The 57,163-nt window shown below is 55.3% G+C and overlaps 4 protein-coding genes, 1 long non-coding RNA gene and 1 pseudogene across 8 annotated transcripts; 2 read left to right on the top strand and 4 right to left on the bottom strand.

Moving 5' to 3' along the window:
* Positions 1-214: 214 nt before the first annotated feature.
* Positions 215-13,276, top strand: TULP1 (TUB like protein 1). Of its 2 annotated transcripts, XM_065912410.1 has the most exons (15): positions 215-261; positions 360-423; positions 799-877; positions 1,143-1,283; positions 1,925-2,074; positions 3,001-3,102; positions 3,193-3,306; positions 3,633-3,751; positions 6,814-6,819; positions 6,912-7,082; positions 7,246-7,358; positions 8,364-8,475; positions 8,556-8,654; positions 10,996-11,167; positions 13,098-13,276. In XM_065912410.1, the coding sequence occupies exons 1-15, from the start codon at positions 215-217 to the stop codon at positions 13,229-13,231; spliced, it is 1,623 nt and encodes a 540-aa protein (XP_065768482.1). In that variant the 3' UTR covers positions 13,232-13,276. The 2 variants fall into 2 exon arrangements, with proteins under 2 accessions (XP_065768482.1, XP_065768483.1); XM_065912411.1 differs by lacking the exon at positions 1,143-1,283.
* LOC136151359 (uncharacterized) lies at positions 10,011-14,407 on the bottom strand. Its single transcript, XR_010660018.1, has 2 exons — positions 14,005-14,407; positions 10,011-10,296 (listed from the first exon to the last, which is right to left on the bottom strand). It is a non-coding gene; the product is annotated as an uncharacterized lncRNA (long non-coding RNA).
* A 2,150-nt stretch (positions 14,408-16,557) lies between these two features.
* On the top strand, positions 16,558-37,777 carry TEAD3 (TEA domain transcription factor 3). Of its 2 annotated transcripts, none has more exons than XM_065912487.1 (13): positions 16,558-16,641; positions 24,169-24,420; positions 26,338-26,402; positions 31,524-31,586; positions 32,401-32,412; positions 32,966-33,103; positions 33,211-33,260; positions 33,833-33,894; positions 35,049-35,182; positions 35,357-35,530; positions 35,723-35,863; positions 35,972-36,124; positions 36,333-37,777. In XM_065912487.1, the coding sequence occupies exons 1-13, from the start codon at positions 16,611-16,613 to the stop codon at positions 36,444-36,446; spliced, it is 1,389 nt and encodes a 462-aa protein (XP_065768559.1). In that variant the 5' UTR covers positions 16,558-16,610; the 3' UTR covers positions 36,447-37,777. The 2 variants fall into 2 exon arrangements, with proteins under 2 accessions (XP_065768559.1, XP_065768558.1); XM_065912486.1 differs by lacking the exon at positions 31,524-31,586 and adding an exon at positions 31,272-31,334 and having other exon boundaries at positions 16,562-16,641.
* LOC136151393 (ATP synthase subunit f, mitochondrial pseudogene) lies at positions 30,654-31,244 on the bottom strand (annotated as a pseudogene).
* A 4,036-nt stretch (positions 37,778-41,813) lies between the features above and the next one.
* On the bottom strand, positions 41,814-44,387 carry RPL10A (ribosomal protein L10a). The gene is made up of 6 exons (XM_065912457.1): positions 44,316-44,387; positions 43,885-43,959; positions 43,722-43,802; positions 43,203-43,351; positions 42,324-42,496; positions 41,814-42,016 (listed from the first exon to the last, which is right to left on the bottom strand). Exons 1-6 carry the CDS (start codon positions 44,318-44,320, stop codon positions 41,846-41,848), a joined length of 654 nt encoding a protein of 217 aa, XP_065768529.1. The 5' UTR covers positions 44,321-44,387; the 3' UTR covers positions 41,814-41,845.
* A 973-nt stretch (positions 44,388-45,360) lies between these two features.
* Positions 45,361-54,500, bottom strand: FANCE (FA complementation group E). Of its 2 annotated transcripts, none has more exons than XM_065912336.1 (10): positions 54,041-54,500; positions 52,126-52,756; positions 51,478-51,522; positions 51,117-51,185; positions 50,682-50,825; positions 49,920-50,043; positions 49,614-49,692; positions 48,218-48,284; positions 46,962-47,097; positions 45,361-45,849 (listed from the first exon to the last, which is right to left on the bottom strand). In XM_065912336.1, exons 1-10 carry the CDS (start codon positions 54,289-54,291, stop codon positions 45,842-45,844), a joined length of 1,554 nt encoding a protein of 517 aa, XP_065768408.1. In that variant the 5' UTR covers positions 54,292-54,500; the 3' UTR covers positions 45,361-45,841. The 2 variants fall into 2 exon arrangements, with proteins under 2 accessions (XP_065768408.1, XP_065768407.1); XM_065912335.1 differs by having other exon boundaries at positions 45,368-45,849; positions 46,972-47,097.
* Positions 54,501-57,163: the final 2,663 nt, after the last annotated feature.

The raw sequence follows: 57,163 nt of genomic DNA, 5'->3' as shown, positions 1-57,163 counted from the left end.
TGAGATCTTGTTGAGTTCAGCCTCTTCTCTTAGTGGGCCAGGCTGGGGGGAGGGGAGGGTGCTCTGGGCAGGAGCCCCTCCCACAGTCCTGCCACCCTTTGGAGCTTGCAGGAGGTGGGGGTGAGGCTGAGCCTGGATTAGCTGGGGCGGCGGCAGGGAAGTTTCTAGAGCTGCAGGGCGGCCAGAGAAGTGGGTGCAGCCAGGCGCGGGCACCATGCCGCTGCAGGACGACACCCTCCGAGAGGTGTGGGCCTCAGACAGGTCTGGAAAGCCCCCACCTCACCCTACCTGAAGCCTGGTGGGGGGCTCAGATGGAGGGTTTGGGGGGAGAGACAAGCTGATGCCTTTGCTACCCTCAGCGGACACGAGGAGGAAGGCCGGAGCCCTGAGGTCCAGCAGCGCACCAAGCAGGTATGTCACCCGGCTTGGGGAGGAGACGGAGAGACCCCCACGCAGCACAGGGGATCTGGGAGCCGGGCCCGCCCCCCTCAGCAGCCTCTGGGGTCCCTACTTGCCTGGAAGTTTGGGCTTTGCTTTCTTCTTGCAGGAAAGGGGTGTTTGGGGGGCATAGGGTGTCCCGGGGAAGAATCTGGGTTTTGGGACATTGGAGGTGGCCATGAGGCGTGGGAGGGAGTCGTCCATCCACGCCCCAGGATGGGGCGCAGTTCCCCTCCGGATAATCCGCGGTTATTTCTGGCGGCTCAAGGGATTAGAGGGTGATGGGCAGCCCTCAGGGCCTTCCCCCCCCTCCCCACGTCTTTCCTTCCTCTCCCTCCTCTTGACACCCCCACTCCGCAGCGACAGAAGTTGAGGAAGAAAAAGCCAGAAGCCCCAGAGGCCCCCTGCCCCACAGGATCCAAGCCGCGAAGACCTGGAGGTGGGCGGGGGGCGCGGGGCGAGTCCCGGGGCACCCCCCAGGTGAGGGGCCCTTGAGGGAAGGCCCGCAGGCGAGGCACGGGGGGTCGGGGCGGGTGGTTGAGCTGGGGGATAGGAAGAGTGGAAGGATGAATGAAAGCCGGGAGAGCGGTGTCCAAAGTGAAACAGAGCCCCGGGGAGCCCCCGGAGTGAGAAGCCCGAGGGGGCGCGGGCACCTTCGCAGGAAGGGGTGGGGGGTCCCTCCTGACCCGCGCATCTCGGCTCAGCCGGGAGGAAGGGGAAGCCGCGGGAGGAGGCAGCGCAGACAGTCTACACCAAGTTCCTCAGGGACCCCGAGGCCAAGAAGCGCGACCCCCGGGAGACCTTCTTGGTAGCCCGCGCCCCAGACGCCCCGGACGCGGAGGACGGTGAGCGAACCCCGAGGGAAGGGGCGGCTGGAGAGGAGGGGTTGGATAGGAACCACAGACAGAGGCAGACAACTAGGGGAAACAGCGTCTGGGTCCCTGGACTTGGCTCTGAACTAGGAAACCCTTTATGCTCGTGTTCTTGTCCCCATTTTCCGGATGGGGAAACCGAGACACAAAGGAGCGGTTAGGAGCTCTGCCTTAGACTACCGCTAGGGGCCAGCGGGAGCTCAGATGGGTCTGGCTGGGGGTTGGAAAGAGAGACAGACCAGAGTAGGGAGAAGCAGAGTGGGAGAAGCAGGCACGTGTCTCCTTAGAAGGGATGGAAAAGGGGAAACTGAAAGATGCCAGGAGGGTGTGTGATAGCCAGAGAGAGAGAGGAAGGACCTGCAAAGAAGTGCATTTTCCCGGAACAGGATTGCCAAGCCTCCAGCATACCCCCGACTCCAGCTCTCGTGCGACTTGCACACCGTGGAAGACTTTGGGGTCACCCATTCTTTGAGACTCTTCCTCCTGTTTCTGTTCCAGAGGGGAGCCTCCTACCCCTGGCTCCTTCACTGCCTCCCAGCAATCTGGAGAGACTGAGCCCCGCAGAGATTAGAGGACCCACCGCAATCCCCTTGTTGATGAATTTCTACCTACAGGGGATGAGGAGGAGGGAGAGGAGGACCTGGAAGATGAAGACGAAGAGGAGGAAAAGAAGGAGAGAGTCCGTCTGCCTCCCAAGAAAGCCCCCAAAGAGAAGGCTTCTACAGACATCAAGGAGAGGAAGACCAAGGCCCAGGGTCCAAAGGGTGGGTGTTGAGGGTCCAGTGGGGGGGGGGGGAGACACACAAAACTGGCCCCAGAGGGGCCTGGGGGTTCATGGACGTGCAGGTGTAGAGACATCAGAAAGCTACCAGGTGCCTGGACCCAAGTGTTCCACCCTTTGGTGATTTCTTCCCTCTGCATGCTGCATGCCAAGTCACTTCAGTCGTGTCCTACTCTTTGCAACCCTATGGACTGTAGCCTGCCAGGCTCCTCTGTCCATGGGATTCTCCAGGCAAGAATACTGGAGTGGGTTACCATGCCCTTCTCCAGGGGATCTTCCCAACCCAGGGATCAAACCCACCTCTCTTGTGTCTCTGCATTGGCAGGCGGGTTCTTTAACCCTAGCACCACTTGGGAAACTTCTTCCCTCTAATGATCCTTAAATTAATATGTGCCCCCACCACCATCCATCTCCCCAGCCCCCTGCTCAGGGTGCGCTGAGTCAGGGAGGGCAGGGGATTTTCATGTTCTTGGTGAGTTTTTAAGTTTTGTTTTTAGCTCATTATGAATTATATTTATAATTTTTACAAAAGTATCAAAGTGATTATAATAAAAATCAATCAGTGAGTAAATACTGCGATGGCTTCCTGACTGGGCACCTGGGGTCCTGGGGTCTGGTGTAAATGTAGACACGTAGCTGGGACCTTGGGTCTGGAGCTCTGACCAGAGAGGGTTTGGAGGTTTTCTGAGGGAGATGGGGTGGGAGCTGGGATTCAGAGTTTCCTCAGAAGGCCTGGCATTCATTCATTCACTACTTACTAAACTCCTGGTGTTCGTTCCGTTCCTTTTGGACTCAGGGTTAAAAACAAGATAGGCAGAGGGGCTCTGGGCCTCCCAGGGGACTGAAGGGACAATGAGTGCGGTGGAAGGTGTGACTCTTCCTTGTCTAACCCCCACCCTCCCTTTCCAGGAGATCTGGGAAGCCCTGGCCCCCCACTGAAACCTCTGCGAGTTAAGAAAAAGGAGGCTCCAGCGGGGGAAGGGACCAAGATAAGAAAGATGAAGAAGAAAGGTGAGCCTGGTGTCCCGAGGAGCAAGGGTCTCTGGGGGTGTGTGTGGCGGGGGTGGGTGGGCTGTGACCCCTTCACTTCCACACAAGCAGGGTCCGGGGAGGCTGACAAGGACTGCTCCGTGAGCCCAGGCAGGGTGAAGAAGACACCGGTGGCCATGTTTCTGGTTCCCGGGGATGGCCCATCGCAGAAAGCTCTGAAGAAGGGTGGGTGGTGAGCTTTGGTGAGCTCTGGTTCCGGGGCGTCCAGGGGCACAGTTAGTTGTCACTGTGGAGGGGCGGGTGCGGCCTAGATGGGGTGAGGAGGAGGTTCTCAAGTCGGAAGACTTGGGGCACCTTGACGCCCACCTGAATAAGCCGTGTGGCCTCAGGACGGGGTCTTCGCCTTTCTGAGGTTATTCCTCTCCGGTAATAGTAAACTGGGATTGCTCCCCTGTGGCTGTGGGAAGGGTCCAGGTGAGGCGTGGGTGTCCCTTGTAAACCGTGACGTGCCCCTGCCAGGGTAAGGGGCGAACAGGCACCTCCACCCCCAGGCACTCCCAAAGGCTCCGAAGAGGAGAAGAAGGAGGACGGGGAGGAGGAGGAGGAGGCGGCCGCTGTGGTGACCAAGAACAGCAATCAGAAGGGCAAAGCCAAGGGAAAAGGCAAAAAGGTGAGAGCCCAGAAGGGAGAGGGTGAGTTCCTGGTGGGAGCAGTGGCAGGGTTTGGGGGACCTGGGCATGGGGCCTCGTGGGCAGAGGCCATGGAGTCCCTTGGGGTTAGAATTCTTAGCTCCCTCTTTGGTGACAGGATATGAGGACAAAGGGAACCAGGTTTGCAGGAATAGATGAGGCAGTGCTGGGTCAGCAGGCTGGGACTGGCCACCCAGGGGCCTTATGCTGCCTGCCCTGAGCCCTCCCCACTGCAGCCTAACCATCAGACACAGCCGGAGGTGCTTGCATGGCCCCGCGTGAATGCACACACGTTTTCTGTACCAGGAGGTGAAGCACAGTCAGATAGGCACAGCATACACAGCCCTGGGCACAGCCTGGGCTGACTGTGAGTTATTAAAACAGTTCCACCCTGCTGCTCTGAGACTGCTCAGAATGCTTCCTCCTCTCCCACCCAGTACCTCCTTCCAGCAACCAAACTATCCAGCAACCAGAGGGTTAACGCTGGCCCTCAAGGGCCTCCAGGACCCTCCTCTGGGCCTACCATGTCCATTCTGATTGGGCAGTCTCCAGGGGCAGACTGTGTAATATATTGAGTGCTGCCCCTCCTCACAAACAGGACTCAGGTACCAACATGCACAGGCTGGAGTAAGCAAGAGAGAGGGGTCCAGCTGGAGATAGTGATGAAAGCCTTTGAGAAACATGCTTCCAGGAATGGAGTGATCACCCTGAGGGCAGGGCCTGAGGGGTGAGGGTGGGGTCTTGACTTTGTGGGTTTATTCCTTTGTACAAGCATGGTCAGGTCTCGACAGACTGATTCACATGGGCCAAGATCACCAGATACTGATGTATAAACTGAAAGTCCAGTTTATTATCTTCCAGAAAGAATATGCAGGCATGCAGAGCCTTTAATATAGTAGGCCCTTGAAATTCACCATGTAGAAATGTTTAAATGAGTTCCAGCTTTCTCCATACCGCATTCCAAACATAGTCCTGAGTTTCCCAAGTTTCTTTCTGCAGCAGCCTAGAGTGGAGAAGAGATGCCCACTCCCCCGGAGGTTAAGGGCCCGCTTCCCAACACCAGCCTCACTTCACACACAGTGCAAACCTGCCTTCAGCAAAACGGGCAACCTCAGCCCACCAGGGCTTCTTGGTGGCTCCCAGAGAGCATTTACTCCTCAAATGCACATACCCAGGTGGCAGTCCCTTCTCTCCCCTGCTGAGAAAGTTGGGATTAGAATCTTGGTTGCCCTTCCTGTGAGGGACAGAATGTGAGAGCAAAGAGTACTAGCCTTGTAAGAACAGAAGGCGCAATAGTAGGGTGATCATCAGGCCACCCTAGGGCCTAATGCAACCAAAGAGTTATTAAAAGTTTTCAATGAGCAAAATGAGCTTATTTATTCATTTGTTGTATTGCTATGTAACAAACCACCCCAAAACTTAAAATAACAATTCATCCTCTTAATTTCTGTGAGTCAGAAATCTAGGAACAGAGTCACAGACTTAGAGAACGAACTTATGGTGGCCAGGGGGAAGGATAGGGAGAAGGGATAGTTAGGGAGTTTGGGATGGATATGTACACACTGCTATATTTAAAATGGATAAGCAACAAGGATCTGCTGTATAGCACAGGGAACTCTGCTCAATGTTATGTGGCAGCCTGGATGGGAGGGGAGTCTGGGGGAAAGTGGATTCAGGTAGATGTATAGCTGAGTCCCTTCACCATTCACCTGAAACTATCACAATTATGTTAATCGGCTATACCCCAATACAAAATAAAAAGTTTCAAAAGAAAAGAAATCTAGGAGTAGTTTAGCAAGAGTAGTTCTGGCTCAGCGTGTCCCGTGAAGTTGCAGTCGAGATGTCAGCTGGGGCTGCACTCATTCTCAAATCTTGACTGGAAATGGAAGATCTACTTCTAAATGGATTTACTATCATGATTGTTGGCTGAAGGCCTCTCCAGAGGCTCCTTGAGTGTCCTTATGATGTGGTAGCCAATTTGCCTCAGAGTTCAAGAATGGCCCAAGAGACAGAGCAAAGCAGAAGCTGTAATATCTTTTATGACCTAGCTTTCAAAGTGACCGCCCATCACTTCAGCCTTATTCCATTGATCACAGGGACCAATGTGGGAAGGATCTACACTAGAGTACAAATACCATCTTGGAGATTGGCTGCTACATTCACTGGGTATTTACTGTCTGCTAAACTAACAGGTGGCACTAGTGTAAAGAACCCACCTGCCAATGCAGGAGATGCTGGAGACAAAAGTTCAATCCCTGGGTCAGGAAAATCCCCTGGAGGCGGGAACAGCAACCCACTCTAGTATTCTTGCCTGGAGAATCCCATGGACAGAAGCCTGGTGGGCTATGGTCCATAGGGTCACAAAAAGTCAGACACAACTGAAGTGACTTAGCACACCTGCATGCACATAGTAACAGTAGTAGCTAACACTTCTGTAACACCATGTGTCTAGAACATAGTAATCCATACCTGCAGCCTCACCTCAGTTCACGCCCTAAGAGCATCCATGTGATGGAAGGTCTTTCAACAGGCTATGCATCTAACAGAAGACTGGGCAGCATTCAACACCCAGCTTCACCTCTTACTAACTATGTGAACTTGGGCAAGTTATTAAGCCTCTCTGAGCCTCAGCTTCTTCACCTGTATAAAGAGACCAACCACCTCAGTAGCTATAGATAAGAAGAATGATAATATTACAAAGAGGAATATTTGGAAAGTGCATAGAATAATTCCTGGCACATCAGTAGATTTTCTATGAGTGTCTGTTAAATATATAAGATCTGTCCCAGGTATCCACCCCCATCCTGCATACTTAGATGAAAAGAACTGAGTCACAGCGTGGTTAAAAATTAACAAACATAATAAACAGTGGTGGAACCAGGATTTGAACCCAAGCTGTCCGGCTCCAGAGCCTTGGCTCTTAACCACAAGCTGAACAGAATCTTAATAAACCACAAGGCTCCCCACAGCCCGGCGAGCCTCGGGGGAGGCTGAGGGGCCCGGACGAGTACTGGAGTCGCCTCTGTTCTCCCCCCCCAAACAGAAAGCGGTAAGTTATCCTGCCTGCCTCCGGGCTCCGAACCTGCTGAGGGCCGGGGGAGACGGTGCTCTGGGGCTGACGCACTCTCTGCCCCGACCCAGAAGGAGGACAGGGCCCCATCCCCACCCGTGGAAGTGGATGAACCCCAGGAGTTCGTGCTTCGGCCTGCCCCCCAGAGCCGGACGGTCCGCTGCCGGCTGACCCGAGACAAGAAGGGCATGGACCGCGGCCTGTATCCCTCCTACTTCCTGCACCTGGACTCCGAGAAGAAGGTGGGTCGGAGGAGGGAGGGAGAAGGGAGAGGGGAGGGGCCCGGACCCGGGTGGAGAGCCAGAATGGGGGTGGGGGCTGGGGGACAAACGGGCCTTCCCTTCCCCGCACTCCCCTCCCGCTCGCCTCGGTCTTCCAGCGCATCTCCCCTGCCCCTCTCCCCAGGTGTTTCTCTTGGCCGGCAGGAAGCGGAAGCGCAGCAAGACTGCCAACTACCTCATCTCCAGCGACCCCACCAATCTGTCCCGAGGAGGGGAGAATTTCATTGGGAAGCTGAGGTGGGGCTGCGAAACTCAGGAGCCAGTCACCTCCGCCCCGCTGTGCAGAGTGCCCCCCACCTCAGACACTCTGGAATTGTCCCCCGGCCCCGGGCTTCTCTATACACACAGGACGCTTGTCCGCTTTGATGCATGTAGATAGATCACTTGGGGATCTTCTTCAAACGGCTCAGTGAGGGGAGTTCCCTGGTGGTCTAGAGGTTAAGATTCTGAACTTTCACTTTGGTGGCCTGGGTTCAATCCCTGTTCTGGGAAACTGAGATCTGGCAAGTCTCAGGGAGAGGCAAAAAAAAAAAAAAAAAATGGGTTCAGAGGGTCTGGGCTGGGAGTGAGTTTCTGCATTTCTAAGATGCACCAGGGTGATGCTCATGCTGCTGGTCCAGGGACCTCACTTGGAGTAGGGCATAAAGTCCATGAAACAGGGATTATGCCTGTTTTGTTCATGGTTGAATTCCTAGCACCTGGCACATAGTAGCTATTCAATTAACAGTTACTAACTGACCGAACGAAATAGCACCTACCCTGTGTTATGTCTCCCCATATAGGTCATGCAATCCTCACCACAAATCTGAGAGATGAGAAGAAAGTGAATCTCCAAGTCAGGCTTTATTTCTTATGTCTTTACCAAACACATATGTAAGGCCTACCTATGTGTCAGAGGTGTTTCTAGGTAACTTGCAAATATTAATCCATTCAATAATCTTATCAACCAAATTGATAGTAAATACTATTACCACACCCATTTTACAGATGGGGAAGTTGAGGCTAAGAGTTTAAGTCACTTGCCTGGGGTCATACAGCTAGTAAGAGCTTAGGTTTGAAAGCTGCCCAGTCTCCTTGTAAACCCATGTTTTAAAAAGACTTCCTGCAGAAAGCCAGAGGCAGGGTCCTAAGACACACCCATGCTTGAGGCAGAAAGCTCTTAAAGCTTGGCTGTGAGGAGGGGATTGAAAGAAGGGGTTTGGAACCCCCTCAGCCCCGCCCCCAGCTCCACCCTGCTTGCAGATCCAACCTCCTGGGGAACCGCTTTACCGTGTTTGACAATGGGAAGAACCCGCACCGCGGCGGCAGCACGGACGTGGGGAGCCTTCGGCAGGAGCTGGCGGCCGTGATCTATGTGAGAGCGCCCTCTGTCCCCCTGTGCCTGCGGCAGGCCCCTTCCCTCGCCGGGCGGTCTAATGAGCATCTCCCTCCCAGGAAACCAATGTGCTGGGCTTCCGAGGTCCCCGGCGCATGACGGTCATCATTCCTGGCATGAATTCCGACAACGAGAGGGTGCCCATTCGGCCTCGCAATGTGAGCCCCGCACCTCCCTGACAGCCTTTCCCTGTGGGTCTTGCGCCCTGGTTACCGGCTTGTAACCCACTTCTGGGGAGCGTGTGGGGTGGGGAGGGGGCGTTCCGCCTGCCCTGTACCCAACCCCTGAGCACAGCCATCACCCCATCACAAATTCATTTTGGCCACTTGCACAAGGGATTCAGTTTGGAGGATTTTCATTGAACTCACTGAAACAAGCACAATAGGGTTGGTTGGTTGGTTGGTTTTTCTTTTAGTGTACATCATAATCATTCATTCATATATTCATTCAACACACATACATTGAGTACCAAGTATTAGTCGAGGCAACTGCAGACATCGTTGACAAAACGAAGATCTACCCTCATGAACCTGGCACCCCAGGGCAGGGAGACAGACAGTAGACAAAGACTGTAATAAGTAAGTAAATTGTGTAGTGTGTTAGAAGGTGGTGTTTACTGTGGGGGGCGGCGGGGAGGGGAGAAAAAGTTGAACAGGGAAAGGAGATGAGGTGCATGTCTGTGTAGGTTTCGATTTAAATTCAGTGGTCAGAGTGGGCCTCACTGAGCAGATGAAATTTGAAGGAGGTGAGGAGCAACCCTGCAGATATCTGGGAAAAGATCATGCAGGCAGGGAGAAGAGCCAGTGCAAAGGCCCTGAGGCAAGAGAGTGCCTGCTGAGTTTGAAGAGCAGCAATGTGGCCAGGGTGGCTGGAGGAAGATGAGGTCAGAGAGGTGAGAGTGAGGGGCAGGTGAGCCTGTATAGCTGGTTTTTACTCAGAGAAACAGGAACAGCAGGGCTTTGAGCAAAGGAGTGATATGATTTGACATAGTTTAAAAAGCAAAGGTTGTTTTTTGTGTGTGTGAGGTGTAGGGCAAGGTGGAGAGATGGCCCAGAGCAAGGGGGCCTCCTTCAGTGTCAGACCCATGCTTTGCCCCTCAGCACTGCAAGCTGAGTAAGCCCGGGATTTCAGAGACGGTCGACTGGCATGTCTCATACTTAGAGTGATGTCACTTTACTCATTTACAATGAAAAAGAATACTCCCATCAGCTGATCACACATCCTTCCCTGCTGGAAAGCCACACTGGAATAATCAGAGACCTGGCCAACCCATGGGGCACAAGCCCTGGGTGGCTCCGGTCTTTGGGAGCCTGTGTGTTCTACAACTGCTCCTCCCAGCCTGGAATAGACACACAGATCCTCCAAAGGCGGTGCCTCCCACGTGTGCTTGGGCTTAGTGAGAACTGACACCCAGAGCTGCTCTGAATCTCTCTTCATCATCAGTTCATTCATTCTACAATCACTTAGTAATGCCAGGTACTGAGGAAGGTAAAATCAATACAAGAGGCACCATCAAAACAATATCTGATATTTATTGAACATTTACTCTGTGCGAGAGACTGGTCGAAACAATACTTCATGCACTATTACTCATTTAATCTTCACATCACCCTGTTATGAGGGAAACTAAGGCACAGAGTTCAGTTCAGTTCACTTCAGTCACTCAGTGGTGTCCGACTCTTTGCGACCCCATGGACTGCAGCATGCCAGGCTTCCCTGTCCATCACCAGCTCCCAGAACTTGCTCAAACTCAGGTCCATTGAGTCAGTGATGTCGTCCAACCATCTCATCCCCTGTCGTCTGTAAGGCACAGAGCCACCAGTCAAATACTGTGCCTGTTGTTAGGGTATCTAATTCTGTCCATAACAGTGCAGCGGGAGAAATAAGAGCGAGGTGTTATGGAAATTCAGAGCTAAGACATTTAAATCAGACTTGGGGTCAGGAAGGCTTCTTGGAGGACACAGTCTTGAGTGGACTCATTCTAAACCATGAACATGAACAGGTGACAAAGAAACCAAGAAAAGAAATATATGTCTCATACAGACCCTGCTCTTTCCTTCCAGAAACTCTTCCAGGACATTCTAACTACTCTTTACCTGTACACCTCTCGAAGCTCAACTGTGAGCTCCTTGTAGATCCTAGAATATCTGGTTCATCCCTGTGACAGATGCCCGCGTGTGGCCCAAGACCCCTTGGGACCATTGGCACAGAGCCCCTCCTGTGTGGCAGATGCTACTTTTCACTTTCCAACCCTCCACTCCAGCATCCCACAGCCAAGCCCATTCTCCCAGATGTACATCCTGGCCAGAAGGATGCCACAGACACCGTGGGTGTACTCAAAGAAACCCTGGCCACCATGGCCATTGACAGCCAGGCTGCACACACATACAAGGGCATCACAGGTCCCCAGGCCCCCCACCCCACACCCCAGCAGCCCCACGATATCTCAGCTCGCTCTCACCATCATGCCCCTAATGCTCCCCACCCCTCACGCCCCAGGCCAGCGACGGGCTGCTGGTACGCTGGCAGAACAAGACACTGGAGAGCCTCATTGAGCTGCACAACAAGCCCCCCATTTGGAACGAAGACAGTGGCTCCTACACCCTCAACTTCCAAGGCCGAGTCACCCAGGCCTCGGTCAAGAACTTCCAGATTGTCCACACCGATGACCGTGAGTATCTGAGGACCCAAACCAGGCTGTTCCCCACCACCTCCAAGACCTCAGCCCTCACTCAGCTCTTTCCCTCCCCCCTACCCCGCCATCTTCCCCCCACCACCGCCAGCCCTCTCTCTCTCACACACACCGGAGTGGAGCTGGCTTTTATCCCTGGAGCCAGACACTCAGGAAGGTCACTCTCCTGTGGGGGCACTCACACTGTACCCCCAAGGAGCCTCAGATATTCCAAGCAGCTGTCTTCAGGTGCATTGTTTTCAGGCCCTCGTCCTAGCACTGACCAGAGCCCGGGCAGATGCTGGGCCGTTCTGGGTAAGACTGCGTGGCAGGGACAGTTACGCTGCTAGAGTTTAAAAACCACTGAAAGGGCATTCCCAGGCGGTCTAGTGGTTAGGACTTGGTACTTTCACTGCGATGGCCCTGGGTTCAATCCCTTGTCAGGAAAATAAGATACTGCAAGTGAAGCCTAAAAGCCACGAGGCTCTGCCAAAAGTAAAAGTTAAAAAAACAAACTTATAGGCACTTCCTTGGTGGTCCTGTGGCTGACTCCACACTCCCAGTGCAGGGGGCCCAGGTTTAACTCCTGGTCAGGGTACTCGGTCCCATATGCAGCCACTAAGACTCAGCACAGCCAAATAAAAAAAAAACAACCCAAAACTTATAGTCCAACCTGTGTGGCCAGAGAGGATGCCGAGGTTCAGAGAGGGCAGTCCCTTACCCAAGTCTCTCAGCAACTGCAGGCAGTTACCCTGGCCCTCAAATTTTATTTCACAAACACACAGTGCTTTCTGTGGACCAGACACTGTTCTCAGGACTTCACATATACTGATTCATTAAATCTTTTCAACAACCCTGTGAGGAAGGTATTATTATTGTCCCTATTGGAAGGACAGAGGAGGCTGGCGTGCTGCAGTCCATGGAGTCACAGAGTGTCAGACACGACTTAGTGACTGAACAGCATTTGGCAGATGAGAAAACCGAGATATAGAGAGGTTGAGTAACTTAGAGCTTGTGAAAGGCAGAGCTGGGGTTAGAACCCAGGTAGTCTGGCTCCAGTGTCCCACTCCTAACCCCATCAAGATGATTGTCTTTCAGGAGTAGGAAATATAAGTCAAGCATTTCTATTCTTCTCTTTCCAGTGAGGTCAAAGGCCTGCCATCGTAGAACTAGGGAAAAAAGATATACTCAGAACACAAATAAAAACTCCCCTGTTACAAGCCTGGGGGAGAGGTCCTCCCTAGGTTGAAGAGATTTGGATACGGAGCGGTATCTCCCAGGGATTTTCCAGGTTCCCAGAATTGGTTAACACTGAAAAAGCTCCCCACCCCCACTCCATCCCAGGGATGTGCCCCCAGTGTCATCTGTCCTGAGGTCTTAAAAACCCATCTCCAGATCACATTTCTGGTGGAGCCTGGTCTGCCTGGGTTGGGGGGTATTTTTAGCAACATCCTGTCCCATGGATGCTGGGGGAAGTGTTGGGATTGGGGCTGGGAACCTGGGCCAGATATGAGGTAGGGGCTGAGTGGGGGCACTGGTTGAGGTCATGAGGCTGGTGGTCTCGGGACTTGGGTCTGGGATGGGGAAGAATGGGGTGAAAACAGCAGATGTTGGAAAGGAAGGATTCTAGGCATAAGCAAGTTTGACTGGTTACTACAATGCGGGCAGGTCATATGCCTAGCCCTGGGCAGTAGAAGGTAAGGCAGGGTCCTCACCCTCAGGGGCTTACACTGGTGGGTGCAGCGGCAGGCAGGCTTACTGGGTGAGATAGGAGGGTGCATGGATGGAGGGTGAATAACTGAGACAGTGGCTAAGGACTGGGGTCCCAGTGCAAGGGTGGGGGCCCTTCCGTCAATGATGAAGGCTTCGTCTGCCAGGACAGAGAGCCCATGAGGTCTCAGGCCGCCCCAACCCATGTCTGTGTCCATAGCTGACTACATTGTGCTGCAGTTCGGCCGCGTGGCCGAGGACGCCTTCACCCTAGACTACCGGTACCCGCTGTGCGCCCTGCAGGCGTTCGCCATCGCCCTCTCCAGTTTCGACGGGAAGCTGGCCTGCGAGTGATCCTAGGGACCTCCCCCAGCGCCCGCCCGCCAGGGCTGGGAAAAGGATTCACGTTGGAGGCTTGCACGGTCCCTTCACCAGAGCCCCTCGATGAAGACTTCTCCCTTGTCGGGGGGCTGACCCCTCACCGTCTCCGGGTGACCTTCATTCATTGCCCAGCCTGGCACGGTGTGGGGGGGTGGGAGGAGGAGCTCAGACGGCGGGTCGGACGGAGATGAAGAACATCTGGAGCTGGAGCCGCACATCTGGTCGCGAAGCTAGGCTGCGCCGCTTCACCAACACCACCCCCGCCCCGCGCCCCAGTCACTTCCTGTCCGGGAGCAGTAGTCAGTGTTGTTTTAACCCCCTCTGGGACTGCACTAGGGCTCCGAGGAGCCGGCGCGGGCTCGGAGGAGGGGGCAGGTGATGGGGGACGAAGAGCCGGTACCCACACCCCCAATAAAGCCGCTTCCTAGGCCAGGACGGGCAGCGGTTCTTCAGCGCGTGCGGGGAACGAGGCGGCGGGAGGGGTCCGGGGGCCGGGAGGGGCCCCGGGGGCGGGCTGGAGGCCTCCGTTCCCCTACCCTCATCCCGCTCCTGCCCCGGGGCGCTCCCGCGTCCCCTCCCACGCGCCCATCGCGGGTCCTACCGAAACTCGGCGGGCTCGCGGTGTCGAGACGCCCCCTGCGGGGGCCCCCGGGGAGCCGGGCCGAGAGGGAGGGCCCCGGAGGTCCAGGAAGAGGGGGAAAGGGAGAAATTCGAGAAACAAGCCTCTCGAGGAGAACCAGACAAACCGGGTTCGGGCAGGGCGGGCGCAGCCTCTAGGGCGGGGCCGGTTCTGGGGCCCCGGGAGTCGGGGGTGCGGGCCCCCGGGCCGGAGAGGACGCTCCGCCTCGGCCGCTCGAGACTCGGGGGGTGGAGGGTAAGGAGCCCCGAGGCCCGCGCGCCCCGGGGCTCCGCCGGGCTCCTAGTGACGCGGCACCCGGGCCCCGGCCCCGACGGGAGTCCTGCCCTCGAGGCGGGAGCTCCGCCCTCGGCCCCGCCCAGGCCGGAGCCCCAGATTCCGGCGGGGTCCCGGGGAGGTGGGGGAGTAGCGCCCGGCGTTCCAGGCAGGTTAGGAGTGCCGCTCCGGGAGGGCGAGGAGCGAGGCGCCCGGGCGCGGAGAGGCCAGGGGGGCTGCCGCGGGGGTCCCGAAGCCCCGGGGTGGGCGGCCCGGGCGCCGGCAGGGGGCGGCCCCGCGCGGCCCCGCCCCTCGCGGCGGGTGCCCGCCCCGCTCCGCGCCCCGCCCCCTCCTTCCCCGCAGCCCCCACCCCCAGCCCCGGCTCCTCAACACAAACTTTCCGTGCGGCTCGCTCCCTCCTCCGCGCCCGGCGCCTCCCGCTCCGGCCCGGCTCATTCCGCACATTCCGGTCAGCCCCCTCCCCACGACCCCCCTCCCCCGGCCCCCCTCTTCGCTCCCTCGGGCCCGGCGGAGCCGCCCGGCCGGAGCGCCCCCGCGAGATCGGACCAGGTAAGCCGGGCGGACGCCGGGAGGAGGCCCCACTGGGAGAGGTGGTGTGGTTGGTCGGTGCTTCGGGGGGTGGGGGGTGGGGAGCAGTCACGGGGGGGCTGGTTCCCAGAGCCATTGTCCAGCCTGAGCCTGAGCCCCGGATCTGGGTGCCGGGAAGTTTAGAGGAAAGGGGGAGAAGCTCTCCGGGAAGCCCCGCCCACCCTCCCACCAACCCCCCGCGACCCGGACGAGTGGTTCGGGGGGAGGTCGGGAAGCCGGGAGCCTGGCCCCGGTGCCAGCGCCTGTCCAGACGTCCGCATTTGGGGGTGTCGAGGACGGGGTCCGGGGGCCCGCACGGTCTGGGGTTGGGGGGGCCTGCCACCGGGGAGCTCGTCCCCGCAGCGCCCAGCCCCGCCGCCCTTTGGACTCCCGGCTGGCGCTCTCTCAGAGCCCGCCCGGCCCCAGCTCCACGCAGGCCTCGGGCCGGGCCTCTGGGCGCCCAGGCCGGCTCCCGCGCGCGGTGCCCGCAGCCGCGCCGGACTGTGGACTGTGTCTGGCAGCCAAGCTTCACGACCCCGGGCGTGTGCCCCCTGAGGGGGCAGGGGCTTAAGTTGCCTTCAGTTCTGCCGCCGGCGTCGGGGTGGAGGTTTCGGAGTTCCAGCCCTGAGCTCTGCGAGCCTGGTTCCGAAGGGGACTGGATTTGGGGCCTTGCCTTGGCCACACACTTCGGCAGAGCCGTGTTTAGACTTTAGAGGAGTTGAAGGCGGCTTGTCCCCTCTAACCCTAAGCCCCACCACACACTCACCACCCCCACCATTGTCTGTCATGCCCTTTACTCCTGCCTGGGGAATTAGAGCTGGGAGCGCCCATCAGCCTCTGGTTTCCAGCCTAGCAGGGCCCTGGGGCAGTGTCACTGAGACCAGACCCCTCCGTGTCAGCTTTCCGGGAGAGGGGCCCTCATCCAGGACTGAGAGGTTGTTTTTTTTCTGTGAACAAGGGGGACTGAGGCCTTGGGGTAGGGCTTCTCAGGGGAGGGAAGCCGTCCCTTACACCTCCATCTGTGTCTTTTCTCTCTCCAGGTAGAGGCAGAACCAGGTCAGGCCTGAACTTGTAGCCCAGGAGAGCAGGGGGTGGCGGTGGGGGCTGGACACAGCTCAGAGGGGCTGGTGCCCAGGGCGGCTCTGTGTATCCCGCCTCCCGCAGCCCCAGAGCAGGGGGGCCGGGACACCTTGTTGGCCAGAATGCTGGGGGCAGCCTGGGGCAAGGAGGGAAATCTAAAGTTGCCAAAAGTTAGAGTTTTGGTGAGAAATGAGGTCTTCCTCCCGCCCAGATTCTTGCAGCTCTTTTTCCCCATAGGCGTGCCACCACAGACCATGGTTCTGGGCTCTTCCTGGATCCTTCAGCAGGCGATGGACAGATGTCTTTTCTAGGACTAGGATGTATGTTGAGGGGGACTCATAGGACCCCAGATGCTCCCGCCTCAGAGAGACACCAGGATCCAATGGGAGTCTCAACCTCGAGGGCCTTCCCCCACCATCACTACCCCGCCCCCCCAGGGAGGGAACAGTAATTAATGCTACTTAGCGCATTTGGCTGAGTAGGATGGTCAGCGATGGGCAGGACAGAACTGTGTGTATGTGTATGTGTCCTGGGCCCTGCTCCCACATTCACCCTCAGGTTTACAGATTTTGGCACATTCTGAACAGTTGGGGAAATATTAAAATGAAAAGGAGACATCTCAAACAGAGGCGGTCAAGAACTTAAGAGGTCTGGTCCCAGCTGAGCCTCTAAGCAGTTGTGTCATCCTGGTGGGCCTCAGTTTCCCTGCTTGGAATCCAGGACTTCTCTGGTCCCTTTTCTCTGAGCTTCTCCGAGTCTCTTTTTGGTTCCTGGTCAGTCGGCCTCCCCATCATGGAAACTGAACCTGGTGGGGTCTGGAGAGGTGAGTGGGTGATCAGTGGGTCTAAGGAAGAAATTGGGGCTGACCGGGGGGTGACTGAAGGCAGCAAAGCCAGTGAGAGGGGCTGAGAAGGTTACCGGAGCAGACAGCAGGGGGGCAGGGGGCCAGGTGTCAGAGAACAGCCCTGAGAACCGGCTGTGGGGTCTGGCAAGGAATGGTGTTCAGAGGCTACCTGGATGGCCAGCTCTCTCCCAGACACCTCTGAGGGCTCAGGGTGGAAGCTGGAAGGGAGCAAAACCTCCCAGTCCTATCCACCTCTTCACTCAGGAAGGGAGAGGAGCCAAGGGGTCTGGCTCACAGGGAGGACAGTGTGGGGCAGTGGGGGGAGCTGGTGGTGCCAGGCCCCAAGGAGCCAAGAAAGAGGGCTCTCAAGGCTGCAGCTCTCCGTGGAAGTGGCCGGGAGGTCCCAGTCTCTGCTCCCCTTGTGGGGTCCGAGGGGTAGCCTTGAGGATCCAGGTCCCCGTGGACCCCTGGGGCTGCCCTGGGGCCATGGCGGGAGCTTCTCTGCTCAGAGCTGGGGTGGAGGCCAGCTGATCACACTTGGCCCAGTCCCTGTGGCCTCGCCCCGTCCTCCCCTTCCCCCTGCATTGTGCCAGCCTAGGGTGGTCTGCCAGAGAGGCACTGCCTCTCAGGGCTCTGCCTGTCTGCTCAGGGTCCCCCAGGAGGCTGGGAGCAGGGACCAGAGAACCCTGTCCCTCTGTGTGTCCCCAAAGCCTCAGCCCCTGAGGTTTCCTAGAGTGCTTATTGCTTCCTGTGCTCCCTGCCAGGCCCACAGGACCGGAAGTGATAGAGGGAAACGGGAGTGCAAGTGTCTGTGCCGCTGGACGTGTGTGTGTGTGTGTGTGTGTGTGTGTGTGTGTCTGTGAAAGGCCGAGAGGGACCCTCTGGGTGACACCGTAGGGGTGGTGCACGTGAGGGGAACTGGGGTGAAACAAGTTCATGTGCGTGACTTCACGGGAGGGCAACTGTGTGCGACATGGTGACTTTGTAACCCGCACGTGTGAGCAACGCTGTGACGTTCTCGGTGTGTGAGTGGCGCTGCAGGTGCTTGAGAGAAACTATGAATGACGTTCTTCGTGTATGACTGATGCTGCATGCGTGCGTATGTGCGTGTGTAGGGGACCTGTGTGTGTGTGAGGGGCCATCACACGGGGTGGGTTTGTGAAAGAAACTGCTTGACCACTGGTGTGAGCTCACATCCATGTCCGGGACTGACTGGCTGGGATTCCGACGCTCCACACGTGTGAGGGCCACTCGGCCGTGTGATGCTGTGTGTGTCCGAGGCAGAGTGAGGGACACTCTGTGGGCCGGGTGTGCTTACGTGTTAACACGCTGAGAAGCCGTTGTGACATGATGGACTCTATCTAGCGCAGCGTGTGAGTGCTGAGACGCCGTGGCGACAGCTGAGTGTGAAATCAGGTGTGTGGGTGAGACGGAGAAGGTCCACACGCCAAGGGTCGGTGCCGCTTATGGGGTGAGACTGACCCTGTGGGTGGTCACATCTGAGATGGTTTGAGACAGTGGGGCCGTGGGGGTGACAGCTTTCAGGGCTGTGGCATATATGGTGTGGGATGCCGTGTGTGTTCAGTTTGAGGGCCCGTGACCCCGCGCATGTGCATCTATGTGGCGGATCACAAAAAGAAAACTGTTAGAAACAAAGGATGTAATTAATGCTACCGAATCGTGCACTTCAAAAAGGTACTTTTTTAAATCGTGTATATTTTATCACCATTAAAAAAAAATTAAGGGACTGCCCTGGTGGTCCAGGAGTTAAGACTTTGTGCTTCCACTGCAGGGGGCACACGTTTGATCCCTGGTAGGGCTGCATGCAGCTCCCCCCACCAAAAAAATTTTTTTTTTTTTTAAAGAAAGAAATAAGAGAGATGCAGGTGACAGTGAATGTGCAGGACAGTGGCTGTAAAGAGGAGTGTGTATGTTTGAGAGAGAGGAGAGGCCCAGGGCAAGCTTCTGTGTTTATACATGACATTGACAGTGTGACTTTCCCGAGGAGGCAACAACTGACTGAGGGATGGGTCACAGCTCAGTGGGTGACCCAGAGTCCAAGGGGCCCTCTGACACGGTGAGAACTATGAAACCCAGAGTCACCCCTTTATGGCATCCCTGCCGTTTCTAGCCTGGATCCCTGGCCTTCCTGGACTGGGTCCGGATGAGGAGACTGGACAGCGGCTCGGAGTGCGGGGTGAAGTCTGGGAAGTGGGCCCCTTCTCTCTGCAGGTTTGAGGGCTCCCAGCCTCTTCCCTCCCTCCTACACTGCTAGAGCGGGAAGAGTGAGGGGGAGCCTTGGAGAGAGAAGCCTGGGGGGGCTTCCCCGCCCCCTCGGCTCCCTGAGAAGCCTGTGCCCTAGGAGAGGGGTGGGTGGGTGCAGAGGCTGGATTCCCAAATTGGAAGCACATTAATAAGCTGGGCAGCGGGGGAGCCCCGTCACCTCCCTCCTAGTGGGCTCTGCAAATTGCTTCCTCCTGTAAAAATCTCAGCCCGGCTCTAGGGAGGCGGGTACTCCCTCCACAGCCTGGCAGGGCGTGGTCACTTGGCAGGGTCCCTCAGGGCGGGGGGGATGGTTGGGGGGGGTCCTTGGGCTGGAGGTGGGGGCGGCGGACGCCATCCGCATCCCACCCGCCCTGCGCTCCCTGTCCCAGCACAGCGCAGCCACTTCTAGGGTGGGAGCCTCTGGCAGCTGGAGAACAGCTGGCCCCGCGGTGGGGGTGGGTGGGGAGGAAGGAGGAAAAGACAGGGGGGTGGGGAGGCTCCCCGAGCCTTTCTCCCCTGCTGGCCCCATCCTCAACCCCCCGGCCGGTCGGCCCTGCCCCGCCCTGCCCTGGTCTGCAGGCAGGGCATTCAGGATGAAACTTGATTTCCTCATCTTCCCACCCTTTGAGTGAGGTTCTCACTCAGCGTGAGAGCACTTTGGGGAGTGAGGTCCTGCAGGAGCGCACAGCTGCCGCCGCTACCCCCAGTGCAGACAGCAGCTCAGTCGTCCCCTCGGTGGGGCTGCTACCTGGGGAGAGTGGGGGGGATTGCTGACACCTGCCTGGACTGGCCTGGCCTGCATCTCCCACGAGGCCCAGGCTCTGGGGAGGCCCAAGCTTCAAGTCTGTCCCTGCCCCCACTTGAAAGGCAGTCGAGGGCGGGTGGTCTGGAGTTGGGAGGGGTGGGAGGGGCTGGGGTGGGCGTTTAGGTCCTCTGTGGCAGCCCCAGCCTCCCTGGCCTCCACCCCTGGAGCTGTCCAGCCAGTTATTCCAGCAGGTCTGGCCCCGGGGAGGGGAGTGGGCTGCAGAGTACCCCTTATCTCCCTCAGGGCCCCGAAGCCTGCTTGCCCAGCCTCCTATCTCCCACCTGGCCACCACCCAGAGGCATCTTCTGACCTCCCAAGGCCCTGGGAGAAGGGGAAGCAGGTGTGACTGGTCAGATCAAAGGTAAAGGCCACATGAGACCACAGAGGCCTGTGGGCCCTGCAGTAGCAGGGAGAGAGGAGGTCCTCCGAGAGGAGGGCTGGGGAGCAGCACCCGGCGTCCTGGACGCGGCCCTGTTGGGGTTGGCCCAGCCCCCAGCGATGGCTCCACTGTCATGCCTGCACACCCTTTGGTCTGCTCGGGGCTCCTTGGGGTCTTTCTGCACTTGACTCCCTTACTCTGTCTCTTTCTCTCTCCCCTCACCTTCTGGTTTTCCATTCCTGCACAGCCTGACCATGTCTTGGTTTATTGATTGACCCCCTTCAGCTGGGTCTCCCGTCCCCTCCGTCCTGGTCTCTGTCTGTCGGCGTCTCTGTTGGTCACGGCCACTCGCCCCCTCCCCTCAGTGTCCGTGGATCCCACTCTCTCCAGCACTCTACCTGTCCCGTCTGTCTGTCTCTGTCTGGATCTCAATATCTCCCTCCTGTCCTCACTCCAGCTTTCCCTCTCTGGGTCTCTCACTCTGACCATCTTGTCTCTTTTGTCAGTTTTCTTGGCTGTCTCCCCTTCACCCACTCCCAGACTCTCCCCCATCCCTCCTGTCCGTCTCAGGCTCCACCCTCTTTGCCCCGACCCTCTTTGCCCCTCACTTGGGTCTTTCTCCCCCTTCTCCCACCCTTCTTGAGAGCAACACAGAGGCTCTGCACACCTGGGCCAGTGACAGTGAGCGGCTGGGGGCTGCCACCCCTGTGAACCCCACCATGGAAAAGGCAGATCAGATCCTAAGCTGGGTGGGGGCTAGCATCCCTGGGGGCAGCTCCCTTCACCATCAGCCTCAGTATTGGCCTCAGTCCAGCCCTGCAGCTGTCTGTGGGGAGCCCGTAGCCTCCTCCCTCCCCGCAGGCTGAGTCCCAGTGGTTTGGAGTCCAAGAGAATGGGGGGCCCCCTCTCTGTCCTCACCCCACGGCAATAACTCTGGGGAGGCCTGTCCAGGCTCCCCGCACTGACCCCTCCTGAGTGACATGGCAGGAGAGAGACCCTAGTTCAGCCCCCAGCCAGGCGCCACTGCCCACCTGCCAGTGCCCGGCTGTGCCTTGGGCTGGGGGGTGGGGTGCAGATATTCTCACTGGGCATCAATCTGGGCACCCATGCAGCAGCGTAACCTGCACACAGGACTCCTGGGCATGGCTGTGTGGGGTGGGGGTCACCTGCGGGCCCCTGGGTGGGTGCCTCGGGCCCCCAGGAGTATGCCTGGAAAGTGGGTCTTGCATGTAGCCTGTGAGCTAGTGGGAGGGACGGTGGTCCCGCTTCTCTCCTTGACTTGTCCTTGCAGCCGCCCCCCCCAACCGGGGGCTCCCCTCCCCCTCGCCAGCTGCCAGCAGTCCCGGCCAGGGGCCGCCGCCCCGCCCCCCCAGTCTGTCCCAGCTCCCAAGCACTGCTGTGTTCGCCATATTTGGCCACAGTGCTCCTGCGGGGGGCGGGGCGGGGCTGACATCACCCTGAGAAGGGGGGGCCCCCGCCGCCTGGGTGAGGGGAGGCGGGCAGAGACTTGGGGGAGGCAGGAAAGTTGCTTTGGAAAGTCTGGGGCTGGCAGGGCCCCCCATGCGCTGGGCCCCTGCTGCTCTGAGGGAGGCCTCAGAGAAGGATTTGGGGGGAAATGGGTTGAGGAATCTGTTGGGAGGGGTCTTAGCTCATCATAATCCCTCATCTGCCTCCCCTCTAGAGCCCACCCATCCGTGGCACCGTCAGGCCTGGGGGAGGCTTTGCATCCCAACTACCCCAGTACAGGAGCCGCTGTGGTCCCCCCCACCCCACGGTGCCCTCCCCCCTTTATTACATAAACTTGGCCTCAAGGGGTTGAGGAGGGGATGGAGGTGGGGATTCAGTCCCTGGGCTGAACAGAGAAGTGTGGCCCCTGTGACCATCAGGAGCACAGCTTCCTCCTTCCTCTCTCCGAGGCTGCCCTCTGGCATGCTGGTCTTGAAGGCCTTCCAAGGAATGGTTACGGCAGTAACCTGGGGGTCCTTGAGGTTGCTCCAGCCACCTGGGTTGAGGGGATCCCTTGGCCCAGACCCCACGGGGCAGACTCAGGATGGTTGCCATGACAGCTGGTTCTCCTTTCTGTCTGCAGATGGTGGGATTTCTCATCTTGGTTAAGAGACCGAAGTTAGATCGCCTGTATTCAGAACCCAGTTTTAGTACTCACTAGCTGTGTGTCCTTGGGCAAATTGCTTCACCCCTCTGTTCCTTGGTTGTCTCATCGGTAAAGTGGAAATAATAATAGTATCTACCTCATAGGTGACTGTGAGGATGGAGTGAGTCAGTGTGTGTCAAGTCGCAGACGAGTGCCTGCCATATGCAGGTGCTGTCATCTCTAGTAATGTGAAGTGTAAACTCCACATCCGCCTGACGATCTGGCACACACCCCCCACCCGGTCCTCCCCGTCCCGGGCTACTCCCGGGTTTCAGGCCTTCCAAAGTAAATAGGTGGTCCCCAAAGGGAGAACCCCCACCCATTTGGCAGGACCTGGAATTCTTGTTTGAAGGGAAAGAATTCTCTTCCCTGGCTTCTGTGGGGGTCTCCCACCTGGCTCCCTTCTTTCTGTTCAGCCCAGAGCGCATCCCAGAGTCTAGCCATCTGGGGCTCTGCAGCTCCCTGGACCCTGAAAACACACTGGATGTGCATTTCTGAGGCTGAAGGAGGCTGGGGTGAGCTGAAGGGCTGAGTGTGTTGGGGGACTGTCTGGGTGTGGTCTATTTTAATAATCCAGCTCAGCGTGTGCAGGGAACTCAGAGTTTATAGAGCCCTGGCCCTTCCACCATGTGGGCCAGGGCAGGGGCGGGCGTGTGGGTGGTTTATGGGCTGCTGTGAGGCCGGGAGGTGCGGGAACAGGAAGTGGGATGGAGGAACGGGTGGGGTTGAGCAAGGCTGTCGGCCGGCACCTTCTCAGCTGCTCCCTTACCCGCCAGCGTCGCTCCGTTCTCCGGGATTCCTCGGGCAGTTCCTGCCCTGAGATTACGTTCCTTGGCAGGGTTCTCGTGAGTTAGCTTTTGAGGAAGGCAAAACCATACCTTCCCTGGATCAGGGACCCTCATCCCATGGTAGGGCCTTGGCAGGGTTGTGTTGAAATGGGGGAGAATGAGGGGTGAAGTGTTAGTCGCTCGGTCGTGTCCGACTCTTGCGACCCCATGGACTGTATAGCCTGCCAGGCTCCTCTATCCGTGGAATTCTCCAGGCAAGAACACTGGAGTGGGTTGCCATGCCCTTCTCCAGGGGATCTTCCCAGCCCAGGGATCGAACCTGGGTCTCCGACATTGCAGGCAGCTTCTTTACCGTCTGAGCTACCAGGGAACCCACAGGTGGGGGTCCCTGATCAGGGATCCCGATGACGAGGAGGAGGAGAGGCAGGGCCAGAGGCAAGGAACCCTTCTGAGAGCCGCAGAAGCCCTTGCCCCCTGCACGTGTAGTCCTCCTCTCTTCCTCGTCACCGTGCCTTTGGCAGCTGCGTGGTCTTGTGAGCCTGTTTTCCTCATCTGAATAATGGGCATCACTCCTTGCCACCCCCCTGCCAATCCCCCCGCACCCACGCCACCTTAGTTTTGAGGGTTGACTGGAAAGTACAGGTGGTAGTGGTTTAGTCGCTAAGTCGTGTCCGCCTCTTGCGACCCCATAGACCGTAAGCCCACCAAGGTCCTGTGTCTGTAGGATTTTCCAGGCAAGAATACTGGAGTGGGTTGCCATTTCCTTCCCTGCAAGTACTTTTTCCCCATTAAAGTACTTTTTCTCCACAAAAGTGCTGTGCAGGTATAAGGCACTGTTATTGTTGCCCTTGATCCCCACCAGTACCATGTCTTGAGTGTTAAGAGCCAGGCATCATGGATGGCACTTTGATCTCATTTCATTTTAACCCTCACAATCTCAGGGAGACCCTTCCTTCCTTTATTTAATAAGGCTCAGAGAGGTGGAGTCACTCACCCAAGGTCACACGGCACTCTGACTAAACCACCCCACCCTGGAGCACCGGCCCGGCCCCCGGGGGTGGGAGATTGCTGCTGTCTCGGAGGGCCCTGCCCTAACCCCTCTGCTTCTGCCCCCCAGGCTCAGGCTGCCCAGTGGGCTCAGGCCCAGAGCCCAGAGCAACCAGCACAATAGCGTCCAACAGCTGGAATGCCAGCAGCAGCCCCGGGGAGGCCCGGGAGGATGGGCCCGAGGGCCTGGACAAGGGGCTGGACAACGACGCGGAGGGCGTGTGGAGCCCGGACATCGAGCAGAGCTTCCAGGAGGCCCTGGCCATCTACCCCCCCTGCGGCCGCCGCAAGATCATCCTATCGGACGAGGGCAAGATGTATGGTGCGTGCGGGGAGGCAGGGGACCCTGGGCCGGACTTGGGGAGGCGCCTGGCCCTCCCCGCTCCTCCCCCTGCTCTCTGCCCCCTCACCCAACCGGTTTGGCGAAGTCCCGCGGGGCCTCCAGCCCTCCTCGGGCAGGCGGGCGAGTCTGGGCGTGCAAGCCTGTGTGTCTGGATCCTCCTCACAAACAGGCCAGGCTTGCCCCCTCCACCAGAGCGCAACCCACACGCGACACCCCCCTGGCTGCCCCTCCTCTCCTCGCCCCTACCGGCCTGGAGGTTTCGGGGTGACTCAGTGGGCCCTGGAAACTGGGTCAGTTTGGTGTGTTCTGGTCTGGACCTGAAGACAGGTCCCTTTCCTAGGAGGATGTTGGGGAGGGTCCCTCTCCTAGGACGTTGGGGAGCCCCCTGAGGCTGAGGCCTGGGGTGGGATCCCAGCGCAGAGCAGGGGTTCCCACCATCAAGGGGGGGTCGGGGAGGGGGAGTGCAGGGTGGTGAGAGGCCCGCTCTGGGACAGGGCCCTTGTGGGGAAGAGGGTCTCACCTCCTCCCAGGCCTCCTGCTTGCCTCCCTCTGCCACCTGGCCCACCTCCTGCCTCCAGAAGGGAGTGTCCCGCCCACCCTGTTCCTTCCTCAGAGGGCTCTCCCAGGGCCGCATTTTTGGGATAACTCAGCCCTTCTGCTGCTGGCTCCTTGCCAGCATCCTCCAGCCCTCTGGAGCGGGGCAGGCCGTCTGCACCCGGTGTCCAGCGCCGTGGCGGGCGCAGAAGGGAGACAGCTGGGCGGCCTGGGTCCCCTTCCCCTCCCACGGGCACACACCCACCGCCAGCCCGGGCCCACTCAAGGGGCGGGCAGGTGTTCCTGGGTGCCTTCCCCGGGATGGGGGCCACCTGCCCCCATCGCCACCTCCCAGATGGCCGGGGCAGCCCCGCAGGGTATTTTTAGACAGGGCGGAGGGAGTGGGGTGGAGGGGGCAGGCAGGAAGGGAGGGGCAGTGGGCCTGGTTCTGTCATGGAAGAGGAATTTGGAGAATGTGGCCCTTCTGCGGAGGCTCTGGAGTTGGGGGACAGGGGGCCTGGAGTTGGGGGTGAGGGGTATGCCCCCTGAGGATGCTCACATACACCGTACCATGTGTCCCAAGCACCACAACAGCCTGCTTCACAGGGCCAAGCCCTCAGACACTGGCCAGCCTCTGGGTCCCCTGAGGGTCTGGGGTGCAGAGCAGACCCCCCATCCAAGGCTGACAGGCTCAGCTCGCTCTCACAGGGCAGGACAGACACTGGAAACCAGTGACTTGGAGCTGACAGGCTCAAGGACGCGGCGATGCGCTCAGTGACACCTTTTGACCCAGGCTGTCGGTGTAGGAGGCGTGCTGGGGACCACCTGGTCCTTCCTGCCTATTCCACCAGAGAAGGGCAGGGACTTGTCCTGATGGCCAGGACACTAGGATGGACCCAGGGCCCAGAATTCTTACAGACACACGGGGATGTGTGCCCAGGAGGCAATGTCACACACACACGCACACACCCCCTCGGTGACAACACGGGGGGAAAAGAAGCCCTGCCCGGGGCTGGGAGTGGGGGGCCCAGCTGTCCTGCTGCCCTTGGGCCACACCTGCCCCTGTCCGTCTCGCAGGGAAAACCCCCGGCAGGCCGCCTGACATTGTTCCACCTCCTGCCCTGCGACCCCTCCCCCAATGAGCAGCCCCCCCAGGTCCTGGAGGTGGTGGAGGAACCCTGGGGCTTCCCCTTCTTCAGCTGCTCTGCTTGTACCCCTTGGGTGGCGGGGAGAGGGCTGGTGTGGGGTGAAAACAGAGAGGGGGGAACAGAAGAGGAGTGGAGGGGGGCGCAGTGTGGTTTCCAGCTGGGGAGGGGGCTCTCCTCTTTGCCCACTTCCCATTTTCCTCTCATCCCAATCTAGGTCGAAATGAGTTGATTGCACGCTATATTAAATTGAGGACGGGGAAGACTAGGACGAGAAAACAGGTAAGAGATGATTTATGCTGTGTGCGCGCCCCCCCCCCCACCCAAAGACACCCTCTTCCCTGTCTCCTTCAGCCTCTTCCCAGCCGAGCTAGCCCACTGCCCTGCCCACTTCCTCGGATTCGCCCCATTACTCAGCCCTGGTTCCCCGACCTGGGATTGAACCTGAGCCATCCGCGTTGGGAGCGAGGAGTCTCCTCCACTGGACCTCTGGGGCAGAAGTCCCCACTGTCCTTTGTGACCGCTCCCCTCCCCCAGATCTTTGGTTCGTCGGCCACAGATCTCTGGGCAACTGTGGCAGCTGTGTGTCCCTGCCCCGAGTGGCTCACTGACCAGTCAGGGAGACAGACCGTTGGACAGATCAGTGCAGAGGAGGGCGGCACGGCCGAGATTGGCGTGTGCGCTGTCAGACAAGCATCTAACCCTGAGCAGGCAGGGGAAGGGAGGAGGGAGGGCTGGGAAGGCTTCCTGGAGGAGACAATGCTCAAGATGCCTTTTTTAAGAAGGAACAAGATTTAGCCAGGCAGGAGGAAAGGAAGATGATTCTTCCAGGCTGAGGAAGTTGGCTGTACAAATAATAATTGTTAACGCCTCCAGAGTTGACTTTATGTTCACGTATTTAGTCCTCATAGCAGCCTTGTGAAGTAGGTACAGTAATTATCTCCATCTTACAGGTGAGGAAACCAAGGCCCAGGAAAGTTAAGTAACTTCGTGAGGTCGCTTGGCAGGTTAGCGGCAAGATCCCCTGGACAGAGAAAGAGCCTTCAGTTGGGGTGGTGTGTGGAGGGAGGGGTGGAGAGATGTGGCTGGCGCCCGAGGGCCAGGTTTCCCTGGGGGCAGCTGGGGGACTGGAAGGGACTAGATCAGGGAGTGGCAGCTGTTAAGGCCTGTCCCCCGAGCCCCCGAGGCAGCGCGTAGGGAGGGCCAGGTGGAGGCAGGGACCTAGGTCGGCAGCAGTGGCCTGGGCAGCGACCGTGGTGCGGGCAGCAGTGGTGGGCATGGAAGAAACTGGTGATCTGGGAGATGATCAGGTGGTTTCCAGTCCGGTGGGGAAACCTGCAGGGAGCCCCTTAGGGTACGTTGCATGTGGGGTAAGAGAGGCAGGCTGGAGTCAGGGCCCTGGAGACCCGAGGTCAGCACCGCCCGAACCTCCCTGTCTGGGTGGGATTTGGGCCTTGCCACCCACCCCCGAGATCCCCACTGTCTCCAAGGAAGGTTCTGGGTCCACTCACCCAGTATGGAAATTGCTCCCTCATTGTTCAGGGCTTCATTAGTCACTCTCCCTGGGCCAGCACATGGTTGTTGTTTTTAGTTTATTATTTATTTTATTTTACTTGACTGCACCAGGTCTTCCTTGTGGCACACAGGGTCTAGTTCCCTGAACAGGGTTCGAACCCCAGGCCCCCTGCACTGGGAGCTCTGCCGCTGGACCACCAGGGAAGTCCCTGGGCCAGCTCAGACCGTTCAGCATTTATTCATTTAGCAAATCGTTTAGCTACTACTGTGCTCACTCGGCACTAGGGATCCCGCCAAGAACCGGACAGACAGGGCCCAGCTCCCTGAAGCCTGGGGCCATGGGAGGAATACTAGCCATTCAGCCCTCGGCTTCAAATACTTGCTCCTCTACCTGCGGGCAGGGGATGCCTCACCTCCCAGTCTCTGTTCCTCGGCTGTTCAGTTAGCTGAAATGTAAAACAGTGTATTTGTGTAAGAATTTGCCACTCCTATTGCTCTTATTATTATAATCATTACAAACCGCCATCCCAGGCACAGGAAGAGGGCACTGTCTTGGGGAGGCATGTCCTACTTCACCCAGAAGATGTGTTTATAAGAACCTGTTGGTCAGAGTGGGAAGGGGCCCAGGGATCTTCAAGTGAGACCCAGGGAGGGAACAGATCCTCTGAATTCTGGGTCCAGCATCATACCTGCTCCTGGCCAGATATCCCAAGAAGGCTGGCTGTACAATGACATTTTACATACTAGCTGTTGGTAAGCTCAGGATTTTAAAAACCTCTGGCTTTTGTCATTTTGCAAGGGTGACACTCTAACTTTATTATTAGAACTCTGATGTCTGATATCTCCTTAAAGAGGGACCCAACCTGTGGTTGTGAGAACAAGGTGTGTCTTTAATGTGTCACAAAGAGCAATGCAAGGTTTTTTGGTGGTTTTCATTTTACTTTTGGTTGAAAAAAAATGCAGTTTTTTAAATTTATTTTTTATAGCTACTTGACAGCAATTAATGGGTTTCCCTCATAGCTCAGTTGGTAAATCATCTGACTGCAATGCAGGAGACCTGGGTTCAACTCCTGGGTTGGGAAGATCCCCTGGAGAAGGAAAGGGCAACTCACTCCAATATTCTTGCCTGGAGAATCCCATGGACAGAGGAGCCTGACAGGCTACAGTCCATGGGGTCACAAGAGTCGGACACGACTTAGCAACTAAACCACCACCACAGCGATTAATACCAAATGCAATGACTCCATGGGCTTCCCAAGTGGCTCAGTGGTAAAGAATCTGTCTGCCAAGTAGGAGATGTGGGTTTGATCCCTAGGTCAGGAAGATCCCCTAGAGAAGGAAGTGGCAACCCACTTCAATATTCTTGCCTGGGAAATCCCATGGACAGAGGAGCCTGGCAGGCCACAGTGCTGGGGTCACAAAATGTCAGACACGACTTAGTGACTAACTGACAACAATGCGTCCATATTGAAAGCACAGCTAAATATTACATTAGGATTAAGTCCCATGTGACTTTCAGCTGTCCCAGAGTTGGCCATCTGGAGATAAGTCCTCTGGGCTAAGGGCCTATTGGCGGTGGCCAAGTGGGCTCCGGTGTCTGGCCACTTGGGTCCAGCTGTGTGACCTTGGATGAGTTGCTTAACTTCTCTGTGCTTTGGTTTCATCATCCCAATCATATTAAATTGGGAATAATATTAGTGCCAACCTTTTAGCATTGCTGTAAAGCTCAGATGAGTTGGTACATGTAAAGTGCCGGGAACAATAGTCACTGCGGGACTTCCCTCGTAATCCAGTGGCTGAGACTTGGAGCTCTCAGTGCAGGGGATCTGGGTTCAATCCCTGGTCAGGGAGCTAGATCCCACATGCCACAACTAAGGATCCTGCGTGTTGCAAATAAGACCCAGTGCAGCCAAATAAATAAGTAATCCATTCAGAAACAAACAAGAAAATACTAGCTGTGCTCGGTAAATGCTGGTTATTGTCATGATGTGACATGATCAAGAACTTGCCGGGGGACTTCCCTGATGGTCCAGTGGTTGAGATGTGGTACTTCCACTGCAGGGGGTACAGGTTCAATCCCTGGCTGGGGAACTAAGGTCCCAAATGCCAAGCAGGTCCAAAAAATAAATAAAAATTAAAAGAAAAAAAAGACCTTGCTGGATGCAGGTCTGAATCGTGGGTGCGGTGAGATGAGACGCACTAGTGTATTTGAGTCTTCACCAGATAGCAGGGGGCCTTCCAGCAGCCCTTACATAGTAATTTTTAGTCCATGATTAAAAAGAAAAACTGTTTCTTTGTTTCGATAAAAACAATTTGCAAGGCAAGCCAACAGCAATTGCTGATACTGAAAGTGAAGCAGCTTAGAAGATCCTCAACTTCCTTCCCGCTTGTTTTCATGGGGGAAAAAAACAGAGATGTTTAGTTCTCTGAGGCTCAGGGTCAGATCCTTGACAATGTCAAGGGGGTGTTGTGCAAGCCCACAACACACACATCCAGACTGTGGCTAGCTCAGTTTTGCCAGTTGAGGGAGGCTTCAGGAAGGAGGAGCTGGAGAAGAAATGCAGTTAAGAGGATATACTGTGTACACAGAGAGGGTCCACACTGCCATGTGTTGGTCCGAGGGGAAGAAATGCGTTCTGGGGAAGGAAGCTACATGAACAAAGCAGGAGTGAGACCAGGCCTGGTTCCATAGGCCGGCAAGTTGGGCTCTTCTTGGGAGGACTTAGGCAGAGGTTCAGGGGAGACCTTCTGTAAGGGATTTGGCCTTGGCATGTAATCTGGTGGCCAGCAGGAGCATTATGGCCATGGCTAGCCTCTGAGATGCCAACTGGAAAAAAAAGGGGTCCAGTGAGGAAGAAGTCACCCGTGCTTGGAAGAATACAAGATGCTCTTCCTCTGTTTTTTTACCAGTCATCTTTTAATGGGTGTTAATTCTCCACTAGGATATGAAAGGATTCAGGGCTGCCAGGCAAAGGTCATGGTCAGGAATGCAGAGTGTCCCTTCACACCGGGCCCTCTTCAGTGGTATTTGCGTGGCCGCTTGTGTTTGAACTCCTTGTAAGAATGGCAGTAGTTGAAAAGCTTGTAAGCTGCCAGCACCATGGAAAGTCCGGCGAAGCTTCGTTTCTTCACATTGACATACTTGTTGTCATACTCTTGAAGTGCTCCAGCAGTGCCTTTAGGGGTGAAATCCTGCATCACTATCCAGCTTAGCAGCTCCCCTGTTTTGATATCCAGGAGCTTCTCCAGTCAGTGGTATGACTGATGCCATCTTGGATTCCAGGGGTCTCTCTTCCTTTACTTTAGATGCAGCCCCGCATCAGGGCACATGTCTTGGCCAGCAGAGCTTGGGCTAAATTTTAGCCCTCACTGGTCAGGTGCTCTTATGCAATGAACAACTTGTGCAACTGTACATGGTAGTCCTGGAAGCCACAGTAGGCTCGATCAAGACAGACCAAAAGAGAGCGGAATTGGCAGTGCAAAGGGGTGTCTGCCCACAGGGGCCCCACAGTTCCCCCCCCACTTACAGTTGGTCCCAGGAATAAGGGCTGGGATGCTCCTTGCCCGTGGCCACCCCAGCTATGCCTCCTCACTGTCTGTGTTTTCCTCTCTGGCCGGGCACGGGGCGGCCCCTAGGTGTCCAGCCACATACAGGTTCTAGCTCGGAAGAAGGTGCGGGAGTACCAGGTTGGCATCAAGGTATGTCAGGCGCCTGACTGGGGCCTCCAGCCCCCTCCTCACTCACGGTGCCTCCACCACTGTCTGCACGGCTCAGGCCTCTGCCTTGGCTGGCTTTCCGGCCCCACTGTGGCTCTTTTCTGGCTGAAGCTCTGTTCTCGCCTCTCCTGTTCTTTCTGCTCTTTTTCTCCTTCCTTTCTCTCTCTGCAGGTCTCTAGCCACTTGCAGGTTCTAGCCAGGCGGAAGTCTCGGGAGATTCAGTCCAAGCTGAAGGTAGGGGGTCCCCTGCCACTTGGCCTGGCCTTGCCCAGGCCTGGTGCTGCTCTCTGACCCCAGCCCGGGACAGGGAATGGGTTGTGGAGCTATAAGTGGGCAGCACGCGGGGTCTCAGAAATATGAGAAGCAGAAGAAGCGCAGTGGCCACCTCATGCTGCACAGGGCCACGGTCCCTGGAGGTAGGAAGGAGCCCAGGAGGACAGCCCGCCCCACAGCGAGAGAGAGGAAGACCAGCTGGGGGCCACTGAGGCTCACCTCTCTTCTCCATATTCCTTTCCTCCTTCCTCCTAATTGCTGCTTGCTAATTGCATGGGGACTTCCGGTGGGCAGGGAGGAGACAGGTGGGGTGGAGGGGGACTGGCAAGCATGGCCGTTCCTTATCTTGGACACTTGATCCTGGCAGCCCTGGGGCTGAGGATCTCAGAGCCTGGGCTTGTGGCCCCAGCCTGGGGTAGGCTGCACCTCTTCTCTGCCCATGGCTGCCCAGCAGACCAGGCCTGCTGCCCCCGCTCCTCTGCCTGTAGCACGGCCCCAGTGGTGTCGACAGACCCAAAGGGCCCCAGCTCGGTCCCCTAACTAGATCTCCAGCCCCTCCACCCTCATCCTGCCCTTTCCAGGGCACCCTCAGCTGACATGGACTCCCTCTGGGTGGCGGGGGGCTGGGGGAAGGTCCACAACTGCCTCTGAGCTTCCCTGGGCCCCTCAGGACCCCGAGCCAGGTGGGCGTTGAGAGGAGGGCGGTGAAATGATCCCCCCCCTCAATCCGGGCTCCTCTGTGTCTCGTCTAATCCATCCTCTTTCTCTTCCACAGGCCATGAACCTGGTAAGTAGCACTGCCCCTGCCCTGGGGGCGGGGGAAGGGCAGTGGATGGGAAAGCACCTCATGCAGAATTTTCAGATCATGGATTGCGAAATCAGCGTAATACACTGTGCAAACAGCATTTTTTTTTTTAATGGATGATAGTGGTTCTCAGACTTTAGCTTATATCAGGATCACCTGGAAGGCTTAGGGAGCCAGATTTCTCAGCCTCACCCTCAGAGTTTCAGATTCATTAGGTCTGAAGTGGGGCCTGAGAATTTGATTTCTAATAAGCTTCCTGGTGATGCTGGGCTTGTTGGTCCACGGACCAGAGTTTGAGAACCGCTCATGAAATCGAAACTATGAGAGTATGTGACACACAAAATAGGCAAAATGAAGGGAAATATTTTTCACATATACTGGGTTATGGAATAAAATAAAAGTATCTCTTCCTGTGGATTGTAATCAGAGGGATGATGTACACTTAGGAGATGGGGCCTGGGAGGGGGCCCCTGAGGCAGGGACCCATCCTGTCTCTGGCCTGGCCTAGGCCTCACAGGGCTCCTCTCCTCCCCAGGACCAGGTCTCCAAGGACAAAGCCCTCCAGAGCATGGCGTCCATGTCCTCCGCCCAGATCGTCTCTGCCAGCGTCCTACAGAACAAGTTCAGCCCACCCTCCCCTCTGCCCCAGGCCGTCTTCTCTACTTCCTCACGGGTACGGTGGTCCTGGGAGGTGGGACTGGGGTGAGGGAGTGCCTTTAGGGTAGGCAAGGTGGGGGTTCTGGATACTGAGGGACCCTGGCCTTTGTTCCGTCTCTGCAGTTTTGGAGCAGCCCCCCTCTCCTGGGACAGCAGCCTGGACCCTCTCAGGAGTAAGTATTGGGACATATCCTTCCCCCACCCTCTTCCTTCCCCTGTGAGCCGTGCTGGACTTCCCTTCCCATCTGGGTTCCAGCAACAGTGGAGCAAAATCTTAATTTAAAAATAGAGGGTTGGAGAGCACTAGTTCAGAGAGCTAATGCTTCTGTCTGTTCATTCATCAACCACTTGTCATCCGTATTACAATTATTTTTCACTCAGTTAATCTCTGAGTCAGTCTTTCAGTCAACAAGTCGGGTAGCCAAGTACTCTCAGCTCCTTCAACTCCAGGATGAATTTCTTCCTAAGACACGCCCTCGGTTTAATGAGCAGGTCTGCAGGGTGGGGTTTGAAATGCTACATTAAATGTGCACATCAGTTGTGAGATGCATTCAGACTTCATAAAAGTTAACACATGAAGAAAACAAAACACTTGGGAGTTAGCTGGTCGGCATGCATTTCGGAGAAGTGCACAGGAAGGCCAGGTTCCTCCCTACGGGGGTCCCAGAGGAGACTCACGTGACTGGGCCAGGCGGAAGGTGGGGAAGGGGGCGATCCTCTAACCAGCCTGTGCTCCTGTCTGCAGCATCAAGCCCTTTGCACAGCCAACCTACCCTGTCCAGCCGCCCCTGCCGCCAACACTCAGCAGTAAGTTCCCCGCATGAGGCAGCCACCACCACCTGTCCCTCCTTCAGCACCTGCACGTCTGCTCAGAAGAGCCTGGGCCTGACTGTGTGTGTGTGTGTGCGTGTGTGCGTGTGCGTGCGCACACGTGTGCATGTGCACACATGTGCATGTATGCATAGTGGGAGGGAGGGGTGGGTAGCATCTGTAGAGGATTGGAACAGGCCCGGGCCTGACTCTGTGTGTGTGTGTGTGTGTGTGTGTGTGTGTGTGTGTGTGCATGCATGTGCACGCATGTGCATGTATGCATAGTGGGAGGGAGGGGTGGGTAGCATCTGTAGGGGATTGGAACAGGCCAGGAATAAGCCCCTTACCTTTTACAGTGTTGCTTCCAGAACTCTGTTACAAGTACATACCACCAAAAGTGTTAAATTGATATGTGTGTGTATATATATAATTCTTTCTAGGAAAATACACCAAAATCTTCATGGAGTTTTACTCCTTTTAGGTATTGGGATTTTGGATAGTTTTTATTTTTCCATTTTCACTTGTCTTTTTATTTTTGAATTTTTATTTTGTTATTGGGGTAGAATGGCTACCCACCCCAGAAGTATTGCCTGGAGAATTCCATGGACAGAGGAGCCTAGCAGACTCTAGTCCATGGGGTCGCAAAGAGTCAGACACAGCTGAGCAACTAACACTTACGGCCAATTAATGTTGTGATAGTTTTAGGTGAACAGCAAGGGACTCAGCCATACATACACATGTATCCATCCTCCCCGCAACCGCCCCCCACCAATCCAGTGTGACACATAACGTTGAGCAGAGTTCCCTGTGCTATACAATAGGTCCTTGTTGTTTATCCATTTTCAATATAGCAGTGTGTACATATCCATCCCTAACTATCCCTTCCCCTCGGCAACCATAAGTTCGTTTTCTATGTCTGCCTTTTCACTTGCCTTGTATTTTCTGTTTGGACACACATTAACAGTGACACAAGGAAAAACCCACTGGGGTACATTACCGAGGCCACAGCACACGGGGGTGCAGGTTCCGCTCTGCACAAGGACTTCTGGCAAAGGGGTCAGAATCCATCCCGTGTTCCCGTCCAAACGCGGGGCCGTTTTCCAGCTGGCACACAGGCCCTGTGCAGACCAGGGTCCATCTCATCCTCCCAGGTTATGAGCCCCTGGCCCCGCTCCCCTCCGCTGCTGCCTCTGTGCCCGTGTGGCAGGACCGCACCATCGCCTCCTCCCGGCTGCGGCTCCTCGAATATTCTGCCTTCATGGAGGTGCAGCGAGATCCTGACACGGTACCGTGGGGTTGGGGGCAGGGTCTGTGTGGTCCGGGGCCACCGCTCAGGGTCATGGGGCTGGGACACCGTGGGGAGGGGGGAGTCTGTCTCCGTGCAGCCCATCTCCCCCCGCCGCCCCGGGGCTTGCACGCGCGTGTGCTCTCCTGACCCTGTACTGCGCCCTCCCCACAGTACAGCAAACACCTGTTTGTGCACATCGGCCAGACGAACCCCGCCTTCTCAGACCCGCCCCTGGAGGCAGTGGATGTGCGTCAGATATACGACAAGTTCCCCGAGAAGAAGGGCGGCCTGAAGGAGCTCTATGAGAAGGGGCCCCCCAACGCCTTCTTCCTCGTCAAGTTCTGGGTGAGCTGCCCTCGTCCCTCTGTTCCCGACGGCCCCCGCCAGGTGCAGAGTGCCCCCCGGGCCCGCCCTCCTGACCCCTGCCCCTGCCCTCTCTGCCTGGGCCTGTGGGTACTGTGCAGGCGATGGGCCCCTGGGCGGGATGCCTCCCTGGGCCTCGGGCAGCACCTCATGCCGCCCTGCCCTCTCCTCCAGGCCGACCTCAACAGCACCATCCAGGAGGGCCCAGGCGCCTTCTATGGGGTCAGCTCCCAGTACAGCTCGGCTGATAGCATGACCATCAGCGTCTCCACCAAGGTGTGCTCCTTTGGCAAGCAGGTAGTGGAGAAGGTGGAGGTGAGTGGGGGGCCACAGCGAGGGACGTGGCTGGGGTGGGGGTGGGCTGCTGGGAGTGGGCAGGCCAAGTGACGCCTGCCCCCTGCCCACCCCCTCCGGCTCCCGCAGACCGAGTATGCCAGGCTGGAGAACGGGCGCTTTGTGTACCGCATCCACCGCTCGCCCATGTGCGAGTACATGATCAACTTTATCCACAAGCTCAAGCACCTGCCAGAGAAATACATGATGAACAGCGTCCTGGAGAACTTCACCGTCCTGCAGGTGCGGAGGCGGCGGGGGGCACCTGGGCACAGGGGGTATGGGGGTGGGTCAGGGGTCCCCGGCACAGGGCCCTCAAAGCGGGGGTAGCCAAGCCCATTCCTCAGAGGAGGAGACTGAGCCCCAGAAAGGAGGACACCCCCCCACCCCTCCGCCCCGCACCCCAGCCCTGGGCCGCCTGACCTCACGTCTCTTCCTACCCGGCCCCCAGGTGGTCACCAGCCGGGACTCCCAGGAGACCCTGCTCGTCATTGCTTTTGTCTTTGAAGTCTCCACCAGCGAGCACGGAGCCCAGCACCACGTCTACAAACTCGTCAAAGACTAGGGTGCCCTCGGCCCCCACCACCACCACCGCCGCTGCCAGGATCCAGGACGAGTATCTTTCCCACACGCCTGCCTGGTCCCCCCCGCCCCAGGGGTCCAGGATGGAGGACCCGGAGGCCTCCCCACCCACCCCTGCACGTCCACTCCCTGCCACTGTTCTGCGCTTTCATTGAAGGAGGAGAGAGGCGGGGCTCAGCGCCGGGGCAGCCCGGCCGGACGTCAACCACCGTCACCAGCTCTGCCCAGCCTCGAAAGACTGGGAGGACGCCTTCCAGCTCAGGGGTGCGTGGCTGCTGACCTTTCAGGGGACTGTGGTGGGCGAGGAGCCGGAGTGCAGAGGCCCCGGACGGGGGAGTGTTGAGCTGGGGTCGTGTTGGGAAGAGAGAGGGCCTGTGCTTTCTGTGTGCCTGCGGTGTGCCAGGCCTGGGGCAGGCCCCCTCATGCCATCCTCAGACCCTGCAGGGTGAGAGTGGGGCTCAGTGTCTCCGTTGGGGGACCCGGGGGAGAGGTGGGCAAGTTGGGAGTCCTCCCCCGGGGCAGCCTGTCCCTAAAGCCCAGGTTTACACTACCTCCATGGGGTGGGGGCCAGCCACAGGGGCCAGAGGGAGTCTGCGCTGAAGGGCCAGGGTGGCTGGGTGGGTGTCCAGACAGACCCCAGGGCCCTACCAGCCTGCAGATCCAGGCCCCGGGGGCTTCCTGGTCAGATCCAAGCTGCCCGGCCTGGCCCCGTCCCAGGACCCCCTGAGAAGCCTCCCTGTGGGCAAAGGTTCCCAGGGTCAGGCCCGGGCTCCAAAACAGGCTGGAGGGTCAGGTCCGAGGATGGAGTCCCAGTCCCCGGGGAAGACCCGTGGCCCAAGGACAACGGGCAGCAGAAAGGTTTGACAGTTTCTCTTGTCTAAGACTTGCATCTGGTGGTGAACCCTTGGGGGACACCGTTCTCTTCTGTTTTCCCCACCTCGGTCTCTCTGGCCTGGAGCGGCAGCTCCCCGCACCCAGACTTGGGACTGCTGGTTATCCCTCCCCGTCACCCAGGCCCCTCCGCCTCCAGCCACCGCCCGTGGGTATTTATGAGTTTCATATGAAGTACTGTGCCCTTTCCTTCCGCCGCCCCTGAGCTTCCTGAAGGTCCTCACAGTTTGCATATTGCTCAGGCCACCTCCAAACCCAACCTAGGTTTTATAATGTATATTATATATTTTTTGTGTATTTTTTAAAATCCAGCTGTGATGGGTTATATCATACATGTGGCACAAGGCTGGGGCAGAAGGCCTGAAGGCCCGGCTCCTGCTTATTAAAAAAAAAAAAAAATTAAAGTTATTTGTTTGTGGGCTAGTTGTATGACCAGTCGCTTGTGCGCCAGGCCTCTTCACTTCGGGTGGGCGCTCCTCCTGGGGCAGGTCCTAGTGTGTCACCCCGCCCGCCCTGTCTCCTCTGGGTGGGGGGGCCCCAATTCCACCCACACTTAAAATAGATACGTACTGGGACTTCCTGGGTGATCCAGTGGTTGAGACTCTGTGCTGCCAATACAGAGGGTGAGTTCAATCCCTGGTCTGGGAGCCAGATCCCACATGTCATGGGGTGTGGCCAAAAGATAAAAAAAAAAGTATCTTTAAAAGAATAGATATGATTCAAGGGTCTTGTGAAAGCTTTGCCGACTCCAACCTTTCTCCCGCACCCCATGAGTTGAGCATGGAAGTGTGACCAGTGCTGGTCTGAGCGCTGTGTGTTGCACTATCTCTTTAAATGCGGTGACTTGCCCCAGGTGGCTTCAATACTGAGATGGGGCCCCTGTTAAATCCCCACAGTCCATGGGGGCCACTACGGGTTTTACCATCCCATCCGCTCTCCACTCTGAGGAAAGAACCTCAGGGAAGTGAGTGCCCCCAAGCAGGTGGCTGCTCGCTGGGGGCAGCTGGATTCCAGCCTGCCTCTGTGCCTGGAAAACCTCTCGCCTTTGAGCTCTCCTGTGCTGACACAGCTGGGACCACAGTGGAGGGAGATGGGGTAGGGAGATGGTGAATTCATGGACAGCTGTTTATCAGAAATTCAAATTTAGGGACTTCTCTTGAGGTCCCATGTTCTCAGTGATAGAGATTCAAATTTAACTTGGCATCCTGTATTTTCATTTGCTAACTGGCAACCCTACTCTGAAATCTAGTTTTTATATCATTCTGGCCCAACTTCCAATTTTGCAGATGGGGAAACAGAAGAGGTTAAATGTTCTCACTCAGCTGTCAGTGGCAACACCAGGATTTGAACCTGGTCTTCTGACTTCAAGCCTAGCCACCTAGTATACTATTAAATAATCAGGTGGCCTGTTGTCTTGGTCCACTGCATTGGCGGGACCCGAGACTGTTGCTTGCAAGATGGGGAGGGTGCCTGGAACCCCAGCCAGATGGGAGGGTGTTCTGCAGACAGAAACTGGTTTATGAGAAACCCATCTTCTGCTAGGCCTAGGGCTGGATACAAAATCCAATCTCTACTAATAGGTGAATATATTTGTTGGGTGCTTGAATCATCTTCACGTGGGTTATTGCCTTCACGCACCTGGAATAAACAGCCTTCAGGTAATTTCTAATAGAATAATGTAGGTCTCATGAAAGCTCAAGTGAAATTCAGCTGCCCTCCTCACTTGCCACCCTCACCCCCACATACAAATGCAAGAGATTCGTGGTGGGTGAAAATTACATAGTTCTGAGGTCTCAAAATAGTGAAGGAACTCAGTAAGAAGGTGGGTTAAAACCCAAAACCTAGTGCTCTCCTGGAAGTAGCTCTCCCTGCCTGGGGTTCTGTGGGAAGCTGTAAGGAAAGGCCAGGAAAGCAAGGAACCAAAGAGGCCAGCAGTTCTGCCCCTCTGTACCTGTTTTCATGTCCTTAGGGAAGATGGAGGTGGGCCATCATTTTGCCAGGTCCACAAAGTCTGAGCGCTGCCATGAGGTTTCCTGGGGGCTCTTTATTTCCCTCTAGTACCAAGACTGGCTTCTCAGGTGGCTCAGTGGTAAAGAATCCACCTGCCAATGCAAGAGACGCGGCTTCAGTCTCTGGTTCGGGAAGATCCCCTGGAGAAGGAAATGGCAACCCATTCCAGTATACTTGCCTGGAGAATCCCATGGACAGAGGAGCCTGGAGGGCTACAGTCCATGGCCTCACAAGAGTTGGACATGACTTAGTGGCTAAACCACAAATGCTGGAGAACTGGGGCCCCCCCGATTTCTAACTCAGGTGCACACTAGGCTTTAGTCTAGAGTCATCCTAGAGGCTGGGGCTTGGCTAAGATACCTCAACTGTCATTTATAATCAAATCAGTCTGCTTTCCCGTCCTGTCTCCCACTCCTTGCTCTCTCATGTGGTGCTACTGGCCTCCGGAGGGCAGGCACCGTGGCTCTAAACAGCTTCTGAGCAGACCAGCAGAAGGCAGGGAGTCACAGTAGTTTAATATAGTTTTCAAGGACTCCTGCACCAATACATAAGGCCTAATAGATTTTATAAAGTGGGGAGTGGGTTTAATTTTTAAATCCAGGTGATGCAAATCAGTAATCCAGTAAGATTCAAGTTCCCAAGAATTTCCAAAACATACCCATAGAATTTCCAAAACTATTTTTATTAAGACTTGGCGCTTCTACCACAGAGGGCGTGGGTTAGATCCCTGGTTGGGGAACTAAAATCCCACACACGGCACAGCGAGACAGTGGTTGGGGGGAGGAGCGAGAGGGTGAGACTGATCCTGAAGGCACCTTGTTCTCCCCACGCATCACTATTGATGAGACAGCTGTCCTCAGGATGACCTCCATTCCATCTATCCTACAGCCAACTGAGCCAGACAAGCAGGTATTTATGTGCCAGGTCTAGAACACACATGTCGGTAGCTATGCCTAATTACCATTTTATAACCGCTGTTTGAGTACCAAGTGCCTGGCACTGTGCAAAGCACATCATGCTTTTAGTAGGTACCTTCGTCAGTTCCACTTTCAGATGAGCTTTCCAGAAGAGGCTGGCTCAGTAGATACCCATCGTTTCTGAGTGGTAGAGCCAGGATTCACGTAGGCAGTGGGGGCCTCAGCCCAGTCTGTGGTGGGTCTTGCACCCGACAGACTATATGCAGCTGGTCATGGGAACCTCTTCTGGGAAACCCTCGCTCTGCTGTGATGCTGCTCATGACAGCACAGCTGCTGGCGCAGCTGGTCTCCTAGAAGTGATTTGCTTTTACCTCACAGGCTGTGATCATTCTCAGAATTGGCCACCAAAGGTGCACTTGGGACCCACCTGAGCAATCACGGGAGGCTTGCTGGCCTTCACCTAATCACTCTCATACCTTTTGCCATACTCAGCTTTGTATAAGAGACAGGATATAAAATGTAATCACTTGTGAAGTATTTTTTATACTATATTCCTCTAGTTACCAAATCATAGATTTTCCCTGTGTTGCCTTTTTTCTTTGGATAACAAAAAACATACAACTTCAGAAAATGTCCTAAAGTGCTCAACTCCCAGCTTTCAATGTGCTCAACACTTTAGTTTGTAAGCTCCCAATCATTTTCCTGGAGTTAACTAAAGTTTGTTCTGTTAATCACTTAGTCGTGTCCAACTCTGAGACCCCATGAACTGTAGCCTGCCAGGCTCTTCTGTCCATGTAATTTTCCAGGCAAGAATGCTGGGAGTAGGTTGCCATTTCCTTCTCAAGATGTTCCTGACCCAGGCATTGCAGGCAGATTCTTTACCAACTGAGTTATAGGGAAGTCTCTTTTTTTCTGTGCCAGCTTACAAAACTCAGAGTGAACTTTTTGGCCAACCCCATGCTAGGAATAAAACTTTTTCCTTTCAGTAAAACTGTCAGTCTTAGCCAGCTTTTCCCCCTCCTTACCTATTGGTAACACTGTTCAACAGGCCTAGGTATTTTATCACTAACTGTATTGCCAGAAGAGCAAGTCAGGACTACCACATTGAGAACTGAAATTAAATGCCCATAAGATTAGATGTAATGGTTACAACCTGTAAGCTAAAATGACAAATCCCTCTGGTTAATACCCTGATGCTAGGAAAGACTGAGGGCAGAAGTGAGTGAGAGGAAGAGATGGCTGGATGTCATTACCAACTCAATGGCCATTAGCTTGAGCAAGCTCCAGGAGATGAAGGACAGGGAAGCCTGGCATGCTGCAGTCCACGGGGTCTCAAAGGGTTTGGACACGACTTAGACACTTAACACCTTGTACACAAGTAGATAAAGGTTATTTTAAGAAGTTTCAGCATTACTCCATGATTTTGAGGGCAGAAAGGCCTTGCCTTGTTTGTAGTAAATGACTACCCATCATTGGCTCATCAGTGCAGGCACTGCACCTCCCTCCCTTCCCAAAGCCACAGAAGACACTGCTGATGGTTTAGTATGGTTTATTAAGCTGTGCCTTAGTACAGACGCTGGGGCTTGCCCATGGTGCTCTTAATGTACAAGGCCCTGACGTTCTGCCAATTTTTCTTGAGCAATGACACCAGGAAGTTGACAGCTAAGTGGATGTTGTACACAAGCTCATCATCTGTCATCTTCACGTGGCCAACAGCCACTGCCAGACACAGCACCTGTGGGGAGAAGGTCAAATAAGGTTGGTGGCCTGATTCAAAGAAACCAACTGTAGAGAGTGGGCTCATCTACAAGCCAGATGGGTCCATTCCTCCACTTTCCAGTGCCCTAATAAGCAGTGCTTTGCCCTCAGACCAAGAAGACCAGAACTATTTAAAAACCTTCAATCCTGTAAGGTGACTGTCACAAGTCCCAAAAATACACAGAAATGCACACCAGGGCTTCCACTCAGACAATGTGGGTAAACTGCAAGGCCCTGCCACCATCACCACTGTTTAATCTATGCAACCAGCCGGACCACCTCACCTTCTTCATCTGGAACTTGATCGTGGACTTCACTTCATCAACTTTGGCCACCATGTTCTCATTGTGGGTCAGCAAGGAAGGGAACTTGCCAGCCTTGTTCAGGCCTGGACCCAGGATTCGGGGGATTTGCTTGATCAGAGACTCTGAAGCCAAAAAGGCATCATATTTCTTGGCTGGTAGAGAGAAAAAGCCATTAGGACCTGGCCCCTCAATACAACTCTAAAACAGAGCTCTGTGACCCAACCACAGAAGTGGCCTCTAATCAGCACTCTACCCTTTCTACAGTTACCAAGTCTTTTTCATCCTCTCCTCGGGCCAGAATGAGCTCCATCTTCTGGACTTTTACTGGCCAAACAACCACATGAAACCTGGTGGCATAAGTCCACACTGACTCACAATCCATGTTGCAATGAAAAAGACTCACTGTAATTAAGAGTGCCTGGCTTCAAATCCCACCTTCCTACTTCCTAGTCACCCAACTGAAGAACCTGTTCACCTGTAGAACACTCGAATCATATAGAATAAAGATTAAAATGAAACAACACTAGCTCTACATAGAAATTCCAACCCAGAAGGCACTAGCATCTGACCTGTCAATTTGACAGAGCTCACCTGCTTAGCAAAGAACCACTACCTGGCCTTCTTCCCTTAATGATAACCCTCAAAGCAAGCAAAGAATTTTCACATGGCTAAGTTCCAATTTCCAGTTGGCCAAGCACAGCAGATGCTTGGTCGTGACTGTACCCCTTCATCGCTTTAAAATCCAAATAGCAAAAAAAAAAAAAAATCCAAATAGCAGAAATACCCCTATATTCTACCACTCCCAAGAGATCTGCCCCCAATCTACCCCACCTATAAAACCACATCAGGCACACTCACCCAGCTTCTTGACCAATTTCTTATTCTTGTTGAGTTTCTTCAGCGCCTCAATGTCCATGTGGGGGATATCCACAGCCTTGGCCTCATCACAGTGCTGCTGGTCCCCCAAGACACACACGGAGAACTTGGGGCGGGGAGTGGACTTAAGCCTGCATTTGGGGGGCAGGGGGGGACAGGATAGGTCACGTCCAGCCCTAGGCTCCCGAGGCTGAAGGTGAAGGGGTCTGGGGCCGCTGAGCACTGAGCCTTACCCAGAGCTGTCCACATTCACCAACAGCTAGTCTGGCTTCTCAAACTAGCCGGCGGGCTTGGCCAAAGCCTCCCCACGCCTCCCCTCATCTTTTAAGACCCAGGGTGGGGGTCCGTCCAGCCACGCCTGCCCGGAGCAGGGGGTCTGAACTACCCGGGCACTTCAGTGCCGCACGTGCCGGGCCGCCTCGAGCTCCACTGGAGCCGAAAGGGAGGAGACGGGACAGCACAGGGGCACTGAGGGCTGGGTGGGATCGGAACGGTGCCAACCTGACGGTGCCCGAGAAGCGTTTGTCCTTCTGAGGGTCATAGTTCTTCAGGCTGATCTGAAGCTCCACAGTCTCCAAAAACCTTAGAAAGTTAACAAAGTTGTAACAAGCCTCCAGCGGCTTTCCCCAAAGCGGCTCTCCCCGCTTTGTAAGTAAGTACTTACTTCCTGCGCTTGCGCTGGTTCCCGTGCAGGACTTCCCGCACCGCCTCGTAGAGGGTGTCGCGGGAGACTTTGCTGCTGCAAGAGACAAGCAAGACGAGCGGTCAAAGCCCGGGAACCGGGCACCAACCTCAGGCGCGGTGTCAGAAGCCTCGGGCCCGGGAGGGCCTCTTGATTACTCCCCGGGGGTTCTGGACACCCCAAGTGGGGCGACTCGGGCCCAAGGACCAACCCCGGGGAAGAGGGACCCTACAGGAGACCGGCCTTGGCGCGCCAACTCGAACGTCAGGCCCGCAGGCCGAAGTCTGACAAGAAATGCACCTCTGCGAAGCAGGGGCAAGAACCCCCGGGGCTTCTGCCCACAATGTCTCCCTCCCCACGGGGGCGCCCAGAGGCGCGGATGAACGTGGATAGGACGACTAAGCGACACCAACCTCATGGTTCCCTACACCGCGATAACCGGAAAAGAGAGAAACACCCCTTGCGCATGCGCCCAAATAGGACCCTTGTTCTCGCGAGATATGCCTTGTTCCCGCGGCTTTTCTCCTGAGTGCAGTCAGTCTAGTGGCTCAATCACCTGGAGCGCAGCCATCTGCGGCCGCTGAGGGGCGCCGCCGCCGCGCCTTGCGCCGCTAGACTCGCTTGGGAAGACCCGAGCCGCTGCCAGGCCCTTAGGAAAGGGGCTAGGGCCAGGGATCGAACCGCAGTGGTAACACTACGGGGCATGGCACCCGTGACAGCCTCTGAGAGGATGCAGACAGACCCCACCATTTTTGTCACTCAGACCTCCTGTGCGCACTTCCTGGTGCCTTGCGAACCTGTTTCACGTCTCAAAAGCAGGCTTTACTAAAAGTTTCATTCTTGGCCGCTCAGAGCCTGCAGCGGGGAGGTTTCAAGGAAGGTTTTGTGATGAACTTACACTTGACAGTTGATTCAGGAACATCTGTAGGTTGTTTACTGTGAGCAAGGCGCCTTGCTAAGTGCTGTTGGGAATATAAAGATGCAGGACAGACACGCCCACAGTACTGCACACTCTTCCTGCCTCTTCTGTCCAGCAGGCCTCGTCTTCTCTGCTCACCGTAACCCCAGGAGCCCTTCAGATCCCTCCCCAAAGGCCGTCATCTGCCCCAAAGCCTTCCCCAACTCCACGCTGAGTCACTCCCGCCCTCAAGCCCCTCTCCCGCAGTGTGGCATGCCCAGTCTCAACCTACTCCACAGACCGCTCTGACAGGGCTCAGGTGGGTGGTAGGTATCACACATGGTCTGGTCCACAGAACGTGCATGTACCTCAGAACTCTACCACCAGCCCCACAGGGAGAAAGATGCCCCCTGTCACTGAGCACGGTGGGGCGGGGGGGTGGGGGGTGGTGTGGGCTGGTTTTCAACAAATACTCAGAGTTAGTAGGAAGTCAGGCACTGCTTCTAATAAGACATTACTGAACCTCTTTTTTTTTTTTTTTTTTAATGAAATACCATTGATATTCAAGTCAGAAACAAGAATACAGAGGATCATCACATATACACTTGAGCACAAGAGATCTGGGCTGAGCACACGTCCCCGGGGCTCCTGGAATTGTCCACTCTGGGTCTGCTATGACCCTGCTGAGGCCTATCTTCCAGTGTCTGTCCCCATAAGTGACAAGGAGGGAGCCCAGGGTCAGGAGCCCTTGGTAATGCAGATCATCTAGCCCCTTAGACCCTTCCTGCCAGCCCCTCTGCAGCCTGGAGTTGGGAGGCAGTTGATCCCTGGGATGGCCAGGTTCAGCCCAGACCCCCAGGCAAGGGGCAGGGTGAGGAGCTGAGGGCAGAAGTGTCCTTCAAGAAGCTGGTGAGGGAGCTTCGGGAGGGTGGTCCTTTGGTGGACAGTCAAGGGGTCAGATGTCTCAGGGCAGCCTGCAGGGACTTCCTCAGGAAAGTGGTGTTGAGCTCCACAGCTGCAGCCAGGCCCAGCTTCTGGGGCTCAGTGATCTGGAGAGAAGGAAGAGTCATGTCAGGACTCCAGCAACTGATCCCTCCTCTCCCCTACCCTGCCCCCGGGCTCTGTTTAGTTAGAAGAGAGAAATCCAGGACCCAGGGACAATTGAAGATGACTCCCGGTGAAATCTAACTTCCATTAGATTCTACCATGATCAGGGGATGTGACCTTGGGCAAGTTACTGCGTCTCAGTTTCCTCATCTATAAAATAGAGCCAATAATAGTATCTTCTCACAGGACTAGTACCTGGAATAAACTAGCAAGTTAACATATGTAAAGGGTTTAGAAGGATGTCTGGAATATAGCAGGGGCTACAAGTATCAGCTTAGAATTTTAGCTCTCTAACCTTATCCTCCATGACCATCCACTCTCGGGTTTTTAGGCCTCAACTACAATGACCTGCAGGTCCCCTCGGACATTCAGTGCTTACACAGTTTATTTGCCTGGAATGCCCTTTCCTCCACCTTGGACTTTAAGAGTCCTTTAAGAGTCAGAAAGCCTGTACCAATTCCCACGACAAACAAGGTTTAGTTGCCCCCTTTTCCTCTGCCATCAGATGCCTTATGCATATCTTCACCTGGCTGCTACCAGATAGTACAATGATCTGTTAATCATTTCTCTCCCCTCTCACTAGCCCAGTAGGTGCTGGTGAAGAGGTCAAGTCCAGGACAGAAACTATGATATCGTGATTGTTGATTCCTAATGACCCAGAAAGCATCTGGCCTACAGCAGTGTTGGCTGAATGGATGAACTCCTAAGCAGTCTCACTCCCCTATTCTTGGACTTGAACTTGTGGTTTCCCTGGCTAATACTCAGTGTTTTCTCCCTGGTGAACATCAAACACCCTCGTGGCAGGATCAGAGCAGCAGAAGCTGCCCTTGTGTGTGCTTAGTCGCTCAGGTGTATCTGACTCTGCACCCGCATGGACTGCAGCCTGCCAGGCTCCTCTGTCCATGGGATTCTCCAGGCAAGAATACTGGAGTGGGTTGCCATGCCCTTCTCCAGGGGATCTTCCCAACCCAGGGATCAAACCCAGGTCTCCCTCACTGCAGACGGATTCTTTACTGACTGAGCCACCAGGGAAGCCCCACACTTGTGGCCCTACCAGTACTCACGCTGGCCTGGTACTTGGTCATCACTGTCAGCAGGAGCTTGGCATAGGCCATGGATGTGGTGGCCGCTGGCCCCTCTTTACAGAGTTTCTCCATCAACACACTGAACTTCTCAGGGGGCATCTCCACCTGCACACATTAGGAGATGGGCAATAGCACAAGAAAGGGCCTTGGAATAATCCCCCAACTCCACCACTTCTTAAGCAGGTGACTGTCAACCAAACTGAGCCTCAGGTCACTCAACTAGACTGAGCCTCAGGTTCCACATCTGTAAAATGAGGCTCATAATACTGAACTCTGAGGACTTTGAAAATGATTTAATGTTATTACGTAGATAAAGCCTGGCACACAGGGCTCAGAAAAGCGGTGGTCACTGCTGCATAGGCTCAGATTAGGAGCAAGGGGAGGCCGAGGATTTTTAGCCTGGCTTAGTGGTTGAAGATAAAAGGAGTAAGTGGTCCCAAGGGAGTCCTGCCAGCATAATAGCAATAGTTCTTCATAATCATAACTTAATAAACACTTATTAGGCATTAGGTACCATTCCGGACATGCTACCCCAGTTATACCACTTAAATTTCACCCCAGTTTTACATGGTAGGTGCCATCATCACTCCCCTTTTGCTGATGAGGAAACAGAGGCATAAAGAGGCTAACTACTTGCATTATAAACAAATGAGGTAGACTCTTATGTACCGATACATGGAAAAACTGCCAAAATATCCTGTTAGATGAAAAAAGCAAAGTACAGGGCACTTTGTGTTACAGTTTAGAGCTTGGTGTGCTACAACCTATGTAAAAAGCAGGGGAAGAGTAAATTTCAACTTGTGTCCTTGTATATATACAGCATCTCTGGGAGGGTTCCACTGCAACCAGTAACACCAGTTAGCCCTGGGGAGGGGAATCTGGGTGGCTGGGCGGAATTTTTTCACTATATCCTTGTAAGGATATATTTCAACAGTGTGAACATGTGAATCTATTACCTATTCAAAAATAAATTTATACACACACAGCAGCAAGTGCCTCCTCCAGGCCACAGAGCCAGCAAGAGGCACAGCTGGGATTCACCGTGCAGTCAGCTCTCTGCTCCTGGCCTTTCAAGCCCCAGGACCCTCCTCCCAGTGTCACAGGCACCCTGCTGGAGGGCTGCCATCCTGCTTGCCCCTCCATCACTGAAGTGGTCAGAAGCCCAGGAGCCCCTGCCGGCCCGCAGCACAGCGCTTCTTAGTCCATCCCAAGGCAGCCCGCTCACCTGCCGCTCCAGGAGTGACTGCAGCACCAAGAAAGTCTCCTCTTTCCAGGGCAGCTCCGTGATCTGTCTGCAAGCACAGGCCCCAGTGAGGAAAGCTCAGCCTCCCACCAAACCTGGGGATCTACCGCTCCTACCCCAAGGCCAGGCCCCAGGGACAGCTAAGATCCCCAGCCGCAGAGGAAGTAGTCAGGGCCCCTGATGCTGGCGGCCAGGTAGGAGCCGCTGCTGCAGTGCCGGGAAGGCCATGGCCCCAGACCCCTGGGAGCTGACAGTGGTGGCTTTGGCCGCCGAAAGGTACAATGGTCCCCTGAAAAATGACCGAGAGTCGAGAGTGCATCCTGAGCAAAAAGGGGAGGGTGAGCCAGGGAAGAGGAGAATGATGATGATGGGTAAGATGACACATGTGAGTCTTCTGAGAGAAGGCGAGCCCTCCCTGCAGAGCCCAGCCCTCGGTGAGGTCCACTCCAGCTGCGCCTCCTGTCCTTAGCTTCTTGGGAAAGGCAGGATGTCACATGGAAACACTGTGCCTTCCCGGGTGCACAGACTCGGGTCTGAGGCCAGGCTTTTGCACTTGCTGTAGCTGTGTGACCTTTGGCCACATCCCGCAGCCTCTCTGAGCTTCAGTTTTTCCATCTCTAAGGTGACAGCAGCACGGGACTGCACGAAGACTGAAGTAATGAATTGAAAGCACAGAGAAAGTCCTCGGTAACAGGTGGCTAGTAGTTTTTGGAGACTGTCCCCTTCTCATGTGATACTTAGCATTTTATATTTCATGTTGGTGTCCAATGGGGTCTCATCTACTCATTATTTCTACATGTCTGTATCTTAACTCCCCAATTTGATGCCCAAATTTAACATCAATTTTATAACAGTATTTGAGCACTTACTAGGTGCCAAATACTGTGCTGAGGTCTTCATATCCATTATCACACTTAATATCTAGAAAAATCTAGTTAATTACTAGAGGACAACCTGATTAAACTTGCACATTTAAAGGCAAAGTTGAAAGATTAAAAAAACAAAAGGCAAGGTTGAGGTTTTCACCCATGTCCGTCTGACTCCACAGCCAGTGCTCTGAACCATGATGTCATGTTCCAACTATGCTAAGAACTCAAGAAGAGCAGCACCAGCCTCTTCTCCACAGCCCTGGCACAGAAGTCTGGACCCCTGGGCTGGGAAGGGACATGGTGTGGCAACTCACAAGGACACACAGTGGTCAGGCACAAAGTCAGGCTCAGTCAGCGAGAGCGGGCATCGGCTGTGCCACTGCCTGTATTTCAGGCACTTTTGGGCACAGGGCCTGGTGCCCAGCCTGCTCCAATTCCAGAATACCAAGAGCAGGCTTGGCCAGGGGGAGGAGGCATGGGTGGGGCCAGCAGGGGTGCCTGTCACTTACCCCAGCATTAGAACCTGCACATCTGGCGCCAGGGCCTTGTCCTTTGTAAGGCAACACAGTAACTCTGTTTGAGCTGGACCTGGGTGGGCGACAGCAGATAAGAGAAGTCTGGGGGAAGATGGCAGGAGAGGAGGGGGCTGGCAGGGAACAAAATGCCCGGGTCATTACAGGTGGCAGTGTCAGGGAAGCAACTGGTATCTTTACTCCTTAAATATCCAACTTCTGCCAGGACCACCCAGGGGAGGTGAAGGGTGCTGGGAAGAGAGAGGGCAGAGTTACCGGGCGTGGGGCCTCTCCTAAAATTACCTATTCCTGGGGCTTGGAGCACAGGGCCAAGGAGGGCTCTGCAGACAGCATAGGGATATTTGGTGCAGAAGGAGGTCAGGGCGGTCGTGAGCAGGCGGGAGGCTGAGGAAGTCAGGGAGAGAATCTACAGCCAACAGGGAGGAAACTATTAATTGCTTCTTCCCTCCAACAAATGTTTATCAGACACATTTCAGACGCTTATACATTACACCGGGCTTCCCCAGTGGCTCAGCAGTTAAAGAATCTGCCTGCAATGCAGGAGATGCGGCAGGAGGAGCTGCAGATTCTATCCCTGGGTCAGGAAGATCCCCCTGGGAAGGAAGTGGCAACCCACTCCAGTACTCCCCCATCCTTGGAAAATCCCATGGACAGAGCAGCCTGGCGGGCTACAGTCCATGGGATCACAAAGAGTCAGACACGACTGAGCAGCTAAACACAAACACATACATTACAGTGACAAAATTAAGTTCTTTTATCCAGGACCCACATGGATCCACCCACTGGAAAGGACAAATAGCTCCCTTCCCCAGCTCCCATATCCCTTCAGCTTCTGTAAGGATCTGGGGCCCAAGAGGGATGAGTCAGATGCCCCGTAAGTAGATGGCCTAGGGGTCTATGCCCTTCCCTTGCCCCCAGGACCTGGGACAAGCCAGATGTGTGCAAGGCTGGGAACCCCCTCTGGCATCCTGCTGAGGCCTCAGACTCTCTCCCCGCCGCCCCTCCCCAGTCCCAGACCCTTCATGTGCATCCTAGAGCACCTACCCGTCCAAGGAAGAGGCTTCTGGTCAGCACAGTGGCATTGCCCAGGCTGAGGTCTGGTGACAGGGCCAGCAGCCAGGTGCAGAGCTGGAGGAGACCTGTGTCCAGGAGCCGCGGGAGCTGCAGCTGGGCACACAGCAGGTCCACCTGCCAAGGACGGGGGAGGGTCCCGGGACACTCAGCCTGTCTTGGCTGGACTGTCTCAAGCCAACCAGGCAGAATGGGTGGGGCCAGGACACCCCAGGGTAAGGTGAGACAGGAGAGCCGCCCCATGGGAACCAAGGGCTAAAAGAAACCACTGCGGGTGACCCCTGCCCCTGAGAGAACAAAAAACCCAACCAAACCCCCTCCCCAAATTCCCACATGAGGCAGGGGAACAGAAATTTAAATGGAGACAGGGACCGTGTCCTCGGGGCCAGGCAGGCTTTCTGGACTCACCTGGCCAGGACTGCACTCCTGGAGAAGCTGCAGCTCAACTGGTGGGGCGCCCTCCAGTCCTTCCAACCCCTGAGAGGGTGAATGCCATGTTAGGGCTGGCAGAGCCCTCAGTGACAAGTCAATTGACAGAGTGGGTGGGTGAGGACCCCAGAAGGTGCTACTGGAGGAGAACTACTTGCCAGGGGTTAGAACAACATATGTGGGCCAAGAAAAGCCTTCACACAGATGGTTAGACCTTCACTTCCCATCCACCACTCCCACCGAACAGCTGTGCCTTGCTGCACTGGGGCTTCCCTGGGCGCCGCTGGGGTCCAGGAAGCGGTGGAAGAAGGGCTGTGGGGTGTAGGGTAGGGCAAGTCACCTTCCCGAGGGTCTTGAGCAGCTGCTGCAGCCTGGGAACCTGGTCCTGCCAAGGAGAGCCCAGTCACTGCCAAGCCCCCACCCGTGCAGAACGGCCCCCAGTCATGGCCATGGCCCCAGCCAGGTCCCAGCCCCCTCTGCTAGAAGGCCCCGGGTCAGTGGGAGCTAGTGGGCAAAGATGACTCAAGAGAGCCAGAACTTGAAGCCTAAACTTCACAAAGTGCTTCAGAACTCAAACTAGACAAGGGCCCCTGTAAATCCAACTGAATAGACTTGACTTCTTTGCATCCATCCTGATGGGGCTAGACCAGGCCCTGGGCTGGGAGGTGGAGCTGGATGCTGGGACAATCCCCCCATTTCCCATAAGATGGGGTGGCAGGGGTAGATCCAGAGCCTTTCCTCTTCCCCGGCACCCCTGACCTCACAATACTGATCATTAGATCAAGGGGTCCCACCTCCAGTCCCTCCCTTCCCTACCCTCTTCTCAGAAGCTTATGGAGTAGAAACTACATTCCTTCAACCCCACCTCCTTCCCCTTGCTCCACAGACTACAGTCATTCTGAAGGGGACAGTGTCCCAACCAGCTTCTGCCCTGTATGAATCCTCCACTCCAAAAGATCACTCCAAAGCAGCCGCCTCACCCTAGTACCTGGATAACTTTGGGCAACTCCAAACCCTCAGGCAGGCCCTTAGCTTCCTTTAGACTCTGACCAGCCTCACTGGGCTCAGGTTTCATGACAGGCTGCTTTGTAATGGATGATGCATCTCCTCCATCAGCCAGGGATTCCGAAGATTCATGTTCAGGTCTCTTCTCCTCATGACCTTCTTCTTCCTCTTCTTCCTTTTCCAAACACCGGAGCCTTTTGGGGGCCCTCTCCCCCTCAGGACTGACAGGATCTTCCTCTGGCTCCTTCCTGCGTTTCCCAGGCTGCTGGGAGTCCTTGTCCTCCTCCTGCCCCCCTTCCCCTTCAGCATCTGGAACTGGGGGCAACTTCAACTTCCTGCCCCCTTGGCCCAGCCGCCTACACAGGCCTTGGAGCTGTCTCTGGCACCTTGTAGACAGTAGGGAAGCTCCATCAGTGGAGACGCCAGCACTCAGATCCCTTCGCAGAAATTCTCCAAGGGTCCGGAGCCAGGGATCAGGGTCAGGGCTTGAATCCTGCCTTGCAACCTGCAGCACAGGGAGGAGCCTGCTTTCGGGCAGCGATGGCCAAACAGCCATGAGCAGGGACATCAGGTTTCTCCGGCATAACGGGGGCAATTGCAGCAGTAGTGGTTTCCTGGGTGGCAGAGGGAGGGCACCGTTAGGAGCATCTCACTGAAAGGAACCCAGGGCAGGCTGGATAGAGTTAGAGGCTAGATGGCACCGGACAGAAGTGGGTGGGGAGCGCTGGAAGGCAGCACCTGAGAGTCAGTGTGGATGGAAATGGAGACAACATGGAAATCACTCAACAAGTGAGCATCTATTCTACACTACACTAGGCCCTGCTCTTTGACATCTCCTATTTCAGCTCAAAAATTGGAACCTACCCTGTAATCCATCACTTCATGGCAAAAAGATGGGGAAAAAAATGGAAACAGTGACAGACTTTATTTTCTTGGGCTCCAAAACCACTGCAGATGGTGATTCGCAGCCATGAAATTAAGATGCTTGCTCCTTGGAAGAAAACCTGTGACCAACCTAGACAGCATATTAAAAAGCACAGACATTACTTTGCCAACAAAAGTCCATCTAGTCAAAGTTATGATTTTTCCAGTAGTCAGTGTATGGATGTGAGAGCTGGACTATGAAGAAAGCTGAGCGCCAAAGAATTGATGCTTTTGAACTGTGGTGTTGGAGAAGACTCTTGAGAGTTCCCTGGACTGCAAGTACATCTAACCAGTCAATCCTAAAGGAAATCAGTCCTGAACATTCATTGGAAGGATTGACGTTGAAGCTGAAACTCCAACACTTTGGCCAGCTGATGCGAAGAATTGACTCATTTGAAAAGACCCTGATGTTGGGAAAGATTGAAGGTAGAAGGGGACGACAGAGAATGAGAGGGTTGGATGGCATCACCAAATCAATGGACATGAGTCTGAGTAAACTCTGGGTGTTGGTGATGGACAGGGAGGCCTGGCGTGCTGCAGTCCATGGGGTCGCAAAGGGTCGGACCCACTGTGACTGAACTGAACTGAACCCTGTAATAGATCCATGCCTGTTTTATGTAAACAAACAAACAAAAAGTACTCTCTGAAATTTTATGTACAAATGATACTCCAGAACGCTGAGTAATGCTTAGTCTGCAGCCCCGTGCTCCCCTCGGCAGTCGCTGCAACTCACAGGGTCACCACCCTTCACGCTTCTGCACCTCTCAGTACGTGACTGCTATTTGTCATCACACACAAAGACACTCGGGATATGTGAGGCAGGAAAGAAACCTTTTATTTATTTGTGTGTGTGTGTGGGGGTGGGGTGGGTTAAAAACACATCTAGAGCAGCGGGTAGCGCCAGCTCCTGCTTCACACGACCCTAGAGGATGAGGGCACCGACAGGGCTGGAGGAACGCGGGCGGACGACTTACAGCTCCAGGCGACAGTCCGGGCCCTCCACGACGGGCTCCTCCTGGCACAGCGCCTCGAGGACGCCGCCCCAGGCAAAGGGCTCCCCGCCGCGGCCGCTCAGTGTCCGCAGCACCCCCAGACCACGCCGCGCCCCGTCGGGCCCGGCCTGCAGCGCCTGAAGCAGGAGGCGGCCGGGGGCCTCCAGCCGAGCCCAGGGCGCCGCCGGTTCTGCGTCCTCAGCCCGAGCGGGCTCAGCCTCCAAGGCCTCCATGGCAGGGATCGGGGAATCGCGACGCCCCGCGCTCCGGCTTCGGGCCTCAGCTCCGGGGCCTGGGGAAAGGGAGGCTGAGGACAGCGCCGCTCCAGCCAAGCTCCCTCCTCAGCGCTAGTGGACGCCCGGCCAACGCGCGGGACTCCAGCGGTAAGCAAAGGAAGGAAGCGGGAGGTGCGGCTAGGGGCGGGTCGCGAGGGAAACCCGGAAGGGGCGGGGCCGGGATGCGCCTGGCCGGAAGCAGGAACCGAGCGGGGGCGGGGGGTCGGCGAAGGCCAACTGCCGGTCTGCTGACGGGGCGGGGCCAGAGTTGGGGCGGGGCTACAAAGAAATAGGCTTGTGGGCGGGGTCATGCAAGAGATTGGGTGGGACAGGACTTGATGGAGAAGCGGGTCCTTACATTCCTTCAGGTAAGCGATGAGGGTGGAGATACAGAACGGATATCACGGTGCCTGTTGGTTGTATTCAATACTTCTGGATCCAAGCCTTATTTAATCTAAACTGACGCCCATGTTGCTTGTAGATCATGGGCTTTGGCTTAGGATTTGATCATAAAACGCCGTAACGTAAAAGAATAGCAAGGAGAGATAAGAAAGCCTTCCTCAGCGATCAATGCAAAGAAAAAGAGGAGAACAATAGAATGGGAAAGACTAGAGATCGCTTCAAGAAAATTAGAGATACCAAGGGAACATTTCATGCAAAGATGGGCTCGATAAAGGACATGGTCGGGACCTAACAGAAGCAGAAGATATTAAGAAGAGATAGCAAGAATACACAGAAGAACTATACAAAAAAGATATTCACGACCCAGATAATCACGATGATGTGATCACTCACCTAGAGCCAGACATCGTGGAATGTGAAGTCAAGTGGATCTTAGGAAGCATTACTAGGAACAAAGATAGTGGAGGTGATGGATTTCCAGCTGAGCTATTTCAAATCCTGAAAGATCATGCTGTGAAAGTGCTGTGCTCAATATGCCAACAAATATGGAAAACTCAGAAGTGGCCACAGGACTGGAAAAGGTTAGTTTTCATCCCAATCCCAAAGAAAAGCAATGCCAAAGAATGCTCAAACTACCACACAATTTCACTCATCTCACACGCTAGTAAAGTAATGCTTAAAATTCTCCAAGCCAGGCTTCAGCAATACATGAGCTGTGAACTTCCAGATGGTCAAGCTGGTTTTAGAAAAGGCAGAGGAACCAGAGATCAAATTGCCAAGATCCGCTGGATCATCAAAAAAGCAAGAGAGTTCCAGAAAAACATCTATTTCTGCTTTATTGACTATGCCAAAGCCTTTGACTGTGTGGATCACAATAAGCTGTGGAAAATTGTGAAAGAGATGGATATACCAGACCACCTGACCTACCTCTTGAGAAACCTGTATGCAGGTCAGGAAGCAACAGTTAGAACTGGACATAGAACAACAGGCTGGTTCCAAATAGGAAAAGGAGTACATCAAGGCTGTATATGGTCACCCTGCTTATTTAACTTATATGCAGAGTACATCATGAGAAACTCTGGACTGGAGGAAGCACAAGCTGGAATCAAGATTGCTGGGAGAAATATCAATAACCTCAGATATGCAGATGACACCACCCTTATGGCAGAAAGTGAAGACGAACTAAAGAGCCTCTTGATGAAAGTGAAAGAGGAGAGTATAAAAGTTGACTTAAAGCTCAACATTCAGAAAACTAAGATCATGGCATCCGGTCCCATCACTTTATGGCAAATAGATGGGGAAACAGTGGAAACAGTGGCTGACTTTTTCTGGGCTCCAAAATCACTGAAGATGGTGATTGCAGCCATGAAATTAAAAGACGCTTACTCCTTGGAAGGAAAGTTATGATCAACCTAGACAGCATATTAAAAAGCAGAGACATTACTTTGTGAACAAAGGTCTGTCTAGTCAAGGCTATGGTTTTTCCAGTGGTCATGTATGGATGTGAGAGTTGGACTATAAACAAATCTGAGCGCCGAAGAATTGATGCTTTTGAACTGTGGTGTTGGAGATGACTCTTGAGAGTCCCTTGGACTGCAAGGAGATTCAACCAGTCCATCCTAAGGGAGATCAGTCCTGGGTGTTCATTGGAAGAACTGATGTTGAAGTTGAAACTCCAATACTTTGACCACCTCATGCGAAGAGCTGACTTATTGGAAAAGACCCTGATGCTGGGAAAGATTGAGGGCAGGAGGAGAAGGGGACGACAGAGGATGAGATGGTTGGATGGCATCATTGACTCGATGGACATGGGTTTGGGTAGATTCTGGGAGTTGGTGATGGACAGGGAGGCCTGGCGTGCTGCAGTTCATTGGGTTGCAAAAAGTTGGACACGACTGAGCGACTGAACTGAACTGAACTGACGGCCATGTTGCTTGTAGATCATGGGCCTTGGCATAGGATTCGATCATAAAACACCATAACATTACCTCTTTTCCAGGCCATCAGCTGCCATCATTTGAGTTTCAGCTCTCTCCAGAAATATTTGATGTATCAGTATACCAAAGAATGGGAATTGCAGTAAAATCTAACGTTATCTATATAGCGAAAAGCCTTGCTACTCTAATCTTCCTCTCAGAGATCAAGAAGTGGCCTTGCTGTGGTTGTTTATAAAGGACCAAGAGAGCCTCCACTTCCCAGTGTTTCAGGTTAGGGAAATCTGGAGGAGGCAAGTCTTCCTGTGAAGGGAGGGATCATAGCAGAGGATGAAAATAAAGGCAGAGGGGAGAAGAGCCCCACGGGACCCCCATGAAATCTCCTTTGGGTACCAGCTTATATTTCTGTCTTCCGAGCTTCTGCTGCCATGCATACATCCATTCAATCAATAAGCCTTTTACTGATCACCTAGGGCTTAGGATACAGGGAACAA

The sequence above is a fragment of the Muntiacus reevesi genome, chromosome 20, assembly GCF_963930625.1.
Source record: "Muntiacus reevesi chromosome 20, mMunRee1.1, whole genome shotgun sequence".
Classification (NCBI taxonomy): Eukaryota; Metazoa; Chordata; class Mammalia; order Artiodactyla; family Cervidae; genus Muntiacus; species Muntiacus reevesi.
The sequence above is the reverse complement of the archived record's forward strand: the minus strand, read 5'-3'. Positions and strand labels throughout refer to the sequence as shown.

Excerpts from the sequence above, each read along its gene's own strand:
- TULP1 (XM_065912410.1), top strand. The coding sequence starts at position 215 with ATGCCGCTGCAGGACGACACCCTCCGAGAGGTGTGGGCCTCAGACAG. Across the intron at positions 3,103-3,192 it reads AAGAAAGATGAAGAAGAAAG|GGTCCGGGGAGGCTGACAAG; the intron begins GTGAGCCTGGTG and ends CCACACAAGCAG. Across the intron at positions 11,168-13,097 it reads GATTGTCCACACCGATGACC|CTGACTACATTGTGCTGCAG; the intron begins GTGAGTATCTGA and ends CTGTGTCCATAG.
- TEAD3 (XM_065912487.1), top strand. The coding sequence starts at position 16,611 with ATGGAAACTGAACCTGGTGGGGTCTGGAGAG. Across the intron at positions 33,261-33,832 it reads CAGCCTGGACCCTCTCAGGA|CATCAAGCCCTTTGCACAGC; the intron begins GTAAGTATTGGG and ends TCCTGTCTGCAG. Across the intron at positions 33,895-35,048 it reads CCTGCCGCCAACACTCAGCA|GTTATGAGCCCCTGGCCCCG; the intron begins GTAAGTTCCCCG and ends TCATCCTCCCAG.
- RPL10A (XM_065912457.1), bottom strand. Across the intron at positions 43,803-43,884 it reads AACCAGCGCAAGCGCAGGAA|GTTTTTGGAGACTGTGGAGC; the intron begins GTAAGTACTTAC and ends TAACTTTCTAAG. Across the intron at positions 42,497-43,202 it reads GAAATTGGTCAAGAAGCTGG|CCAAGAAATATGATGCCTTT; the intron begins GTGAGTGTGCCT and ends TCTCTCTACCAG.
- FANCE (XM_065912335.1), bottom strand. The coding sequence starts at position 54,291 with ATGGAGGCCTTGGAGGCTGAGCCCGCTCGGGCTGAGGACGCAGAACCG. Across the intron at positions 51,186-51,477 it reads TGCTCAAGACCCTCGGGAAG|GGGTTGGAAGGACTGGAGGG; the intron begins GTGACTTGCCCT and ends TCACCCTCTCAG. Across the intron at positions 45,850-46,971 it reads TGACCAAGTACCAGGCCAGC|ATCACTGAGCCCCAGAAGCT; the intron begins GTGAGTACTGGT and ends CCTTCTCTCCAG.